The sequence below is a fragment of the Orcinus orca genome, chromosome 3, assembly GCF_937001465.1.
Source record: "Orcinus orca chromosome 3, mOrcOrc1.1, whole genome shotgun sequence".
Lineage (NCBI taxonomy): Eukaryota > Metazoa > Chordata > Mammalia > Artiodactyla > Delphinidae > Orcinus > Orcinus orca.
Window position 1 is genome coordinate 183209393 of NC_064561.1, and position 70689 is coordinate 183280081.

General features: G+C 51.5%; 1 protein-coding gene across 3 annotated transcripts; it reads left to right on the top strand.

Moving 5' to 3' along the window:
• The first annotated feature begins 7473 nt into the window (after nucleotides 1–7473).
• IRX2 (iroquois homeobox 2) lies at nucleotides 7474–13144 on the top strand. Of its 3 annotated transcripts, XM_004274505.3 has the most exons (5): nucleotides 7478–8153; nucleotides 9522–9927; nucleotides 10225–10947; nucleotides 11765–11840; nucleotides 12535–13144. In XM_004274505.3, exons 1-4 carry the CDS (start codon nucleotides 7902–7904, stop codon nucleotides 11815–11817), a joined length of 1434 nt encoding a protein of 477 aa, XP_004274553.2. In that variant the 5' UTR covers nucleotides 7478–7901; the 3' UTR covers nucleotides 11818–11840; nucleotides 12535–13144. The 3 variants fall into 3 exon arrangements, 2 of the variants coding, with proteins under 2 accessions (XP_049563508.1, XP_004274553.2); XR_007476336.1 differs by having other exon boundaries at nucleotides 7474–8153; nucleotides 10225–11840; XM_049707551.1 differs by having other exon boundaries at nucleotides 7474–8153; nucleotides 10225–13144.
• Nucleotides 13145–70689: the final 57545 nt, after the last annotated feature.

The window sequence follows — 70689 nt, forward strand, 5'->3', positions numbered from 1 at the left end:
TGACGGCTGCCTGCCAGTGGAAGTGAGCAGCAAGGGCCTTCCACCTGGTGGATGCAGGGGACCCTTTGGAACTGTGGGGATTCCCAGGAAGCAGCACCCTTTCCTAGCCTGGCTCTGAGCAGGCTGAGGAATAGAATGGAACGTGGAGGCCTCTGTAATCACTGCCGGGGCCAAGCTGCCGGCCTCTCTGCCTGAGCAAGGCCTCTCCGCAGATCTGTGTGGAAGATCCAATCCGTCTAGTTGAAATGGAGAGAATGAGAGCAGAGAGGATTGTTTCTAGAAGCAGCTTAAGTGCCAGAAAGGCACAGAGTTCTATTCTGGGAGTGAGGGGTGTGTGCGGGGTGAGGGCCTGCCGGGGCCTGGAGTCTCCCTACCCCGCCCCAGCCTCTCTTCTGCTTTCCTTTCTAGGCTACACTCTGCCCGCCCCCTTGGCCATCCCCCCATCTTTCTGTCTTCCAGAGCCCTTCTCTCTACTCTTAACTTTAATTTTCTAAAATACCTTTACTGTGTGTAGAGAAAAGATGCAGAATTCCATCCAGGGCAAAGGCATCCCTCTCCCCATAGAGGCATGCAGGTGGCCGGTGGCAGCAACGCTGTCCTTCCCCTCCAGAGGCCTCTGTGACGGTGCCTCAGCCCTGAGCAGAGCAAGTGGCCATGGGGTGAGCCGCTACCCTGCAGGTCCCAGACGAGGGGCCCAGGGCCCTGTAGGGAGCACCCTGCCCAGGAAGCCTCTCTCTACCTGCCACGCTCTGGACGATGGCCCAAAGACACATAATTGACAGTCTAAACTGCAAATCCAAGACTTTGTTTATCTTTATATTTTGAAGGGTGGGGGGATGAAGAGAGGAAGAAAGAGACAAAAATGCAAATTTTTGACAACCTGTTTTTTTTTTTAAGAAAGCGCTCCTAAATTAGTTCACTATACTTCTGTGACTTCTTTTTAAATGATAACACATACTTTTCTTTTAATTTTCAAAGTGTAAAATATTTCACATGGTAGGAACGTACAGAGTAATAGAATCCCACGTAACCATCATTCCAAGTTAATAATCTTTTGTGACGTTTGCAGCAGATGTATTTTTCAGAAATAAAACATGACTAACACAGTGGATTCCCCTCACCGCTCTTCCCAGGCACTCAGTGGGCCTGCAGCAGAGGGGAGACCTTCCTCCCCACAGCATTACTGCAGTCCCCACCCTCATGTGTAAATAGCACACATATTGCTGGTTTTTGTCAAATTCTGTCATCGGCATCAAGCTGTCTGTATCCTTTTTTAAAAAAATTATTATTACTTTCCCCGCTCAACTCTATATTCTCAGGACTTATTCATGTTGATACCAGCAGAGCTCTCTTACTCACTTTCATCCCTGGGAACATTCTGTTCCATGGAATATGCCGCAGACTCTGTATCCAGGCCTCTCCTGCCATTTAGGACATTTCCAGCCCTGTACTTTGCAAACAATGCTGCAAGCGCTGTGCTGGGGCCTCCGTGCCCCTGCCTGGCATTGTTCTTGTGGTGGGACAATAGGCAAGGAATCCAGGGTGAGAGGGAGTGGGCATCTCCTGCTCTTTCAGATGTGGCCAAATACCTCCCTAATTCCTTTGGAGCCGTTTCAACTAGCAGGGCAGGGAGAGCGAGTGCCCTGTCTCTGCACATCCTGGGCCTTGTTTGGTGTCATCCAGCGGGCGTAAAGTGGCATCTTATACACCGTATGATTTCCCTGTCAAGAGTGAATGTGCGCCTCTGTTAGGTCTCCTCTGTGTGGAGGGTCTGCCTGCATCCCTGACCCATTTCTCCATTGGGTGGCTTGCCTTCACCCGCTGATGTTGGGAACCCTTCCTGATTCTGCAGAGCAGTCTTTGCCATTTAGGTGGGCCGCAAATATCTTCTATCTTCAGCAATTTATTTTCTATCCAACTGAAGTTTTTACTTTTAATGCAGTCAAATGTATCAAACTTTTCTTTCTGCCTTCCTTCCAGTATTAAAAAAAAAAAAAAAATCCTCTCTTACCCCTGGCTCTGCAACCCAGCTGTGTCAGAGTGTGCGTGAGAGCTTGGGGAGGGCTGGTGCGTGCGCCTGACTACGTGCCGCCGAATCGTGGGCTGGGCGAGCCGTTTGGGCGCACAGACCGAGAGTTAGCAAAAGGATGTGAAGCGTGGCCCCAGACAAACGCCCTATACAGCCTCGCTTCTCTGATGAAACCAATTGTCAAAACACACTTCCTTCTCCTCCCATATTTTCTTGCGAGCGAGGATCCTACCTGCTCCGGCCGGTCGGAGCGACTTGCGCGGTCTCTGCAGCCCCCTGGGCGCGCTCACACCCGCACTCACGCCCCACGGTGCGCTCCGGAGTGTAGAACGGAGAATGCGAAGCGAGTGACGGAGTAGCTGCCGGAGGGACTGAGGGTGCGGTGGGGAGAGGTGGGGGATGGAGGTGAGCTAAGTTCTTCCACCGACTGTCTTGCAGAAACACTTAAAAGAAAAGGGAAAAGAAAAAACTGACAACTCTTATCTCTTTCCACTTGCCCAGAGCAGCTCCCGCGGCGCGCGGACCTCCCCGGGCAGCGCGCGTGTGCGCGCACACGTGTGTGCGAGTCCACGCCGTGAACGTGGAGGGCTGAGGACTCTCGAACACTTCTCCTTCCAGACAGCCGCCGATTGCAGGACGAGGGCGCTCGGGTCTTCGCTGCTCCGGAAACGGGTCTGCAGTAACTCGGATCCCTCATCCCGTACCCGGCCCGCGACCCTCCCCCCACCCCTGCACCCGCCATCCAGTTCCCGCTCGGCGCTCCAGGCCCGGGACTCGGACGCCGGCGGGGACCTGGGCGCGGGGCCGCGCGCACGCCTCGCCACTAGGGTCTGCGGTTCCGGGCGGGCGGGGAGGAGGGATGAGCCGAGAGCCAGGGGAGCACGCAGGCCAAGCCTGCAGGATGCTGAGAAATGGCGAGGGAAGGATTCTCGGGGCGCAGCGCAGGAGAAACTTCAGAAAGCGCGTCGGAGGCGGGGCATCTGTGGAGAGGATGGGCACTGTGCTGCCACTAAAGGAACCGGGAGGGACACGTTAGCGGCCAGGGGACCTCGCAGTCGTTCGAGCTCCGGGGTCGAGCCGCTGGTGGGAGAGCCGGGTCGCCGACTGAGCCCAGAAAGTGCAGAAGAGAGCTCCCTGCGTCCTGGGGCCCCAGCCCGGGTCCCCACCCGCGGCGCTGCCCGCAGGGCCCAGGCTTTCGGGCCAGTTTGAAAACCCCGGGCCCCGTCCCAGCTCGGGGTTCCTGGACAGGAGCGGCGGGGACCCCTGGGCCTGGCGCGGGTTCGCCTACGACTTTGTTTTCCAGACACACGTGGCCACATCAGAAGAGAGTTTGAGAACCTCGGAAATCCAAAGTGTCCATAGAATCGTGAGCGGGCTCCACCCCGCTTGGAAGGCATTTACGTTTCATTTTGATTTAAATTTTGTACAATTTATAGCGACGTGTTTCGGTTTTCCAAAAAAGAAAAGAAAAACAAAGCAAAACGCAGAACTCTCGTGCTCTTGCTCCGTGTTTTTGCTGTCACTCGCTCCGCAGTCCCGCCAGGAAGTGCGGGCACAGGAGAACTCGGTTAGGAACACACTGGAAATGAGCCTTATACATTGAAACGACTTACATTTCACACATGACTTTACACTGGAAATGTGCCTTATACACTGAAACGACTTACATTTCACACGTGGCTTTATTCGGGGGAACAACGTAAAATGTGTCTCTTTAATCTTAACTGACCCCCCTCCAAATTTACACGTTCCACAATGCCACCTATTTTCCCACCAAACTCTTACAAACTCCCCGGAAGACAGGGCAAAAGGCGGAAAGAGAGAAAGGTCGAGCGAGACTCAGGTTTTATTGAAATGCTCCAGGGTTATTGTCCTTCTTCCCCGAATCAAACCGACGTGGGAGGAGGCAGGCCGGGAAGCCCGCCGCCCGTCGGTGGCCGGGGACAGCGCCGGGGCCACCGCGATGGGGACGAGGCGTTAGCCGCGGGCCACAGCGCCCCCTCGCCGCCCGCGCGCACGACTTCGGGCCGCGTCGCCGCTCAGCCTGCCCGGCTCCCGGGAGCCCCAGGACGGAGGTGGAGGGCGCCTTGGCCTGCGCCGCCGCCCCTTTCCGGGGAGGACCCGGAGCCCAAGCCCGCGCGCGTTTCTGCCGTTTCCCAGAGCTTGGCCTCCAGGAAACCACAGCTCCTTGAAACGTGCATGTCCACGCCGACTTGTTCCAAAGGCATCGGCCACTGTTGGGACAAGAAACATTAATGTGACAGTGTTAACAACCACCACACCCGCTTGTTTTCTGAATGCACATCTGGGGCAAAGGGGCGGGGGGATCCACCGTAAACCTGAAAGCTCACTGCCCAGGTTAATGGTTCCGTGTGAGCGCGCTTTCCGGGCACTTACCCGGTTGGCCCTGCGTGCCGGCCCTTCTCTTTAAATCCAGCTTGGAGGGCAACTGAAAGCAACAGAAGCCAAGCGTACGTCCGGACCGAGACGCTCCACAGGCCTGAACGCCCTCCACGACCGTGAGCGAAGCATCTAGGTCCCTGCTCTCGGAGAGAGGAGGCCTGGCGGCCCGGGGCGCAGCCGAGCGCTCCCCGCGGTGACCCGAGACTCAGTTCCCGCGAATCCAGGCCACAGTCGCAGGCGGCCGCGCTCCCAGCCACCGCGTCGAGCCTCGACACATGCAGCCTGTTCTTTCGATTGACTTTTTTTAAAAGAAGACCCAGCCAACTTTAATCTACAAAAAGGGAAAGTGATTTTAAAAAATCGGAGAGCTTTAAAGCGAAACGGAGTTTATATATCCCCATAACAATGCTGAGCGTAAGTTTTAATGTCTCTGCGTAGGCATTTTAATTTGCTACAGTCACTACTAATAAAAACGGCATGTAGGGCGATTCGACTGTTTAATAGTGCAAGGTAGACGGTTTTTATTAGTAGCAGGCAGCAGTACGGAAAATTCAGATTTCAGTGGAGGAGTATAATTGCTGGGGGATAAAATACACTCAGAGAAGAGACTGTCTTCAGAATCAGCAGCGCCGAGCTAAAGGCAGAGGGAAGTACCAGGCAGCCCTTTCTGGAGATGCACCCTGGGCGAGTCGAGACCCTCCAAAGCCACGTGCACATGTCTGGTTATACACTTAATTGATGTCAAAATCGAGTGTATCGGAGCTTATGCTCCTGTTCCAAACTGGGGATGTTTTTGTAATAATTCGCTGTTTTCTTTTCTGCCCCTGGCAGAGATCAGGCCCAGGAGAGAGATCGAGGGAGGGCGAGGGGGGCGAGGGGGGCAGGCCCAAATGCTAATGAGACAACAGCAGGCGCTGGCCTTTGGAAATGGAAATGCCCAGGCCAGTCTTCCTTGGAGATAAACAGTAGACCTGATTTTTCACTTAAACTATGTAATTGGAAGCGAACCGAAGGCCTGTAACCTGATCTGCTGCGGTTTACGTTGGTCATCCAACGTGTGTCTGTCTCATTTACGGCCTCTTCCCGGCCGAACACCCTCCCAGGAAGACCACAAATGCCGTGGGTCCTGCCAAAGGCATGCGCCACAGGGCTGCTGGGGCCTCTGGCTCTCTCTCCTCCTCTTTCCTTTTTAACGCTAGGATAATTGATTTAAAATATCTGCCCTGAACTGAATTAGGACGTCCTGCTTGGGGTCACAGCATTGTTGAAACTCCCCTGCTGGGTGCTCACAGCGGCCCAGAGTGTGTGGGAAGTAGTGGGGGAGGGGCGGGGCGGAGGAGGGTGTGTTTGGGGGGGAGGTGGCGAGTGAGGTGTAGCGGGAGCGGGCTGGAGTTTGTAGGCAGCGTGGGGGGACAGTAGGGAGCGAGTGGCTTGGGGGCTCGGGCGAGAGGCGACTGGTTAAAGGGCCTGGACCGCACCTGCCGGGAGCCACGCACCCGCAGGCCAAGGAGGGTGGGTTCTGCTCAAGCCCGGCACTGCCGTTTACATCTGGTTCCCTTGGACCTAGGGAAAGACAGACGCACCCTGACTGCCTCGAAGGTTCCGCAGGCGATCAGGCCGCAGACTGGGGCCTCATGGTCCCCGCGCTGCAGCCGCAGCCAGCAGAGCGGCCGCAGGACGCGCGCGCGGCGCCCGCGCGACCGCGACCCGAACGCGATAACTCTGGCCACTCTGAGAGCTGCCCAACCAACAGGGGGCTGCGGGAAGGGGGGGGGCTGCGGGAAGGGGGGGGTCTGCGGGCCTAAGCTCCGACCTACCGCGTTCTCCCCCTACAGGTCACCCACCCGAGACGGCCGCCGAGGAAGTGGCACCTGTTGTGTGGGCCACCCCGCCGCATCCGCACACACCCGACCCCCCGTGGACCTCCTGAGAGCCACCGGTGACCTCCCCCCACCTCCCCCCGTCCCCCAGCCCAGTCGCCAGACGCCCGCTTCCGCTGGCCCGGCCCCCAGAGAAGATATGGGGAGAAGGGTGTTTTCGAGGGACTGGGGGTCCCAGGGCCCTTTCCCTAGCATCTCGCCGCTGGGCCCTGCGAAGCTCCTCCCGAGTCGCCTGTTACCTGAGCTACCTGTGCCGCCGACTGCGCCGCCCGTGCCACCAGCCTGTCGTTTTCTCGTCCCTTCCCGAGTGACAGCGAGGCTTCACGTCGTGCCAGAGGCGGTCTGTCCAGTGACAATCATTCCCCAGAGTGTTTTACAACACACATCCGAAAGAGGAGTCAACTTATTAAAACAAAATAAAATAAAACTCTTTGGATGGGGTGGCGTCTTCCCGGACGAAGCACTGGAGGCGTGGGCTAAAACGCTTCCTAGAGCAGAAAGTCCTAACACCCCGGGACCGGCTTGCCACTACGGACTTCGGGGCAGAAAGCTCACCTCAGGGCCCTCCTGGCAGTTCGCAACGAAAGTGCCCCGGATCCGGGTCCCGCGGGGACACGCTGGGCGGCGCGGGGCCGGAGACCACACGCGAGGCCACGCGGGGAGCTTCGCACCGCGCGGCAGGCAGGGTGGACGCAGGAAGGTGGAAGTCAGCGCCACGCACGGCACCCCCAGGAGGACCCGGGCCTCGGGTGCCACACTCCCGCCCCATCAACCGCGGCTCTCGGCCCTGGCACTAGGGTCCTGCGCTCAGCCACCCGGGCGGAGAGGGGGCACGGGCCGTTCGTCCCCCCAAGTGGCAGCCCGGCGGCCTCTGCCGGGTTCTCGCGGGCCGAGCTGGGGGCGGGGCAAGGGAAGGGGGCCAGCGCGGCTGGGTCTGGGGGGCTGGCCGAGGAAGGTGGGAGGGCGGGTGCCGGGAGTCCGCGCGAGTGGGAGGGGGTGCGCACTGCTCGGCCCCGCCAGGCTGCGGGGCCGCGAGCCGCGGGCTGGGTCTGCGCGAGAGGCGACTGCGCCACAAAAGCCTGCGCGTCGCTATCGCCTCCTCCTCCCTCCTTCCTCCCTCCCGCCGCCCGCTCCTCCGCCCCCCTCCCCGGCTCGTCTCCGCCCCTCCCCCGGCCGCGGCCTGGCGGCTTGAGCCGGCAAAGCGGGCGGGGCAGGGGAGGGGGCGGGCGCCCGAATATGCAGATGAGCTCGTGACGGACAGCTCTGCGTTCCAATGTCCCTCGGAAACTCGAGCGCTCCTTCCTCAACTCCTCACTCCCGAGTCCAGACTCCCCCAAACCCCGACCGCCGGCCTGGCGCGCGGCTGCGGCCACCGGCTCCGCGCTGCCGCTGCCGAGGCCGCCGCCGCCGCCGCCCAGCTGCTCCCCCGGCCCGCGGGCCGCCCGGGCTAGTGAGCAGGCCGGCCTGCCTCGGCCGGCGGTCCCCGCGCCCGCCGCCGCCGCGCCGCGCCCCGGCCGGGCGTGGATGGAGGGCGCCGCGCGCCCTGCCCGCTGTTCGGCGTGACGCGGGCCCGGCGCCCCGCGCCCACCATGTCCTACCCGCAGGGCTACCTGTACCAGGCGCCCGGCTCGCTGGCGCTATACTCGTGCCCGGCGTACGGCGCGTCGGCACTGGCGGCGCCGCGCAGCGAGGAGCTGGCTCGCTCGGCGTCGGGCTCGGCGTTCAGCCCTTACCCGGGCTCCGCGGCCTTCACCGCGCAGGCGGCCACGGGCTTCGGCAGCCCGCTGCAGTACTCGGCCGACGCTGCCGCCGCCGCCGCCGCCGGCTTCCCATCCTACATGGTAACCGCGCGCGGGCGGGCGGTTGGGCTGGACGCGGGACGCCGGGCGCGGAGACACTGATCAGGGCGCTGGCGGAGCGGGGCCGGGGATCCGCGAGCTGGGCCGCGGGGAACGTGCCGTGGGAGGTGGCTCCGCAGTCGTCGACTGGGGTCGCCGCGCTGCTGGCGGGACGAGAGGCCAGGACAAGAGGCAGGGCGGTCGGCCGGCGACGTCCTGAGCGCGGGCCAAGACTCGCGCTCCACGCCCTTCCACTCGGCTGCAGGGGTCATTTTCCCCAAGAGCCTGTGAAGTGCGACTCCGCTGGGCTCGGGATGGGATCTGTCCTGGGTGGTCCTTCCTTCAGGCGCCGAAGCTTGGCCAGCAGTCCGGAGCGGGCCGGGGCTCGCTTCTTTCGGCGCGGGGCGCGAGGGTCGGCGCCACTGGGGCCTCCGGGGCGATTACCGAGTGTTTAGCATCTACTTGTAGGGGCTTGGGGTCACTGGGTTGGGGAAGGGAGGGAGCATCGGCAGAGGCTCTGGGGCCCGGCCCGGCCGCCAAGATCTCAGCCTTAATCTGTCCCACAGGCCATGCTTCGGAAAAACGTGTCGGCCGGCGTTTGGCCAGCTAAGTGCCGCCTCGGTCCCTTGCGCACCGAGAGCAGCTCCTGCTTCCCCGACCCGGGGTCGGCCCGCGCTCCTCGGGGTCTGCAGCTGGGCCCGGCCGGGTGTGGCAAAATGCATTTTAGATGATGGAGGCCGTAACGGGGGCTTGTGGCCACCTCCCGCTCTCGGCGGAATTCCAGGGCAGCATTGGAGTTGCTGGGGCCTCGGCGAAGGCTGTAAAAGTCTCGAATTTAAACGTTAAAGGCTGAATTAACATGCTAATTACCACATATTTGAAGAATTCGAAACGGTGACTGGCTTCTGAGTTGCAAATTGGATTTGCCGAGCTTTAGGGCGGTGAATAGTGGAGCGGGGGCTCTGGGGTAGTTTTTTAACCATATAAGGGCGGGGGAGGGGGAGTAGGGGAGGCAGCCGCACTTAACATCCAGAGAAATTTAGATATCAGGAAACTACCTGTGGGCCTGTGTGTGCGTTCGTATTTGTGTACGTCTGTACTGGCGGCCCAGGGGCGTTTGGGGGAAGATGCGTCGTTTTAGGAAAGTGAAATAGTTGGAAATTTTGATAATAAAACCGTATCGCTTTTCTTGATCAACAGCTGGCCTTAAATTACCCGCTGAGTCCTTTTGCTCTGTTGCCGCGGGAAGCGCAGCTCTAGCGCCGGAGGCATCGTGGGAAAGGCGGCCACGGGCGGGCGGAGGGGTCGCCTTGGCGCTGACGCCTGGCAGGTCCCCAAGCGACCCGCTCACCAGGCTCTTGTCGGTTGCAGGGTGCGCCCTACGACGCACACACGACCGGGATGACGGGCGCCATCAGCTACCACCCTTATGGAAGCGCGGCCTACCCGTACCAGCTCAATGACCCGGCCTACCGCAAGAACGCCACGCGGGATGCCACGGCCACGCTCAAGGCCTGGCTCAACGAGCACCGCAAGAACCCCTATCCCACCAAGGGCGAGAAGATCATGCTGGCCATCATCACCAAGATGACCCTCACGCAGGTCTCCACCTGGTTCGCCAACGCGCGCCGGCGCCTCAAGAAGGAGAACAAGATGACGTGGGCCCCCAGGAACAAAAGCGAGGACGAGGACGAGGACGAGGGCGACTCGGCAAGGAGCAAGGAGGAGAGTCCGGACAAGGTGCAGGAGGGCACCGAGACTTCGGCGGAGGACGAAGGTGAGAGGGGCCGAGGCGGGCGCAGGGTCGCGGGGGCTTTCTTCCCAGGCGGGGCGCCAAGGTGAGGTCAGGGAGGATGAGGTCGGGCGGGGGGGCGGGTGCTGCTCGCCCGACGCTCCACGTTCGGGCCTGGAGTCTCGGCCGCCTGGCAGCTCCGGGGCCGAGCAACTCCTCCTCGGTGAGCGCGTCCTGGGAGGTCGCGCTCCCTGGAGGACGCGGCTCGGGTTGGGTCGAAGTGAGGGAGCAGGTGGGGCAGAGAGCCCCCGGGTGCCATAGACCGTGCCCGCGCCCCTGCAGGGATCAGCCTGCACGTCGACTCGCTCACGGATCATTCGTGCTCCGCCGAGTCGGACGGAGAGAAGCTGCCGTGCCGGGCCGAGGACCCCCTGTGTGAGTCGGGCTCGGAGTGCAAGGAGAAGTACGACGACCTGGAGGACGACGAGGACGACGACGAGGAGGGCGAGCGGGACCTGGCGCCGCCCAAGCCCGTGACCTCGTCGCCGCTCACCGGCGTGGAGGCGCCGCTGCTGAGCCCCCCATCCGAGGCCGCGCCCCGCGGGGGCGGCGGCGGCGGCGGCGGCAAGACGCCCCTGGGCAGCCGGACGTCGCCGGGCGCGCCGCCGCCCGCCAGCAAGCCCAAGCTGTGGTCTCTGGCCGAGATCGCCACGTCGGACCTCAAGCAGCCGAGCCTGGGCCCGGCCTGCGCGCCGCCGGGGCTGCCAGCGGCCGCCGCGCCCGCCTCGTCAGGGGCGCCGCCGGGCGGCTCGCCCTACCCCGCGTCGCCGCTGCTCGGCCGCCACCTCTACTACACGTCGCCCTTCTACGGCAACTACACAAACTACGGGAACTTGAACGCGGCTCTGCAGGGCCAGGGTCTCCTGCGGTACAACTCGGCGGCCGCGGCCCCCGGAGAGGCGCTGCACGCGGCGCCCAAGGCTGCCAGCGACGCGGGCAAGGCGGGCGCGCACCCGCTGGAACCCCACTACCGGCCCCCCGGCGGCGGCTACGAGCCCAAGAAAGGTAGGCGGCCTGCGGCCCGCGGGGCCCTGGGGGAGGGGGCGCCGGCGGGTCCCCGGTTGGTGAGCACCCTTGAGGAGCCGGGGAAGGGGCCGGGGGACCTGTAGGTCTGGCCGGGGAAGCTTTGTCGCTTACAGGAGAACAGGAAGAAGACAGGACGTCTTTGGACGGTGGTTCTTGGACTGCAAGTTAGAAGTGAAGGGGTGGTGAGGGCAGAAAGGGGGCGGAGGGCCAGGCGATCCTGCCACGCAACGGGACTTGCCCCCTCATAGCTGACTTTTCATCTGATTTATCATTATTACCGTTACTAGTATTCTCGTGACTGTTTTCGTTTGGGCAAACACAGATTGCCCAACATGCAGCTGACAGCTTTCCCCCTGCTGACTGAGCCTACGCTTTCTGTCTTTTCTGTCCCTTTATAGAGTCTCAGCTGAATCTCCTCTTCTGCCTTTGGCTGGAAGGAAACAAAACGTTCTAGTTCTTCCCAGAGGCCTTAGTTTTTACATCTTCAAAATAGAAAGCGAGAGCCTATTTTCTTTCTCTCCTTTTCTTTATATTGTCTCTGTTGCTCATAATGCAGGCTTGAGCTGATAAGACCTGTAAAAGGAGTCAAGGGGGAGAGAAAATGAGGACGCGGAAACATGACCGAAGTCTGTCTCAGGCAGTGGTGGTGGGGACAGCGGGCTCCCCCAGACTGCTCGCTGGGCGCAGGGGGCAAGGGCATGGTGAGCGTGGGTGTGCAGGCTGGTGGCTGTGCTGCTGTCTGGGAGACTGATGGCTCTGGGGGTGGGTTCTGACTAACTGCCCCCTCCCCTGACAGATGCCAGTGAGGGCTGCACCGTGGTTGGTGGAGGCCTCCAGCCCTACCTATAGAAGGGCCGCACACAGCAATGCAAGTAAGTGGGCTCCCTGGGGTTCCCCCTTACCCCTTGGGGAGCCTCCCCGAACCAGTTGCCCTGTAAACTTGCTTAATGTGTATTTCCTGCTTTTTGGCACGGGGTATGAGGACAGAGCACTGCAATCTTCCCCCTTTTTTTTGTTTTGTTTTGTTTTCCCCTTTAAGTGGGAGGGGATCCATGCTCTTTTAGAGAGTCCTTTTTCTGCTCAAGTTCTGCTTTACAGAATCACTCCTTTAACTGGAATGTATTTATTGCTGTTGTTTTCTCTTTGGAAGAAATAGATTCTTAAAATCTGGGTATTTGTATGCAATTTGGAACTTTGTTTTTTAACTATGCTAGACCCTTAATAGACACTTGCTTTGATGAGCGAGTGCCCCTGAAACTTGGGGTATCAAACACCTTTATAGATGATCTTCGCGGAGTCAGACTGGAGAGACATAGAAGGACTAGTCTAGCTTTTATCAGGCTTGTCCCTATGTCCGGATGGACTAGGTAGGGCCGTGCAGTTCACCTGGCTGACAGCGGCAACTCAAAAAATACCCACTTTACAAGTAGGCACGATTACTAATCACAGATCTTGGAGATGGGAAAGAGGCAAAGGCCATTTCAGATGGACCCCTTTTTAGAATATGATGATGTTGGCATGGGACTGAAGGATTTGGGATGATTTGGTCTTTTCCTTGGTCCACAGGTAGGTGTCACAATTGCTTTGGAAAAAAAGTCAGCAGGCCATTCTCTCTTCCCAAGTTCATAAATATACAGATGTATTAAAAAAAAATGATCTCTAAATCTGGACCACATCTTGTGCCACTGTAAACGAGGAGGATCCACAGGGCACTGCCAACCCACAGACTCTATCGGAACAGACTTTTGTTGGACATATGTGAATTTGTTGGCATAGTATAGCTTCCCCAATGTATGTGTGACTTTTGAAAACAATCTTTTTTCTCAGGATATCTTGAATTGATCACTTCATTGCCACGGTATATATTCTATAGGTGTGATAGGATTTACTGTAAAGTTTATTTGTAAAAGATGTACACAGTAGAAATAAAACGTGATTATAGAACTTGAGTACTTAAGAAGTGGAAACAAATTTGATATTTATTTTTATAATGATATAAAGCTTCTAGTAATTTATGCAAGTTGTATTGCAATGGAATCTAAACCTTTTGTAAATAAATTCTGCCTGGTTTTTATTTGAACATTGCTGGTTATATAATCTTTGTTGGTTGTTTAACAAGAATTCTTTACTAATTTATATCTTAAATTGTAAATAAAAGCAAACTAGTCTACAACAATGTGGTGTCTGGGGCTCATTTGTCCTGGAAGAGTGATTTGCGTTGGGAGTCCTGGTGATAGTAGCCCCTCTGCCCAGGTGATCTGACCTCAGTCTTTTTAATGAAAATGTGTAAAATAATCTCTCCCTTCTGCTCCTACAAAAAGGCAGATGGAAGAGACGTACACAGTAGGGAGATATGTATGGTTTTAGGTTATTTATGTACACATGCATTGCAAGAAAATTCAGATTTTGCGTTCTGAATATGAAAATGGTTTGTTAGTATACATTTTAAAAGCCTGGCAAGATAAAATGATCTGATATGCCGATGCGTTCGGATCCATTTTATATTTATTTCTGGTATAGGCTTATTGAACCTTCTCAGTAACTAGAGAATTGCGATAACATGGATAATAGTTACACCCTCACCATAAATTATTGAGGGAAATAATTGTTTATCGTAACCTTGAATTATCCAAATTGGCGTAGATTATTCAGATTTATCGGATGGCTTCTTAACTCTCCTTTTCATATAACTCACATTAAACACAAGGCGAAAATCTGGGAGGAGCGATTTATTTTCCTTACAGTGACTCTTACCCTTACCCTGGGGGGAAAGAAAAGTTTAAAGAACCTTAGCCTATTGCCTCGTTATTGTGTTACTATCTAATGATAGGACAAGTCTAGAATTTGTAGTCAGGGAACATATTCCCTTTGATTAGTATCATAAAAGCAGCAAAACTGTCATTTTAATTTTCAGCAAAATTATATGGATATCCATATAATATAATTTCAGAAAAGGAATGAACAATCATTTATTTCCTCTCCAAAGATAAATTGAGTGAATATAACTTACGGTTATAAAACAAGAATAATAGCTTCTTAGATTGCCCTTTAATCAATCATACACTTATTTTTCAAGAGGTTCATCTATTTTATTCCATGATTAATAATGTTGCAGCCTGAGAGCATTATTGGATCCCAGCGGGGGTCATCCCGGATGCTTTTAGCTGCTTTGGAATGGTCAGTTGGGGTTCATTATGGGCTGATATTGAACAATTTATAAAATCTTGTCTACACGTCTGCCAGCTCCGATAGGCCGACGTGTCTGAGGATGGGAAATTGCTGGACCAGTTGATATTGACAAACGGAGCTCTCTCCAGTGGCTTTTTGTGCCTTAGAAATTAGTGGCCTCTTGCTGGGGTCTTGTTAGAAAGGGTATTTGAAAGTAATCTTAGACACTTGAGGCAAATCCAGGGGGCTGTGAACTGGTCACAGCGCCACGCCTGTGGGGAGGAACGGTGGGGTCTGACTGCCAACGGAGACGCAGGCCAAGGTTTCGGTTTTCTATTACTTCTCAGGCATTTTGTTGGCTTTGAGTAGATAAGCATTTGGAGGTTAGCAGAAAGCGAATCTCTGGGGGTACACAACTATTTTTTTTCTCCTTCCTGCCTCTCCTAGTAAGAGACCTTGACATGTTTGGATCTGAGCTATCTCTTGGCAACAGGGAAGATTTTTCACGTGGGCAGCCTGGTTACTCTGTGGCAGCATGTCTGGAAGAAAACAAATTCGAGTCTGTGGACATAAAAGTGAGGCGGGAGCTCCTTTGCCTGTTTTTGTCTTAGATGAAAGCTTTGTAGAATTACTGTGAAGATAATGATTTCCCCTCCAGATAGCATTTGACATTGCCATACGAAGGCGTTAAGTAGTTTTGCTTTTATTAATATTAGCTATATTTTCTAAATCAGCAGGGAATACAGTGCACATGGCAGCAATATCTGCTATATGCAGTATTATAATTTGAATATTTGAAGACTTCAGTGAAAAGTATGAAAGTTAACAATATTCAACAAATTAAGCACTGAAAGACCATGTCCCCAGTGAATATACACACTGAGGGCACTCCATCTCTTAAAGAAGTGTGGAGTGGAGAAGTAGGAAACCCAGGCAAAAATTGGTCTCCTTGCACATGTTCAGAAATTGAAGCCTGGATAAAAGCTGTCTCCCTTTGGAACTGAAGATTGTTTTACCTGGACATGTGATCCCTTCCCCCCCCCCACACACACACACAGCAGCCCTCCACTCAGGGACAACGCATACCTTTCAATGGGTGAAAACTCAAAGCAGCGCAGGAGATTAGCCCAGGCTAACGAATCTTCTTTGATGTTTATAAGTCCAACAAATTATCAAAGATTTCCATAACTTACCCACCCTGCCTCCTGACCTGAATTTCTTTCTGGAAAACTTGATTTTGAAATGTGCTCTAAGCACATAAAAGCTGCAGGTGTTTAGCGGGATCTTTTTAAGGAAATGCAGAGTGGGTTATGGTTTCTCCACGCAGATCCTTAGGGAAGATGAGGGAGAGAGACCCATAGAGACACAGACACAGAGACAGGGAAGGAAGTTGCTGCGTCTGATTTTTATCTTTTGCTTTAAAATCGAGCTAATCAAACATTACGTCCTGGCCTACGAAGACTTTCGCAGATGTTAGCGGAGGCGGAGGAGACGGGGGTGCGCAGTGGCGAGCACGCGGGGCCTTGGGGACGCGGGCCTGGCCCGGCCTCCCGCCCCTCGGCTGGGATGCAGCCCCGCGGTCCGGCTTGCCGGCCTCTGCCCCGCGCGGCCCCGGGTGCTTTAAAGCAGATTTATCGGAATTCGCGCTTTAATCTCAGGTGGGCCCCGGGGCCGGGCGCTGCTGAGAGCAAGGGGAGCGCTTGCCCGGCGGCCGCAGGCTCCGCGCCCGTCAAATGTCAACATTTGTTCCGAATAAAAGAGTTATTGTTTCTGCAAAGCTGCCGGGCAACTGCCTTTGAAACTTAAAAAGAACTTCATCCACCTTTGTCTGCGGCGAGGCCGCGGGGGCGGCGGAGAGGAAGGGGCCGGGCGCCCGGGCCGGGGCTCCGCGCATCCCGCATCCCTCGCTGCCGCCGCCGCCGCCGCCGCCGAGCAGGTCCAGGAAGCGCGGAAGCGGCCGGGTGCCCGCGAGGCTGTCCTCCCGCGCGTGTTTATCCGGCATCTTTAGACCTGGCCCTTGCGCACCGCTGCGGAAAGCGCGGACGGAGCAGCCGCCCTCCACTGGCAGCGTGCGTTTTAGGGTCATTTAAAATCGCACTGAAATATTATCAAAGAGGCTAAGAGTCAAGTCGACCCTTTTGTTTCTTAACGTGACGGAATAAATGTGCCCTAAATTCTCTGCTCGAGTCGCAGTAAAGAGACATAAGTTTGCAAAAATCATTACAAAGCCATTTATCTTTTCAGCCGGAGGCATCCCTTTTCAAATGTAAACAATACGCTGGATTATTAGAAAGTTCCTCAAAGTAACAGTCTACACTGATTATCCACCACATACTTTTTCTGTAGCTTCCCAGTGCATTGAAAATCCCAAGGAAAACATTCATTTTAACCCCAAACTAAGGATATAAATAGACCCATTAAATATGTGTTTTTACACTACCTTTTACAAAAATAACATTTTAAACATTAAAAAAAATGTGTTAACCCAAGAGACAATCTTGGGAACAATACACAACAGTCTGTGATATGTGGATATTATGATTAACATCATTTGAATTTCTACAAATCGCAAAGGGGACATATCCCTTTGATGTATTTGCAAACCTTTATGTAAGTGACAAATCCCTGCAGATATTTTAAAGGCTTATTATAAGGAGAAGTAATCTATGACAATATAATTTTCCAGTTGCTGGAAATTACTTTCTATTGGCCATGATGAAACCACACGCCAGCCCTTCCTTTTGCTTGGGCTAGAATGCTAGGAAACCGGTGTTTGATGCTATGCACTTGGACGTCAGGCATTGGTAGGCGAGGGAGGCACCATTTCTACCCCCAGTTTGGGGAGCAAATACCCCCACTTTCATGCTCTCCTCTGCTTTTTCACCTGCCTCTCCTGCAAACAGAGGGATATAGTCTCAGCTGGCACCTCCACCCTCCACCCTCTAGGCAGAGAAAATAGGCTTGTATTCCCTCTGCTGAGGGCAGAGTGTTCTCGCTCTTTCTAAGAAAGATAAAAATGGAAGCTGTTTGCAAGGAGGACTCTACTGGTAATATAATGCAAATGGGATGAGTCAGGAAATCTGCCTTCTGTTCTTTTGCAACCCCAGGTAAAAGGAAAGAGGAAGAATGATTTTTGTTTGTTTGTTTAAGTGTGGCTCCAAGATAATAAGGAAGCATCTTTTAAAAAGGTGTCCCAGTGTTACTTGGTTCTAGATGAAACTGAAAACAAATTAAATCTAAGATTCTTAAAGAAGCAGCTGTGAGGTTTGGGGCTGCCTCCAAATGGAAACTAACTGGATCTTCATAGGCAATGCCCAGAGGGAAGGAACAAAATAACACTACACAAGCACTCACGTTTTTTTAGGGGGGGCGGGGGGAATTAACAATTGATTGTGTGTAAGTTCTGATCAATTATTAACCATTAGTGTCAACAACCGGGTTATAATTACCTTTGGTTATTTTAAAGAATTTTTTTTTTCATTTCTCTGATTGGGTAATTAGTTAATGCACTTGAGTAACGATTCTAAGAGATGATCAGACCAGGCCCCTTCTGTTGGTGACCTTTAGGGAAAACACACATTCATGCTCTCCTTGTCAGAAATTCCCTCCCAGCTTCCATTCTACTAGCGGGCACCTTTATGTCCCCCCTCTGCCATAAATAAGGATTCGCGAGGAAAAGGGGAAAATGACAAACAAATAGAGTGCAGCTGGAATTAATAAGGCGGACCAAAGTTAGTGGGGCTGGGACTGCTCGCAGCGCAGGTCTAAGCAAGGCCCGTAAAGGTGTCAGCATTTTAGCCTTTCTCCTCCAAGATCAAAAGAAAGCGCAAAGCGAACATTTTAACCCCTGACATTTTCGAACAGGGGAAGGCGGGCTGGGGGAGGACCCCTGTTTTCAGGCCCTGCTCCTACCAGCACAGTGAAACCACCCTGGCCTGGGGATGGGAAGGGTGCCGAGCGTTCGTCCTGAGCAGGTGCGGGTCCCGCGTGACCCGGGGGTGTCACGAGCCCTGAAAAGTTGGGAGGTGAGTTAGCAGGTCAGGTGGGGACATGTAGGTGGCCCAGGGAGACGGGGAAGGCCAATCGGTGCCCCGACGTGCTGGGTGCGGAGAGGCAGTGTCAGCCAGGGAGGCCGCTCTGCAGCGCGCGGAGGGGGGGACCGTGGGCGCCGGCGGCCCCGGGTGAGGTGCGTGACCTGGAGGCGCCCCGCTCCCGGCCGCGCTCTCCACGGGGACACCCGGGGGCCCGAAGTTCATTAATGGCATTTAACCCAGGGTCGGTTCTGAGCCCACGTTTGGCCCCTGCACAACTACTACAATCATTTCTTCAAGGAACTATCTTTCGCCCACGGTCCCCAGCCCCCGGGCCGTCCGGGCTGAGGACGTCCTTCAGCTGGCAGGTCCAGGGACCGCGAAGAGCGCGGGAGGGACCGCAGGGCCCGGCTGGGAGCCCTCGCCCGGGGCACTGGGAAGTGCAGAGGGCGCGGGGGGCGCTGAGGAGAGGGCAGAGCCCCGCCCAGATCTCGCTCCGGGAGGCCCGGCTCCAGCGGCCTGCTGATGTCCTCCCGCCACTTCCAGGCCCCGTCCCCTCGAGGGGAGACGGTCTGGCCCTTCGCAGCCTCCTTAGGGGAGGCCGCAGCCGGGCGCCTGGGGCCCGTCCACCAGCCTGCAAGGACGCGCGACGCCTGCCAGCTCCCAGAGGAGGCCCCATCCCGGGCTCCTCCGACGACTGCGCCCCCAGCTCCACTCCGCTAGCCCCCACCCTGGCCCTACTGCTGCTCCCTCCCCTCGACAAGTCTCCCCTCCTCCTCCCGGCCCCTCTCGCGGGCCCCCTGTCCTCCAGCCCTGCTCCGGACACTCTCGCGGGCGGCTCTGGGTGCCGCACCCCTGCCCCTCCGGAGCGCGGGCGTGCGCGGGGAAGGGGCGCAGAGTCCACGCCCTAGCTGCCGCAAATCGAAAGCACTGCCTCCAAGTTTAGGATGAGGGAGGGTCGGCTGGGCGCCTTCCCCACGCCCAGGAGGGAGGAGCCGCAGCCAGCCTTGCTGTTTGCCCCCTTCCCTCGGTTCTTTTGCAGGTCTTTACGGCACGCACCAGGCAACTACGCGGTGCCCGGAGCAGAGCTCGAGGTGATATTCGCTCGGTAGCTGAGAGCACTTGCCCCGCACCGGTGGCCGCCTTCGTGGCGCGCGCCCGGAAGGTCCCGCCGGGCAGTGACCGGGGCGGGGACCCCGTGCACCCCCAGCCGCCTTCCCAGGACCCGCGCGGAGGAGCCTGACTGCACAGCTCGCCTGGCGGGGCTGCACCTCTGGGACGACCTGGATAAACCTAGCCAGGGGTGGGAGGGCGCTCGATTGAGCCGCTGGCGTCTGGGTGCGACTCCCCGCACGCAGTCCAGTGGCCTGAGACATCTCTTCTCCTTTTCAGGGAATTTACCGGGAGAAGTCAGGGTTTTACAGGCCCGATCAAGCAAGTTTAGTTACCTCGACACACTCTCCCTCCCCCCCACCTCCCGTCCCACACTTCTCTTTAAGAACCAGCTGGAGGGCTGCCTGGAGGTGGTGACAAGCCCACATGGATGCAGCGGAGTTCACGGCCTGGATGGGGGCGCCCGCGAGCGCGCCAGGTCGCCTGGGTTTCGTCCAGCTACAGCCCCTCAGGACAAGCTCCAGAGTCAAAGGCGGGGGGGGGGGGGGGCGTCCTGGAACCCAGCCTCACTGCCAGCACGTCATTTCCGGGACTCCTGGCTGCCAGACCATACTGTGGCCCTTGTTCTCGGGTGGCCACTGGCGACTTTGACTTGGACGCTCAGAGCTGGTAGTGCAGGGGCGGGACCATGGGAGCAGCGTCCCCATCCTCCCACCGGTGGGGAGAGGGTCCCCGAGGGCAGGACCTGCAGGAGGCCCCAGCGGCCGCGGGGGAGGCTCTGGGGTGGGGCTGGGGGCAGTGAAGTTTGGGTCCGGGGAGGCGGTGTGCTTTGTAACCTTTGGGAGTCGGGGCCCTGTTGTTGATCCGGGTAAGTTGTGCCCCCGACGCGACCTCGGCCCCATCCCTCCCGCCATCCGACTCCCGGGGGTAACTCGACCCTGGAGGTCCGTACAGCCGAGATGGGGAGATGGTGGACTGGAGCAGAGACGGTGGACTGGAGCCTGGACCAGCCCGCCAAGGCCTGGAGGCGGGAAGGGGGTGGGGCGGGAGGCAGGAAGCGGGGCCTTGGGGACCCCTGGGCCCAAGTGTGGGGCAGATCGGGCGCTAGGACGCTAGTTTATTTAAATAGGAGGCCCAGGCCAGTTTCAGGTTTATTCTTTCTGGCTCTCAAGCAGTGGAAAAATAATCCGTTTAAAATGATTAGTGATACTCAGCCCCTCAAATAATAGTGAGTTAGGTGGTAACGGGCCCACATGTAAACAGGAGTTACCGAAAGGGCCCACTTCCTCCGGGAGGGCCTGTCTGCGGTGGGTGGGATGAGCCCAAGCCCTGATGGGAAACACAGTTGGTTTAACCTCTCCACGGGGCTGGACCTCTTACGAAGCAGGCGCTGAGTCAAGGCTGTGCTTTGAAAGAAGATAAAGCCGTCTCGCCAGGACTCAGCACACAAATGAGTTATAATGTAAACTTTTGACTGACGTTAGATCTTTAAGTAGAAGCAAATGATGTGCTCAGGTGCTCGAAGCCCCTCCTCTCCCTGCCTTCCCCGTGCAAACTCGGCAGAGTGCGCAGCGAGAGGCTCAGCTGCAGGTGGGCTGTGGGCTGCAGGAGTTGGGCGGGTTGTCCCAGGCTGGGGGCACTCCTGGCCTCTTACCTTGAGGTGAGGAAAAGCCGCTGAGAGCAAATCAGTGGGACAGGGACCAGGCGTGTTCCTAAATCACCGTGGTGTTAGGAGGCCCAGGAGGCACTTTTATTCCGGTAGGGGCTTATGCACAAGGGCACCGGCAGCCTCAGGCTGGATGCTTAGAGGAAGGGGCTACTACTGTGATGGGGTCGTCGCCTGGAGGGTGTCCCACAGGAGATGATGGGGTGGAAGCTCTGAACAGCGTGGGCAGGCGCCTCCTTAGCAGGGGCCCAGTGCCGGCTCTGGACGGTGGTCCTGCAGGAGGGGTAGTGCCTGCACTCTGCTAGGCAGAGAACCCCAGACAAGGCAATGGAAGCCGGTGACCTCCACAACCTTGGCAGGGGAGGGAACAGCTCTTAACGATTCTGCCGTGGCCCTTTGAGCGCCCCAAGTGGCTCTCCTCCCAAAGCCCGGAGCCTCCTGCCCCGGAGGCTCTTCCAAGGTACTCCTCGTCGGGCTAGGCTGGCCCTAGCTTCACTGTCTACCTGCCCCGGTCGGTCCACTCACAGACCTCATCCCAGCCCAAGGCCCAGTGACGGCCATGCCGGGGTCAGGCCAAGAGGATAAATGAGGCCCACTCAGTGTCTGAATCCTGAACATTTGTAAATCAGGCTTATAAACTGTTCCATGCCATATGTTTTAGCTTTCTACCTGGGAAAATACACCTTCAACTGACACAGTCACAAAATATGTGAAAAGCATAACTTGCACGGGAGTCATCACCACATCAAAGAGGACTGAATTGAACGATTACTGTGCATGTCTGGGTGTTTCGTTCTGAGGGGTGGCAAGGCTTGGATTAGTAATAAAGACTGTGTAATTCATAAATTATATATTGATTCATTTCTTTCCTTGTCTTCTTTGCAGCAGGATCACTCCTTACCTTGTAGTAATCAAGATTTTCACATAATTTGTGTTCCACTGGCAATAATCACTCAAAAATTAAAAAGTGATTGTATTCAAAGTGTACATTTAAGTATATTTTCAATAGAAACTGTGTAGTAAACCACATGCAAAAAATAAGAATAAACGTAATTTTTTCTTTTCTTTATTTTTATTTGCTAAGTCTGGCAAACCTAATACTGATGAGATACATTAAAAATATTTGTCAAGTGAGAGTTTTTCATACGTGGCTTGGAGCAGAGGTGTATGGAAGGCAGAAATTGAGGCAGAATGGACAGAACTGAATTTAGTGACGGTGAGTGGATGGAATTAGGGGTGTAAGGTGGCTCGTGTTCAAGCCAGAACCCATCACACTGTGGTAGGAAGCAGGTCTGCCTTTACACACAGAGGCCTGAACAATCCTTCCCACCAAAGCATGGCCCTCCAAACCCTCCACCTCACCTTCCCTCGCGAAAACCCATTCCCAAATCACATGCTCCTCTCACAAGTAAACGCTGCTGTTTTAAAACGATCACTTGACCTTGGCATGGATTTGTTGACAGTCACCCACACTCAAGGCTTTTATGTTCCACATTAAGTGGCTTCATGCATTAATCCGATGGCCCTTAAGCCAGGATGGCACTGGACTCACCTGGAGAGAGATTTGGGGTCCATTGGTCTGGCAGGGCCATGGGTGCAGGACTGAGGTGAGAAAACAAGAAAACAGAAAATGCCTGCCGTGGAAATTCAGGCAGCATTCGAGTGGTGGAGCTCTGTGAGACAGAGCTGGGGCCTCTGCAGCATGGGTGCATTTCCTTCAGGGCAGATCGGGGATGTGATGACCCCACAAGCTCTTGAATGTGTCAGACGTTTCCAGAGGCCACTGACATCCTGCAAACAGAGCTGTGTGGAGACAGTGGCTTAGCGTGGCCACCACAGGGTGGTCTGAAAGCCCTTTGGTTTTCATCAGAGGCAGGGAAGTGTCTGCATTATAGGTAGTGATACCCAGGGAAGGAAGAGGCTTTAGCCCTGCGCGTGCACAGATCACCCTTCACCACACTCAGCAGGAAGGAGGCATGCTGGTGGTCAAACCTGGGCCCTGACCCCTTTTGTGCAGACAGTTAGATACAAGCCTGCGTGTTCCAGCTCCAGCCAGCTCCGAGATCCAGGAACGCAATAGGTAGGGAACCTTCCTAGGTTTGCCTTGATGTGAACTCAACATCAAACTGAATATTTGTCGACTCAAGTGTTTGCAGATAGAAAAGGTAAGGAACAATATGATAGAATCAAAGTGATAGGTTTGGTCGTGAGGCTTCTTCTGAGCTCTGGAATCTTGGGACGTGTCGTCACCTGCGCAAGCTGCTTTCAAATGGGTTCATGTTGGAATCCTGGGCTCTTGGGGGTGGACTTGGGTTTCTTTAAAGTACTTACTTTTCAGTTCAACAAGAATTAAAAGCAGGAGAAGCAGGATGAGTTTTGAAGAATTTCTTGTTGGATTTCATTGTGTGATTGACCCACAGTCCCACTAGTGAATCCAAGTGTGTTATCAATGAGCCCCTTAGGACCCACCGTAAACCTCTAGGGGATGTGGGTTTCTTAGGAGCTTCCTATTGGCATCTCAGCACTTCAGTCACTGGGCATCCATCAAAGTATGTATTTGGAACACAGTGATCTGTGGTCTTCGGTCCATGGTCTTTGTCTACCAGCACAGAGCAGAGTAATCCTACGCCCAGAGCTCGGCCCTGTGCATTTCTCGTTCATGGTGGCTGCCTTGCATGTCTGTGGAAAGACATCGGGGTTTGTTCAAAGAGACCGTGACTTTCAAGTAGTAGTTTATGCTCTAAGCAGAGAGAACTTATTGAGAAGGAAGAACAAGAGATGCATTAAGCCACAGACTCAAGTGAAATTGAACATTGTCCTTTCGACAGGTTTTTTAAGTCTATACTGAATTTGTTACAATATTGCTTCTGTTTAATGTTTTTTTGTGTGTTTTTGGCTGCGAGGCATATGGGATCTTAGCTACCGGACTAGGGATTGAACCAGCACCTCCTGCATTAGAAGACGAAGTCTTAACCACTGGACCACCAGGGAAGCCCCCAAACTGTTCTGATGGGAAGACACGTGATAGCGGAAAAGTGATGCCTGAGGTCCGCCTCCTCTGTCCCCTTCTGCTGCCTCTCCATCCTTCTCTTGGCCTTCCCTGTGGCCCTCACCCCTCTGTCTGCCCCCTGCAGTATCCAAGCCCTGGGATCCGGCTTCGAAGGCCTCCTTGCACCAAGCTGTTCTACACTGACCTCCAAAATATCGCAGACCTAACAGTCTCTTGGTGGAGGGGCTGAGGGGGGACCCAGCTGCCTGCAGAATCAGACCCGAGACTCTCACCCCCCAGCAGGACCCGGAGCGCCATCTTCCTACATAATCATCCTCATTTCCTTGCCTGCTCTTGTTTGAAAACACATCTTTGTGCTGGGAAATTGCACATACTGCTAGCTGCAGGGGTCTTGTGTGGACAGTTAACTGCAGAAGGCTGTGTAGACAGTCAGGTGAGGGAGGCAGTGCAGAAAGTTGGGTGCAGGTAGCAGTGTGAACAGTCCAGTGCAGAAAGTAGTGTAGACAGTTGGGTGCAAGAGGCAGTGAGGACAGGTCCTGGAGGCCAGGACCACAAAGCCGTGGTCTCCGCCAGCACCCTTTGTTCTCTCTCCTTTGTGATCTCTGACCTTGTCTGGACCCACTCCACACAGCGCTGCCTCAACTGCTTTTTAGTGCAATTTGTTAGATGCAGACGATTAGCATCTATTTTAAATATGTGTCCTATGAAACACTTGTGAAGTGATCCTGGAGTCTTGAAATGCCACGTGCAGGTGAAGTGTCTGCAAGGTGAGAAGTCGAAGAGGGAGCAGCTGGGGTTCCATTCCCGTCCAGCCACCTGCTGGCGGCTCCTTGCGGGCGATGACTGACCATCTCCCGCACGCCTCCAGCTTTCTTTATGCAGGAAGTGAGAAGAAACATGTTTTCTCACCTGAGACATCTTCTAGTAAAATTCTGTGGGATATGTGCTGGATCCCTGTTAGGTGAAAATTCAAAGGGGTCTGACGTGGATAAAGCAAGTTCGTTTACTACATTGCTGAAGTTATGGGCTTTTAACTGCCATGGAGGAAGCAGTGGCTTTTGAGCAATTACATCAATTAATTTGACAACTCTGCTTAGAAATACATTTTGTATATGTTATAGCCAAAAACTTAAAATTGCAGGAACACAGTGTGTGTGTGCGTGCGTGTGAGAGTGTGTGTGCACACACGTGTGCACACTTGTTTGGGGATGTGCGTGTGCATGTGTGGGTGGTGTGTGTGGGTGTGTGTGCACGTGTGTGTATGGGTGTGTGGGTGTGTGCGCACGTGCACGTGTGGGTGTGTATGGGTGCATGTGTGTGTATGCATGTGCACGTGTATGCACACGTGTGTGTATGCTCGTGCGTGTGTGTGTGTGGTGTGTGTGCGTGTGTGCGCGTGTGCGCGTGTGTGTGCTTGCGTCTGTCCACACAGGCACCGGATTGAGGGGCGGGGAAGCTTCCCCTGAAGCGTGGATTTACTTCCGGGCCCTTTTTCCACCTCACAAGCCTCAGCAGACACACATGTTGATCGGGGGCAGCTCAATGATGAAAAAGAGACTTTTATTAACGTTAACTGCCATTAGTTTTAATGAGTGGCCTTGAAAGAAAGGTTAAATAGGTAAGTGCATTTGAAAACTTTCCTCTCAACCAGTAGCTTAGTTGTTTAATCAGTGGCTACTAATTTGCTTCATAACTCAGACAACGTTGGGCTGGGAAAGGAATAGATCAGAGGTGTGTTTACTCTTTGGCTTCTGAGGAAATTTTGTTTTGGGGTGATGGTGGCGGCGGCATGGTTAGCCCACATGGAGCGTGTGGAGGGAGGCATCATTGTGTCATTGTGCTTCTGCTAACTTAGCCCTGGGCTTCTGGAATGGAGCAGGTGTAGTGGGGGGAGTCTCAGAGGACAGAGGTTGGACAGACTGAGAGCTGCCAATGACCAGGAAAGTTTTCATTCAGCTACTGCTAGGCACAGCCATTCCATCCTTATGTGTCAGTTTCTGGGACCCAAAAGAGACCCACTCATCTAAAACACACGTACCTTTCATGGCTAATGTCTGAACCTCAGTTCATTCCAGTGATCTGGGTGAAGTTAAGAGGGGGGAAGGTTCGGTAGTTTGGAAGAGAAGCCAGGGAATCTCATGGAACTTGCATGGGGCGGGGGGTCTTTTGGCCGGAGATGCTTTGCGAGCAGAGCTGGAGTTGACACACATCCTTGTGGACAAGCTGCATCTCCTTCACCTGGCAGACCACGTCCAGTATCTCATTTAAACGACATCCCTCAGCCCTCTCTGGGTTGATGCTACTTTCTTCACGTGGTACACAGGGGGCCACTAGGAGTTCTGAACGTCTTGTTTGAGGACACGCAGTTAATAAGTAAAGGAAGTAGCTGCCGGTGTTCAGTTAGCGCTTACTCTGTGCCCCTGCTCTGGGTTATCTCACCTAATCTTCCCTACAACTACAAAAGAGTCATGATTGTCCTCTTGGCTTCACAGGTGAGACACCTGAGATTTGTGAGTTGCCCAGATTAACCCAGGGCGAGGGCTGTGCTGCGGATTCCACCTTGGGCCAGGCACCAACCCCACGCTCCTCGAGTGGTCCAGCCCAGACCTGCTTTTCCAGGCTATTTCCCCTCCCTGCAACGCAGGCCCTCAGCGCTGTCCCCGGCCTCCCCTGCTGCCCGAAGGTCATGGATGAAGTGAGGTCAATGGCTGGGGCCGGCCAAGGGTGGCGGGGGTGAGGCGTCCTCATGTCTCAGCTTTGCCAGAGGGGGCGGCCCAGTAAATGCCCACTGGACCTGTAGACAGGCGCAAACACAGCAACGTGAAATCCTGCGTGCAGCCTGCAACTTCCTATGCAGGTGGGGAACGATGGAAAGTCCTTCTTGGTTTCAGTAGAGCAGCTATCAGCATCATTTTCTCCTTAAATTTTTCTGCAGCAAGTTCACAAAAGAGGGCTTCAGGATTTGCAGAAACAGACAGACACGCTGTAGCATCCAAACCCCTGCCCCGCAGAAAGGCAGGGATGATGGTGGTCTCAGCCCTCAAACCTCGGGGGCCCACTTCAGGGGGGGCCCACCCTCTGCCATCCGCCAGGGGTGCTCACCTGCTCTCTGCCCGGGCTCAGCAAATGAGGACTAACAGGGCCTCTGGCCTTTTATCTTCTGCAACTGGAAACTAAAATGTTAGCCCTTGGTTTCTTTCCTGAGACCTTCCAGTTTTTTGATATGATATACCTGTCTCTGTGTCTCTGTCTGTGTCTGTCTCTCTCTGTTTCTGTCTGTCTGTCTCTCTTTCTACACACACACCACACACACACAGTCACCCATGGAGTTTAAATTTCCAAGAATAAATCAAAATGTGAAAGGGAGATAAAGTCTAGAGCCATGGCTTATGCAAACATTGCTTGAATTTACTCTCTTCTAAAGAGTAAACTGTTAGCTTCCAGTTGACCCAGTTCCACAGGACGCCCCCCAGGTTCCCTCAACTTACATAGGCAGGCCCCATCTCTTGCCCTTTCCAGTAAATTCCTTTCCTTTCTTTTTTTTTAACGGAGTGTTCTTGGCACAAACAGTAGTTGAAATTGCTCAGACCTCAGGAATCAGGCACATCTTTGCCTTTCGGTTTGACACACACACAAACACACACCCTGTTAAGCTCCCAGGGCAGACCGCGATGCTCCCCTAACTGCACACTGAAGTTGGGCCCCTCAGATTCCTGCCTCACCTGCACAATCTAATTTGGAGCAGGAGGTATGTCTACCTTACATCATGTGGAGTAGCAGCCCCTAAGCAAGATGTATCCAGTTGACCGAGTATTTCAGGAATATTTGGGGACTGTCACTCATCACCCGTCAGCAACTCGGCACCGCTTGTCGTGCACCAGCTGCCTGGGGAAAGACAGGCCCAAGTGGAGTTCACTCTTTCCTTGTGTTACTCTGTCTCTTTCAGATACATCGGGAGCTGAGTGAGAGGGGTCCACGTGCCTAGTTTCAGTGGACACGCATCTCCAGATTCTGAGCACAAGTAAATATTTCAAGTTCAGGATGACGGGTTAGAGACACCACTGGGGGCTCAACAAGCGATGTGCTTCTGGGGAATGATGGGCGAAGGTTGGGACTGGGGCCTGAGGTCGTCTTCCCCCAGCACAGCTTCCTGGTGACCTGGGTCCCCCTCCGGCTGTGTGACCTGGGCATCCTGCTCCCAGGCCTCTCCATGGGGGCTGTCTTCGTCCCCGCCCCTCGGGGCACCGCCTGGTCCCCCTGACAGTGCCCCTGGGGGCGGCAGGGATGCAGCGTCTCTTCCCTGTTGGGGGCAGGGGGTGCCCCGGGAGAAACTCTCCCTTACCTGCTGTTGGCTCCAATCTTGGCCCCGTGTCTGACTCCTGTGTCCCAAGGAATCATTGTAAGAGGGAGCAGTTTGAAAGCCACATTTTCAATGTGCCTTTATCGAGTATCTTGTGATCTGAGAAGGCGTGGGAAGGGGTCGTCGAGGGAGGGGTCAGACGTGGCCTCCCTCAACTCCCTGGCCTTCTCCATCTCACCCGTGCCAGGAGCAGGTCGTAGGAAACCATCCCTAAAGCCATATCCACACAGAGGCACTGGGACTCGGGGCCTTCCCGGATCAGGCAGCCCTGCAATTCTACCAAATTGAAAGAATGTCAGATGACATCGTCATTAATGTGTTATCTGGAAGGAATGTCTGTTTTCATTCTAGAATTCCTTAGCTGCAAAGTGTACATGGTGGTAACAAATTCAAGATTATTTTCTCATGAAAAGGCTGTGTTTAAAATGGAGCCCATGTGAATAAAAAAAGAATGTGTGTGTGTGTGTATATACACATATATATACACATACCTGAGTCACTTCGCTATACAGCAGAAATTAACACAACATTGTAAATCAGCTACACTTCAACAACAAAAATAAGTAAAATGGAGCCCATGTGAAACACCAGACAATCAGAAGATTTTCTGACACTGTTAAGGATTATGTAATGTATTATTCAATTCATTGAATATTATTAACTCTGCTGTGCTAATTATAGAATTCTTTGTTGGAGGGATAACTCAGAAAGGTTCCTAAACCTTATAGACGGCAAATAGGCATTGTGTCTACTGTCCGTGAATGTGATTCCAAACCTAAAAGGAAATAGAGAAGAAAAAGAAAGTGATGTAACCTTCCAACGGAAGGGGGGAAACTGACAGAGACTTTATAACGTTGAAAAGAAAGCCAGGGGGAGCTCCACTGATTTAGGACCTTTGTTGGCAAATCAGAAGAATGTCCTGGCTAATTGTTTAGATCAAAAGTGGGCCCCGGAGCTTCTGTGTTGCTATTTTAGGGAGGACATCTGAATTCACGGAGCCGCGGGCTCACGGGAAACTAAGCATTAGGGCAGACTTGTAACTTACAACGGGCACTTAGCCTGATTCGTATTTGCACGTCTCTTCCTCATGCGTTTTCACTCTGAGAGGAGGTGTGTGATTCCTGACCCCTGACACCCTCTGCAAATAGCTCTCAGTTCTTTACAAATATTAATTCATCAGTGCACCAACAGCTGGCGGGGTGGGGGCAGGAAGGCAGATCTACATCACCTGGGGCAGCGTCCCAGAGACCATGTGCCTTTTCTGAGGTCACCTGGTTGTCCCAGGACTGGGGAGAAGCCCATCACCCTTAACGGTGCAGGTGTCACCCTGACCACGGCCCAGGGTGGCACACGGAGCGGCAGGAGACTCTGTGCACTCTGAACGGAAACCCCGGCTTTTTTTTTTTTCCTTGCGAACAATCCCCTTTTTTCATAGTGCAGCATTTTCATGATGTGGTTTTGAAGAAAAAAGTCAAAAGTGATTAGGGTGATGGCTTGCCATCTCTAAGCTGCTGGCTCGCTTTGGGTCGTGCTGGGAAAGGAGGGCATCACACATCGACAAACTATTTCTGCTGCCCTTGCAGGTAATAAAATATATTGGAAGACATTTAAAAATACCTTTGCCCGATGGCAGGGCGCTGGCAGCCGGATGAGGGGAGTTTAGTATGCTTCGCATGAAAGTTCTTCATTGGAAAAGCTGACAGGTGCCCCGTTTTTATGAGAAGAACCAGCTGTTGTTATCCAAAGCTCTCAGAACCCCTAACACTCTGCTTGTCACAGGCAGATAGATCAGGATTCTGTCTGAGTGGTATTGTTCACAATTTCTATTAATAATTCCTCACAAGCACTTCACTAGTGACTAGAATGGCCTTGGATTTTACAAATGAAAAACCTTCCCAGCCACATCCAGGGGTGAGGAGGCAGAAGGGCCCTGTGGGTTCCTGTCCTATCATTTGCGTGGCCCTTCTTAAGCAATTTCCATTTCAAAGTCTTATTTTAACTTCCCTTGGGAATGCCATCTCAGGGGTGTGAATATAGATTAAACAAAACTTCCTGTTCCATGTTTCCCCCCCCGCCCCGCCATGTTTTCCAACCTCATCAAAACATGGAGCTCCTGAGGCTAGGGTTGTGGGTTTGCCTTCTAGACGAGCTTAGGAGAGATGAAGCCTTTGGGGGAGCCAGGACCCCATCTTATCTCTCAGCTCAGAGGTGTGGGAGGCCACACGGGAATGTGCAGGTGGTACAGAGTAGCCGTAAGTCTGCTCACTCTGCTGGGAGTGCATTTGGCTGTGGGCAAGCGGCTCCTCTCCCGGCGTGAAGCCGAGCTCGGACCACGGACACTGTGGTGCAAACCCAGAACTTCCCACACACACCACCGTGGATACAAAGTCTGCATCCCCAGCCTGGTGCCTGTTGTTCAGCCTTGGCCTTGCCACGTTAGCAAGTTCATTAATTCAATTAGTATAACTGCCCTGCCGTCGTGTACCAGATGCTGGGTGGGACAATTTAGTCCACAGACGCTTTCCTTTTAATTAATAAAACAAGAATTGGGAAGCAGGACCAATTGGATTTCTTCTAGACCTAAGAGTTTATAATCCCAAGATTCTCTGGATTGACATGTGATCTTCTTGGAGTTAGTAAGAGCTCCTTAAACAAAGGACATCCCCTATGAAGTTTGCTGATAACACCCATCTGTTTCATGAAGTTGTTTAAACTACCTTGGATAAAAGCTCAAGCCATAGATTCAACTACACAAGGGCTCAGACAGCAGAGGTGGTTAGAAACCACACTGAGAATCTAGCTCAGTGTCTCTTGAATACACACTTCTTGTGGCTACAGAAACGGAAGTGTCTCACCCTACGTGGAAACAGCCTAGTGGATAGATGCTTGGGCCGTGGATCTGTAGGGATGCAGCCGTGAATATGCAAGACGGTCTAAGCAATTCAGGCTTATTTTCAAACTGTGGGTTTCTATGCACTGTGTGTCCAGTTTTCCTTAAATGAAATAGGATAGAAGAGAAAGTATCACACCGGGAATATAAGGAGTGTTTTGTGAACTTGTATTTCAGGTGTGTGTGTGTGTGTGTGTGTGTGTGTGCGTGTGTGTGTGTAGATAACACAACATATTTCTTTCTGAGGATTTTGGTCAACAGTCTGAAGTCCGCTGCTTGGGCAAGTAAGTGATGACTCATGCTTTTCTGATAGGTGACCAGGATTTCAATTGTGTTCTACCTGGGACCCTTCATTTCCATGGGGCTTTGCGCAGCAAAGCCAGGGTGCCTGGCTTCAGGGTCAGTGAACCAGCACGGAGCTGGGCCTGTGTAATTCCTAGTGTGGGGTGAGGCAGCCCATCCGGACACTCCACCACCCACCACCCCAGGCCTCCATTTCTGTCTGTCAAGAAAGACAATAAATAACCCTAAAAGGTGAGTGAGACAGAAGCTAATTAAGTGGGAACGCGGGGACCATGGGGACTGTTGCTAGTTTCAGTAAACACTTCGTAGGTACAGACTTCAGCCTTGAGCTACTAGTGATGATCACAGCTTCTTCCGTCATGGAGAGAAACTTCCCAAGGCCTGGGAACGTGTCCGCAGCGCCCTTGGAGGCGTCCTGGCTTCTGGAGGCTCCTCGGTCTCCCCACTTCTGCCCTGAGTGCAGCGTAGTTTCAGTCCATAATTCCACCAGCCATGATGCATGGACCCACACAGAGACTGTTTTACAAATCCTTGGTGCTGTATTCTGAGGAAGGAAGTCCCAACACATAAAGTAGCCCAGACTTCTTAGTTGAGTCTAAGAAAGATTCTTGAAATGTGTGGAAAGACAAAAAGCACACTGACAAGAACCATGTGACCAGAAGCTTGATTTCCAAGTGTGGTCCCCCCACCCCTGCCCTTGCCCTGTCGGGCCCCAGGATGGATTCATAGACCCAGTTGTCTTCCAGGACAACCTTCTTTCAGGAAACCCACTAAGGAATATGTCTTATTCCATTTAATCACCAAATCCGAACAACGGAGAATCCTCTTCATTAAAGGCACTCAGAAATTCTGGCCAGCTGTTCCCTGCCACGTGGCGGAGGGCGAGCCTGGGAACTCTCCGAGGTGCTCAGCGCAGTTGGCTGCGTATTTATACTTTCATCATCTCATTCCTGAGCTGGAATCCAAATCCAGCAGAGGTTCTGTGACTTACGGGCTTAACTTTTGACACGCTTTAATACATATTACACACCCTGAAATTTCTGGAGATTGTGGACATCGTTTCCAGCTAAGTCTTTGTTTTGTCAAGTACATTTACCCCTTCAAATGCATTGAGCTTGAAGTCCCAAAATGGTTGGGGAAAGAAACCATAGTCGGCATGCCAGGTACAAGTATAACTAACCGGTGGTCTGTTCGTGCGCCCGGTGCCTGAGAGATGCTACGTCTTCTCTGCGACTCTACTTTAGAATATGAAGGAGGCTTTTCCTCCAACATGTTGCTCCAGTGCGCTGTGCTCTCTTTGCAGTGATCCTGAAATCTCACATTCTCTGGCTACAGCGCCAGCATGGTGAATTGGAAGCCCTGGTTTGTTTAAACCAATAAATGGACCACTGCTGAGTGCTGGAGCCTGGTGCACTGAGGACCCTGAGGTGACCAGGATGTAGGAGTGTCCCCCTATCCCAGAGTGACGGGACTCTGGGGTGTCCTGTCTGCAGACGCCCACCTTCATTTCCATCGGTAAATTCCCTTCTCTCCTGTGCAGACAGGTCAGTGGTCACTATGCACTATGTCAAGATGGAATGACCTTGGCACACGTGACCTTGGCTCTGTTTCTGTTCTGATGGGGAATAAACCCTCTCCTATGTGATGTCCCAGCAACACGTTAGTGCAGCCAGGACATGCCACTAGGGTGAGGGCCACTCCCCTTCAACCTGGCCATTCTTCTGGACTTGGGGGCTCAACCTTCAGTGAACGAGGAGCTCCCAGGCCTCACAGTGCTCTAGTGAAGACCAGATGGGCAGTGAGGATTCTTCTGGCTGAGAGTGAAAGAGGAGGGGGCTGTGATCCCGTTGAGGAGCACAGGCTCCAGACTCGCAGGCCCAGCGGCCATGGCCCACGGGCCCAGCTGCTCCACGGCACGTGGGATCTTCCTGGACCGGGGCACGAACCCGCGTCCCCTGCATCGCAGGCGGGCTCTCAACCGCTGCGCCACCAGGGAAGCCCCGGCTTGTCTTTTATATGTTTTGTATTTTCCAAATTAATTATAATGATATCCACAGTAACTGAAACAATGTGTCCTAACGTATTCCTAAAGGAGTATGCATTTGTTCTGCTTATCAGAATCCCAAGAGACACATTTGTGAAGTTACTTACCATGCTGGGATCTGCTGGCTTTCCTCAAAGATGCTCCAGGGTGCACAAATGGACCTGACTTTGGTGCCTGCCTACCTGAGATGGGCTCCGGGCCAGAGCTGAGGGTGCGGGACCCAGGGTAAGGCTGTGTAATCACACTTTGACACTTGTTGGGTTTGAGAATATTCAGCTCTGACTCATCACATCACTCTTCACTCTGCTCGCTTATTTGCAATTTGGCAAAAGCTCGAGAGTATTATAGCTTCTATTTTAAGTGGGAGACGGGGATACTCTGCTCAGAATTATAAGTTTTAGTGACTCCCTGGAGCCTCCAGAGCCTGGGATAATTCAAAAGTATAAAATGAAGTTTGTAAGTCATTTCATGAATGTGTATATTGGGATTCTGATAAGTAAAACAAATCCATATTCCTTTCAAATAAAATATTTCTAATTGACAAGTAACATGTAAATCTATATAATCACATAGCGACTTTATTATAAATTACTCATGTGAAAGGTTAGTAAGATGCGATACTTTCGGCATGTCATTATGTGATGAAGTTATTTTTTTATTTCTGAATCTGTGTTTCGGTACTGCAAAGCCAAGAAACAGACAAAACCCTTTCTGAGATTATTTTCCCGATACTCTATATGTCAGTCACAGATCTTTGCTTTTCAGCCAGAGTGACTGATTTTATGCCGAAATGAATCACCTTTCTGCACTGATTCTTCCCTCCTACTACAGAGTTTTTTAAATGGTTCATTTTGGATTAATTAAAAATACATTTGGAAAACAATTTCTAAACATGTATAAAAATAATAGGGCAATCAGAATTAAGCACTTGAAGTGGTCACCACCTAAAACTAGGTTGGACTGATGGCTGCGGTTCTGACTGGGTGGCCCTTCAGGGAGCCCTGAGACGGTGGCTACGGCATGTGGAACCTGACGACCCAAACCCACTTTTTGGCCACCAGGATGCAGCCCTTGCATCCCGGAGATGAAATAATGGATGATGCTAATTGTAATAAGATTGTGACAATGTCTCCCCGAAGGCCTTGCTCAGTAGTCTGGAGAGGGATGGTTAAAATGTAAACCTCTGTGCACAGCGTCTCTGTGAGCTGCCCGCCCTCATCACCAGAGTGGCCGTACCTGAGACACAGGGAGGAACGCAGCACAGCGGCCTGGAGAGCCTGGGACGGACTCTGAGGCAGACGCCTCTGCCCACATCCCGGTCCCGGTCCCACACTGCCAGCTGTCCCTCATGCTCAGCCCCTTCCCCCTCCCCCTTCCCCCAGCAGAGCCTGGAAAAGCTGTGCGTTTACTCCTCAGAGCTCCCTGCAGCCCAGCCTTGGCTACAGGACCCACTCTATTCAACGAGGCAAAATGGAAAATGTCTGTGGGCCTTTTTTATTTATCAAGGACTTGGCTTTTACAGTTGAAGTTCTGGCTCCCAAATCTCGTGGACCCCCCTGCCCTTTTTGTAAAGGCTATTTTGAAAGTCACAGCCAAGCCATGGCTTCCTGACTTTCAGTTGCATCTGTCCTTCCCCAGGAGCTGTGGCTGCCTTGGTTTAGGGGAGAAATGAGCCATTAGCTAGATAAGAATCGACAGGAATTAAAAATACACTGTGCTAAAGAAAATAATCATACACGAGGAAGGGTTGGCAGAATGTGATCCCACCACAGGAGCTCCTGTACATCTCTGGGAAAGACAGCACACTGGGAACGAGATACAGAGAGAAAAACCTTCTCTGAATTCTAGGAGCTTAGATGGAAGCACATAGAGCCAGAGGCTGAAGGACTCAGCCCAGAGACGACTATCTATTTCCCTGCATAAGTAATAATCAATATTTACATCACTAATAATCTCTTCAGAGGGACTGCCCGTATCTTTTTGTGACGAGACCTGCAAACTGAAGCCAAGGGCTATTCTAGCAGACGGACAATGGCTGCCTATTCTTTCTTAGAACCAGTTACAGAGACTAGTTAATTATAATTAATCAATTATTGAATCATTTAATCATTCACCTAACGCACACGCATTCAACACCAACTCCAAGTGCGTTTCTGTATAAGGCGCTTTTCCCCTATGACCAAGAGCTGTAAGTGGAAAACTCAAGCTGAAATATTGCTGAATAGCAACACCAAACATAAGACCTTTAAGACGACTAATTGTTAATTCTGAACCTGAAGATATTTTGAAGAGAAGCATAAGAAAGCTTTTGGATTTCAGAGTATAAATTAATGAGTGAAGCAGAAAGAGCCCTGAAGAAATGTTTTCAGAGTTCAAGGCTTAAACCCTTGAAAATCATTTTTTAAAGATAGAATTTTATTTTATGGAAATCAGAAGCCATGTCACTACAAACCCAGTTCAACCTACTGCATATAAAAACTCCATCACCTTGCCTCAAGGTAAGAAAATAAAGTTTACTGCTATTGAATCAGACTAAAATATTCATCCGTCAGTACTTTGTCAACCAGGGTTCTGATGGCATTTAAATTGAATTTAATATAAATTTAAAGGCATCTCCATTTGAAGTAATGAATAATGTGGGATCAGCATCAACTTCAATTTTGATACCTTAAATGTAATCCTTTCCACCGCCTTGATGCATTTATCGTTGGGAGTTACTTGTTCTGATATATTTTTTAACACTTTGTTATTTTAAATTTGTGAGTCATACTGAAGCCACAGGTAGGATCCCCACCTTGACATCGTGCTCCTGAGTGGGCTCCACAGGGGACTCCCTGCCCTTCCTCCAGTGGTCCTTCCTCAGCACCCAAAGGAGAGCAAGCCCCGCCCGGCCCAGCTCCCGGCTCTGAAAATGATTATTTTAAATATGCTGGTGGCAGGGCCTCCGTACACAGCCCGTCTGTAAATGTTCCATCAATGCACCGTGCAAGAGAACTATACTTCTCTCTCTCTCTCTTTTTTTTTTTTTTTTTTGCATAGTATTTTCTTTACTGGTTTTGCTGTTTAAAAACAGCTAATACGAAACATTGAACATTTTCAGAAGTAGGAGTCCGAACAATGGTCTAAAGTGTAAGTTGTAGAGATTGTGTCTGTGCACCTGTGAGATGACCCACTCTGGGCGTTCAGGTGGGCTGGAAGCTTCCAGCAACAGGACCAGGAACTGTATGTTGAAATGCTTGGGCATGGTTACCATGAAGGGTCCACCTCCATGCAATGGTTTATTAACCATGAGATAGTTTACTGACTGATCGCTCCTCTGTGAATTGTATCTAAACATGCAACTGGGGCTGTAATTGTAGGTATTTTGCTTAAACTGTGCATGAACTAACCTCATCTTTGAGGACAAGGATATGTTAAATTCTGTAAATCCATGGTTATTTTTTGTCTTAGATTTGGTTTTAGACTGTTTTTTAGATCTACATTTGCCCATCAGATGGAAAAAGAAAAGTGTTGACATTTGAAATTGAATGTATATGGTACAGAACTTCACAAAAATGCGATTGAAACTCTAGAATCTGTCTTCTGGTAATTCTCTAGTGGTTTTGCTTCTCCCGGGAGGGCATCTGATCCAGGAGTTTGCGGAGATACCCCAAACCCTGGAATCAGCTGGGGTGCTCCCTGCAAAGTGCTCTGAGGAGGGGGTTGGGTCCTGTCTGATGCTATATTCCCCGTTTCCATCCTGGGTCTGAAATCCAGGCCCTCGCTGTAACTCTCAGACTCCTTCCTGAACCTTGAAGCTCCCTTTTGGTGTCACAGGATTAAGGGTTACGGGCAAGGGGTTGCAGCTCAAACAGACCTTCCACTGCCCGAAGGGGTGATGGGAGGCTGGATGCCTGGACAGGGAGGATGGAGGCCTGTCCGGAGTGCAGGGTGCCTCCTGCACCTTCCCTGGTCTCCTGAGGGGCAGGTCCGTCCTGGACAAAGGGTCACCTCGAGCTAATTGGCCCGTCGGAGTGAACAGGGATCTCCATCAGTTACAACATCCAAGGCCTCACCTGCCTCCAGCTGGGAGCTCCCTTCAGAGGCCCCTGCCCACCCCATCAAAGGGGTCTGGGCCCAGGGCGTGGGGGAGCTCTCTCTGCTCTGAGAAGATTTCCCTTAGGGGACCCCAGAGTAAGTCTAACTTTCCTCCGAAAGGCAACGGCAGCCCGGGGTCTCGGTGCTGGTCAGCTCCAGGCAGGGCGCCTGCAGCGGGGTGGATGTCCTTGCCGAGGATGCAGGCCCAGTGGCCGGCACGGGCTGCAGGGTGGGCAGATGCTCTAGAAAGCTCTTTCCAGGAACTGGCCTAAACGAAGGAGTGAGCCAGACTGTGGGGAGGGGTGGTGGTGGTGGTGGTGGTGCATGAAGCCTGATCAAACCCGAAGGCCCAACTGGGGCGGCAGCTCCATCCAAAGGGGAAGACTTTCTGGGGCCAGAGGCACCAGTGTGACCCCTGGGACCCTGCTGTCCCCCCACTGCAGGCAGGAATCTCTGGACCAGACCACCCTGCTGGCTGCTGGGCTGACCTCAGTGCAGGAGCGACTGCACAGCTGGGGGCCCCACTGGCTCCAACCCCACCACCCACCCTTTCCAACAGGCTCCTCAATGCCTGCTACACAGCCCAGCCCTCCTCCTGGGATTTGTGTGTAAGAATTTGGGTAAGTTTAATCCCTGCTATTTCTTGTCTCCAGTGTTTCCATTTTTCTAATCTGCCTATGTGTGCTTTATAACCTTCTGTTTTATTTTGCCACAGATAAGATTTTGACTTTATTTACTTGAGAATGTAGTACACACTTGCTTAGCTTAGTGTTTCTTGAAAATTGCTTTGCTATTTTCTCTCTTTTTTGGCTGCACCACGTGGCTCGAGGGATTTTAGTTTCCTGACCAGGCCTTCAGCAGTGAAAGCGTGGAGTCCTAACCACTGGATCTCCAGGGAATTCCCGCTCTGCTACTTCTATATCCTCCTTATTGTCGGATGAAAATAATCAATAAACAATGTATAATAGGAAGGGAAAAGGGCTTTATGTGAGTCAAACTGAGGACTATAGCCTGGGAGATAGCCTCTCAGATTTCGCTCTGCGGAACTGCTCCTGAGAAGCACGGTTTTCAGCACAGTTTTATGTCTCGTCAGAACAAAGAACATCAAACTAGTCAGGGAGGCATTCCTGGTTTTAAAAAAAAAAGATCTGCACATACACAGTGAGTCAGTATGGCCTTGGTGCCTGGGAAGGTGTTCTTATCGTCAAAGGAGGACCGGCATTGGCGTCCAAGCAAGAGGGGCATTTAATCTTTATTTTTAACACGGACATTCTTTCCTTCTAGTCTATGTGTCCTTTTCTTTAATCATTAAAGCAGATGCACAATGTGTGTTTGATGGGCCGCAAACAGGATGTTCTAGTTAGAAGAAAATTCAAGTTATCTCATGTATAAGCCAGAATGACTTCCCCACACCTCAACATGTGAACATTTCTTTGATCATTATTGACGTCACCCATTTATGGGACTGTTAACTGTTTTTCAAATCCTTGTGTTTTAAGAGCTCATCCTGAGCAGGGCCTCTCCTGCAGGGCCCTTTGCCAACTGTTCCCACCTGCTTGGAACGCAGTCCCCGGGGCAGGCACCTGGTCTGGCCTCAGCCTGCCCCGACAGCCCAGGTCAGGGGCTGCACATGGAGGCACTGGGGGCCTGGCTTGATCTAAATACGTGGCTGGGCTCATTCTGGGCAGGAAACTCATTCCCAATCTCAACCCTGAGTGTGTGGGAGGGAGTGAGGGGTGGGTAACTTCAACCCTTTCCTGGGTGGGCAGCTTCCTGCCGCGACCCAAAGTCCTCACCCAGCAAGTCCGGCCCTGCACAAGGACCTGTTTTGCTCTGGGTCCACTGTGACCGTGGAACCCAGCCTCTGGCATCACCGTGCATTCACCCATTTCCAGCCACAGGGATTCTCCTTGCTTGCTTTCATGGGTGGCTGTGCATTTTTTAAAATATTGAATAATCTTTATCTACCATATCCATGTGTTTAGAGAGAAGATTCAACTCTTATCCCTTTATCAACATGACTTTGAGAACTAAGGAAGTTATTTAAATAATTAAAAGCTGCCTTTCGGAACATTTAGGAGGATATAAGCCTAACCAACAAAAATCAATCTCTTTCCTGTGGACCCACAACGGCCCCTTAGAAAACGGAAGGAAAGAGAAAATCTTGTTTAAAACAACTAAGAACATGAAATTCTTATGCCCTTGATAAGCAATTGTAAAATCTATATGGGGAAACTCTCAAATACTTTTCAAAGTTTCCTAGGTAGACTTGTACCTTGCTCTTGGATAAGAAGAGTTAATTCTACTGAGTTAATATACGAATTTAGCATAAATCCAACACTCGTGCCAGCAGGTACTTTTTATAGACATGCAGTTGACCTTAAAGTTTGTATGGACAAATAATCATGTAAGAATATGAAAATCCCGAAAAGAGGCGCGAGGAAGGACACGCAAACATGGTATAAAGCCTGTAACTAATAGCTCTCGTGCCTGGCTGGACAAATGGGCCCTAGGGGCAGAGTAGAGAGACCAACCCAGGGGACTTTTTTTGTTTATGGCAAAGGTGGCATCTCATACCATCAAGGTAAAAGTAAATGACATCAGGGGCTTCCCTGGTGGCACAGTGGTTGAGAGTCCGCCTGCCGATGCAGGAGAGGCGGGTTCGTGCCCCGGTCCGGAAAGATCCCACATGCTGCGTCCAGAGCCTGTGCTCCACAATGGGAGAGGCCACAACAGTGAGATGCCCATATACTGCAAAAAAAAAAAAAAAAAAAAAAAAAAGAGAGACGCAAGTAAATAAGAAAAAAATGAATAAAATCAACACTATATAAATGTTTGCGTGGCCCAAAAATCTCCCCGCCCCCACCAAACTGCCTTGATCCAAAGCAATGGCAAACTGGGGGACATATCAACAGTTCCTATCTTAGCTTGCGGGCTAAAAACCTTAAATTTTAAGATGTTTTAAACAATCAAGGAGAAATAAAGACCCAAACACTCAAAAGAAAAGTGGACAAACAACATGAAAAGATATTTCACTGCAAATGCAAACACATACAAATTGCCTTTACACCCATGGATAGATGTTCAAGGTCACTTGTGTGAAGAGAGATGCAATCCATGGAAGGGAATTGGACAAAATCTAACAAAACCGTGCAGGCGGTCACCCTTCAAGTCTCAACACCTCCTCTAGAAGTTGTGCCGAAGATTTATCTGCACAGCACAAAGCGGTGTGTGCACGAGGTGGTGTTTGCTGCAGTAAGACATGGCAAGCCACCAACTGCAGTGGGCTGGACAGCGGTCTCCAGAACACTGTCCACGTCCTGACCTCAGACCTGAGAATGGCACCTTATTCAGAAAAGGGTCTCGGAAGATGCAACTAAGGATTTCGAGTTGAGGAGCTTATCCTGGTTACCTGCGTGGACCCTAACTCCAATGACAGGTGTCCTTCTAAGAGGGAGATTAGACAGACGATGGGGAAAAGAGAGACACAGAGGAGGAGGCCACGTGAAGACGGAGGCAGAGGTTGGAGTGTTGGGGCCCCAGAAGCCGGAAGAGGCAGGAAGGAGCCTCCCTTAGAGCCTTTGGAGGTTCTAAGCCCCTGCTGACACTTTGATTTCAGACTCTGGCCTCCCGAGCTGGGAGAGAAAAAGTTTTGGGTGTTGTAAGCCACTCATTTTGCGGTGTTTTATCACAGCAATCACAGGAAACAAACACAGAGAGCCCGTCGGGGAGAAGGTGACCACAAAGTCGTGTGGCCACACGCGGAAAAGGTGTGGAGGACTGTCCGCCCCCCATCCCCGCCCAGAGCAGGATATGGTGACGCTGTGGAGTTAAATGCTCAGGGGCGAGGACGTTACATGTGTAATCAGAGAGAAGATGAAATGAGAAGGCCAGCAGCTTCCTTACGTTGGTAAAATGGAACACAGAAAGGGCCCACGGGGACCGATGGTGAAAGTGCTCGCTCAGGAGGGGAGCGGGGAGGGTGTAAGCGGGAGAGCTCTGTGCAGAGTGCCAGATGATGTTTGCAACAAGACATGCTGCACATGGCAAAACTACGATCCAATTTTAAAAGAGATCAAAGGCAACATCAAAATAGGAATAAATGCAGACCACACTGATATAAGTACAGGGGAAAAATAACCAATTGGATTAATTTTTAAGCGCTGCATTCTCTATACCTTCAGAGGGATATATTCTAAGGCCAACGTAGTAGGTCGCCAAGAAGTATTTGATGACTGTTTAACACGTGGCTTGACGTACATCACATAGAAAAAAGGCCAAAGGATACATGGTGAACTATTAATACTGCTTTTCCCCCTGGTGATGGGCGTTTGTGTTCTTATGTCTAACTTCTGGTATTGGCTCACTGCAATAAGAAACATTTTTTTTAATATGCAGAGTAAATGAAGCTAATTGTTTTGTTCTTTGTAAATGAAGATAGAGAGGACAGAGAAAGAATCTAGACTAAGGATTATAAATGTCCTTGTAGGAAAATCTGGGGCAACTAAAGGAGAAGCATAATCAGAACTAAAATTGAAGAAAATTTTCTTTCATTAAGGAAGGAAATTTTAGATGCCTGGAATATTCCAGGCAGAAATACTGCTTGCAGTTCTATCATTTTGTTAGTTTTAGAGTTGCAACCAAAGTTACTGTTCTATAAAGGGAACAGAGGTTAGGCCTCCCCAATTGCACAGAGGCCAAAGGAATACACTTATTCTAACATTGTCGTGGGCCCAGACAATGGGCTGTTTATGTAAGAAGTCAACAGAACTCTGTCCTGGAGGGTGTGTGTGTTCCCCACTCCCTCTTCCCATATTGTGTTGGGGGCTCCCCATGCTCCCCCTATGTGGTCACAGACCTCGGCTAGCAGGAGGCCTGACTGCTCTAGGACTAACCCTATCCCTGCCAAGCCTGACCCCTGGGAGGAGCGAGAGTTGACAATGAGAGCTCAGGAGAGGTTTGTGGAGGTTGCTGGGAAAACACTCTGATGGTGTCACATGAGCCACTCTCTGTCCAGAGGGCATGACTAGGGAAGAGTTATGCAGTCCTGCTGGGCACTGGCAGCCCTGCTGTGACCATGAGGGCTTCCAGCCTAGGACGACACTGGTGGCCTGTGTCACAGAGAGAGACACAGAACACACCTGCGACATCCGTGGCCCCATTTAACTTCTCCATCTAGCACCCGGGTGGCCTCCCTCAACCCTGCACACAGCTGGGTGTTCCCTGCTGTTCCAGCCTGTTGGACTAGGGCCCGTTGTTACTGCAGCTGAAAGCTTCCATTCCCACAGACAAGCCACCCAGATGGACAGTGCTCAGAGAGCAGGGTGCGTGGTTGCCTTCTTCGAAAAACAAAAGTTCTACAACTTGAGGAGGCATGAGGAGGCTGGGAGTTGAAGCAAACCAGAGTGGAGCAGGCAGGCCCGGACTTGGCAGAGGGCCTTAGAAAGTACATGTCAAGTAAATCCAGAAAGAAGTTGGAGAGTTGTTTATAAACCACAATGAAATGAAGACCCCAGCTCTTCAAAGAAGGGTAACTCGCGTTTCAACCCTCAAACTTTGTCAAGAAAATCTAGGATGTTGGGAAACGGTAAAAAATAGACTGAAATTTCATCTTGTGCGAAGGGATTAAGATGATTGTAATTTCTGACTCCAATGATAAAATATGAATTAACACATTTCTAAATTTAAAGTAATCATGTGAAAAATTGAAGACAGGAGAAATATATCCTGCAGTTTCTTAGAAAAGACAAGGTAAGCGAAACATAATTCAGACAGCAAAAGATTGAAACATCAAAGTCATTTCTTTTAAACAAAAAATAATGAGCAGAGACCAAACATATAATTTTTTTGTGACAGTAAATAAAAGGAGCCGGACGTGAGGTCACAGAAACCGTAAATAAACGGAATTTTATGAAAAAGCGATGCATATAGAGAAACACTGAAACAGAATACCTGGAACAAGGCAGTTATGGGCTCGTCAACTCACACAGGTGTTTCTATTCCATTTTTCAATTTTTTGGTAATATACGAGTGTATTTATCACCATGAACTTATCCTGAACTTAACTCAACTTGAATATCTATTTATTTATTATGTATGTTAATTATATAAACGCAGTCATGAAAATGACAGAAAGATACTTTGGGTTTTGCTTTTGTCATACGTTTTGCTTTAATCATTTCAGGAATGATAGAGGACTCCGTCTGAGGAAGGAGTTAGGCCCCAGGCGAAGCAGCTGCAGCTGGTCTCCTGCTGATGCTTCGTGATGGGCTCTGATTGGGTGCATTCCTGTGGATTTCTCAGCCCAACACGTGTGCAGAGAAGGCCCTCAGTCTAGAGGAAGGACAAAAGGAGGGAGAAGAGGCAGCTGGAATCCATCTTGGCCAAGAGATGTGCACACACCTGGAAGGAGTCAGACCAAATGTGGGCACAAGTGAGATGATAGGCTGGAGACAACCCAGAAAACGGTCCCCACATAAGCAAACTAAGCCTCCCCTACTGCCCGCATAACTCACTCCAAGTTCGCCCATGTGCCCTTCCACATGTACTTTGCTTCAAATAAACACCGTGTCTATTTCACAATCTTGGTCTCTTTGCTGAATTCTTTCTTCAAAGAAGACAAGAACCAAGGTCGTTCTTCTTCACAGAATCAAGACGGGAACGCTTGGCCAGGCGTCCACGAGTTGCAATTCCTCCCCACCAGGTGCTGCAGAGATGACCAGAATTTGCTGGGTTGACACCAGCAGGCCCCCTGCCATCTCCCCTCGTCTTCTTGGAAGAGTGAGTCCTGCTAGAGAAAGCTCCGTGTGACCAAGGATGAGGGCCTTGGGGGTGCTGGCTTGTGCTCTGGGTCCCAACTGACCTCCATCCGAAGGGGTGGGGGGAGGAGGGAGGGTCCTGCCCTCAACAAACACCCACGCAACGGCCCTGAGCAGCGGCTGGGGTTACCACTGTGGATGCCAGGTGCATTCCTGCAGAGGTCTCCTCACTCCAGGCTGTCGCTCCAGAACAGGCAGGTCACTGGTCTGGAAGGGAGACATCTCTACCAATTCTAAGTCACTTGAGAGATGTGGTTTTCTAAGGAGAAGATGCCAAATCATTCTCAGCCTGAGGGAGGGGAGGTTAGCCTTAGTGGCTGAAGTCGGGAAGTTTGGGTGAGAGGACACCTCCACCCACCACCTTCGGCAAAGCCATCTGCAGAGCCAGAAGAGGGAAGCCATGTCCTGTGAGCCCGGGGGAGATGCAGGGCAGCGACTGGAAGCGGGGGCAGGCGGTGGCGTGGGTGCACCCCAGGGAAGTAAGCGCAGGAGACCCCAGAGCACAGCGAGAGTGGACGTCCTGCCCCAGGCTCACACCACTCGGTCCTTCTAGAAGGAAGATGCCACAGCAGTGGTTACTCAGAGGTAATGTGAGGAGAAGGCATCATTTCCAAAGTGATCTGTTGGTAATTCTCGCTGTCTTTAACATCCAGCTGTTTTTCTGGGGCTTCCTGTTTCCTATTCAACATCTGGAGGAACCCATAAAGTTGGGGACAAGGTGGGGATGTAGAGCCTCTTCTAATTAAGAAAAGCAAACTAATTAGGAATATGTCCAGGGCGAGAGAGAACAGTGGTGGCTCCTCTCTAACCTGCAGGGCAACTTGGTGGAAGAAAGGGGAAGCTTCACTGGATTGTGCAAATCCACCTAGACTTGCTGATAAAAGTGCATTGTCATCGGTTATCTATTTTATACGTAGTATCAATAATGTATATGTGGTGACCTAAATGGGACGGAAGTCCCAGAGGGAGGGGATATCTGTATGTGCATGGCTGATTCATTTGCTGTGCACAACATTGTAAAGCAACCGTACTCCAATAAAAATTAATCATAATTTTTAAAAAGTGCACTGTTGTTACTGCTTGTCCTGCACATGGTTGAACCCAGCCTTTCCCTGTTACTCATCATGGAATCCCATGTTGGTAACCTTGACTGCACGACGTTTCTTCTTCAGCATCATGTTATCAATTATTTTCAAAGGGCAAAAGTGGGCATTTTCTGAGATCTGAATCCCTCTCTACTCTGCCCCCTGAGCCTCCCCTGAATTCCCCCTGGGGGACCCCACGTCTCCCTGTCTCTCCATCTGCACAGCCCTGACCATCCTTTTGGTTTTTCCCAGGAGGCATTCTGCTAACAGTCCCCCCACTTCCCCCATTCATGCCTTATAATTGCTTACAGTGACCCCAAAGCATCTTCTGAATAAAGGATTTGAGGGCCAGGAGTTTCTCTGGGAGGTGATTCCGGAGGCTGGGTCAGGAGACTACTTGGTGGGAGTCTTGGACCCTTGGCGGGAACACCGAGGGGAGGCGAGCTGGGTATTTATCCACTGATTCCCAGCCCAGTGGCTGCAGGTGGCTTCCGGGCACAGAGGAAGGTTGTCAAGCAGGAAGCCTTGGCAGGAGCGGAGGCCCCTGCACAGGTGGCCTCCAAGGTGGGCTGCAGTGGGCAGGTCCCCCAAGCTTCTGCTCCAGCCTCATCATGGGCACAACATCGTCTGTGCTGGGGGTCACCTGCCCGCTGTCCCTCCGTGCTGGCCCATGTGCCTGCTGTCTCTGCCTTGTGAGCATGGCCATCCCACACCCTAGACCTTCTCCTGGCCCCTGCCATCCCCATGCACCCATCTGGTTTCCCTCCATTCTCTGGCAGATCCTAGAAGGAGCGTCCACACTTCCCTATCTGTCCCCACAACAGGACACCTTAGCCTCCTGGAGTCGGTCCCGTTGAGTTGTTTTGTCCTGCTGTCCAGAGGCAGAGTCTTCAGCCCACTGTCCATAGCTCCCAGGCTGTCCCCAGGAGCTTTCCTTCTTTACAGGAGTCCACCCCTCCTGCTTTCCCAGGTGACCCATCTCTCGCGGTGATGTTTCCTCTTTCTTCTCCTCCATATGTAAGCAATTCCTAGAGGTTCCTACACTTTGGGATTTGCGTCCAAATGGCCAGATGTGCAGTGTGGGTGCTTGACCACAGGAGAAAGTGAGGTGTTTTTTAAAATTAATTTTTATTTATAGTTGTTTTACGAAAGTGAGGTTTTGTATGTACTATCTCATCTTCCCACTACTTGGGAGGCTGAGAGCTGTGAGTCATCGCCCCGTGCTGGCTGGGGGCTGGCCGGGGACGCCTGTGGCCTGAGGACCTCCTCGGCATTCTCCCCAGACCACGCTCGTGGAGAGATGCCCGCAGAGCCTATTTAGGGGGGCCATCCCTGGCCATGGGGGTGACCTTGGCCAGCGAGCACAGGGACTGACAAGGGAAGCAGGGGTTCAGTCATTGGTTTTAAAAATACAGACATGCTTTACTTCAGTGTCATCAAAATGAAGCTTTTTTTAAATCAGTTTTCTGTTTTGTCACATTGCAAGGCTCCATCTATTTAAGTTCCTAGCCTGCATCCCCCCTCCCCTTTCCCTGTCTCAGATGATACCAGGACCCAACCCAGCAAGGAGGAAGCATATATTTTCCGGGAACTCGGAGGATTTTCAACCCCAGCAGTGATGAACATCCTTGGCCCAGGTCTGACAGAACACGGACTCACCCCTTTAACTCTGTCTAATAGAAATATTTTCTTGCTGGTGCGTGATTGTCTGTTTTGGACGCTCCCAGCGGGAGGGTGTAGAGGCATCACCAGGCCAGGGGAACTTCCAGAGAGCCATCCTTGCACCGTATCGATGGGTTGAGACCTTCTTAACACGTTTCACTTGTGATCTTTTAAAGCTGTCAGACCAGAGCGATTTCCAGTCACTTTGCTCTGGAGTGGATTTAAAATCACGTCCCAAAGGTGGTAGATTAATAGATTAAAAAGGCAAAGCATTAATCTAGTGCATCGTCCTGTGTTCTTACCCACAAGATGCGGTATAACCGTCCCGAGGCCGTGGCAGCTCTTCAGTGGAGCATCAAGGGGCTTTGAGATGCTCCCAGCAACGGGTCCACGGAGTGTTTGGACCAAAGGGCTACCTGGTCTGACCTGATGTCAAGGAGGAGACGTGCCCACCATGCCCCCAAAGTGATTAGTTTTATACTTTGTTCTTTGGACGCAGGGGAAAACCTGTTTACTGGTTCCAGCTAAGTCTTGGAACGATGTGACCCACTCTGTATTTATCTTCAAAATTTTCTTGAAAGAAATAAGTATTATTCTTCATTGTTTAATGTTGAATTCCCAGGGAATGCAAGAGGAAGATGTTAGAGACATCCATTCCCTTCAACATGTTGCTTTTCAGGATTTGTCGGTAAAAACGAGAGTTTCGATCAACAGCGCCGCCTGAAACCTCACCAGCTGCCCGGGACTTTTTTTGAGTTGAATCCACTAAACTATGGCTGTGTTCCAGGCGGGCTGAAGTTTTCATTCCTCCTCTTACATTTTGCAGTTTAAGGTCAATTTTTCTGGAGCAGAATTGGGAATTCTGTGTCGTGCAAGGAAACTCCAGCTTTGATTCCTCCCTCAGAAAAGACAAAGGTCTTCTGGTCTGAGCGGCACTTGGCATGAGTGTCATCAAGTCTAGAGCGAGTCAGCCCCGAGGAGGTGGCTCTGCGTCCCTCCCGTGGCGGCCCGGGGGCCTCAAGTGCACGAGCGGTCACAGTCACAGGACAAACCCACCACCTGTCTCCGCTCTCTCCCCAGAGCCTGGTACGGACCAAGCACCCGGTAGGTGCTCACTAAGTGCCCAGTGCATCCAGGCATGTTTGGGTGAATCTGTGCTCTGCCTACCTGGAGTCTGCAAGCTCATTCTGGGACCTTCACGTACCCTGAAGAATTGCTTTGTGACTCGCTCACAGGGGTTGCTCTAGAGTATTTGCTCTTCTTCTGTGCTTCATACGGAGACTTTCGTACAAGACTTTGTACCTGAGACGCCATCTTTAGTGCTGCTTCCCCTGACCCCGGGATGGGAATGCCTGCCGACAGCCAGACCCCCATGGCACACATGTTCTTTTTTCTCAGAACAAGCACCAGCCCAGCAAAGCTCACATGGAACTTTGAGTGCTGACAGTCCAGGCTCAGCTCAAAATTTCAGAAACAACAAATTCTCACAGGAGCCCCTTCACGGCCTCATCCCCTAAATCATGAGAATGTCTGAAGCTTTGTGTCGCTGGGACCATATTTTCTATGGTGTTCTTTCAAAGTATGTTCCTGGAAAAGTACTTTGGGAGGTAGAATCTGAAGTCTTAGAAATTATTATTATTTTCATTTCACCAAGAAGCAATGGGGCAGAACAGCCTGGCGGCCGTGTGCCCAGTATAATCCCTGGGGGAGTTCCGGCACATCTTGTCTGAAAGACCCCCCGGCTGGTCCCAGTGTATGGCCGAGTGAGGCTCGGCTTCAACACACTTTGGGGTCTTGTTTTTCCAAGGCCAGGCTCCCTGGAGCTGCCGGATGGTGTCACAGGGACGCAGACGGCGCTTTATAAACACCAGGGCAGGTTAACTTCCGAGGCTCCGTGTGTGTGTTACACAGAAAATCCCATAGCACAGTTGTTTGTGCAAGGGACAAAAAGATTAAGTTAGGGGGGTGCCCAGAAGTGTGGTCAGCTCAGTCCCGGTTCTGTGGGACCCTGAGGCCAGCCTGGTATCCAGAGACCCTGGGACACACAGGAGACCTGGGAGGGGCTGGATGCTCCTCCCACGAGCCAGGCGGCCCTGGCCGAGGCCCTGAGTAGACAGGGCGGTTTTCAGGTATTTGGGGCCACCCCACAGGGTGACAGAAAGAGGAGGTACAGGTGGGTATTTGTCAGGACACACAAGCTGGTGGAAAGGCCTTCAGCAAACGTCAGCTGATGTGCCGGTGTCTGGAAAGACGCCATGCATGTTAGTGACACAGAAAAGACACTCACTTCCCGTGTTTTGAATGTCTGTGAGATCAAAACGTATACAAAACTTGCTTTTCCCCCCTCTCAGACGTATGTTTCTAAGGTCTGGTCACTTCGAGTTAAAGCTGGAGCATTTCCTTTTAACTTGTGTGGGATATTTTGTCTTTGGACTTTGGACTGGGTGTCGGTCTCCCCTGTCTTGAGTGAGCTCCCGGTGGCCACCTCGCCTGTCTCATCACTGCTCCTCCTTACCACTGCCCAGCTCAGGGGTCCTGTGTGACCAAAACTGACCAGGGGAATGAGAGTGAGTGAGTGAATGAGTGAATGAGTGAGAGAGTGAGTGGTTGAGTGAATGAGTCAGTGAGTGAATGAATGAGTGAGTGGTTGAGTGAATGAGTGAGAGAGTGGATGAGTGAGAGAATGAGTGGTTGAGTGACTGAATGAGTGACTGAATGAATGAGTGAGTGAGTGAATGAGTGAGAGAGTGAGTGAGTGAATGAGTGAGTGAGTGAGTGGCTGAGTGAGCGAGTGAGTGAGTGAATGAGTGGTGGAGTCAAATGAGTGAGTGAATGAGTGAGTGACTGAGTGAGTGAGTGAGCGAGTGGCTGAGTGAATGAGTGAGTGACTGAGTGAGTGAGTGAGCGAGTGGCTGAGTGAGTGAATGAGTGAGTGGCTGAGCGAGCGAGTGAGTGTCCAGTGGCAAAGACAGACCCCATGTGCTCCTTCTCTCAAGGAGCTTGCAGGCTAATAAGGAAACAGGGCTACCTCCAGGGGCTGTAATACATCCAGTTGTGGTGGTGCTGTGGATGGTAGGAAAGGTTGCTCAGGTCTGCCAGGCATGGGGAAGGCAAGGAAGGCTTCCTGGAGGACAAGACAGGATAATAAGCAGCAGGTGGGACCAGTGGGCAGCAGCCCAGCATTTTCACCCCAAGACAGCAGTCTGATGTGTGGGGGACAAAGCAGGGAGTCCTGAGGCAACCCCTGTGAGTGTCCCTTGGTGTGCATGGAGGGCGGGCAGGGGAGGGTGAACAGAGGGGGCTGCACTGGTCCCGGGAGGATGGAGGGGCCCCAAGGACACAGTAGAGGTGGAGACAGGCAGGGACTGGAGAGCAGATGAAGATGTGACGGCATGGTGGGTGGAGGGGACAGGATCGGGGGAAGGGCTCTGCTGGGGTGCAGGTGAGCGTTGCAGAGAAGTAGAGCTTCAGGTGACAACAGCCGGTCATTTTGGTGACCTGCAGCAGGCTGTTGGGTGTGTGGATTTGGCATGTTTGGAAGATGGGCAGCCTGGGGGGCACAAGGAGCCCCCAGGGCAGGGTGGGAATGGAGAAGAGCAGAGGGCTGAGGATGGAACCCCAGGACCCCGGCATCTTGGGGGACCAGAGGAAGAGGATCAAGCAGAGAAGGAGCCCCAAGGGGGTCGGGAGTGGAGGCAGAGCCTGCAACCTCCTGGAACCATATGGGAAGAGCATGTTTCCAGATGATTCCACATCCCCAAGATGCCAAGAAAGAGGAACTGAGAGAAGTGGTCTTTGGGTTTCTGTATCACATGACCAGGATGGTGACAGGGCGGGACAGTTTGGTGGCAGGAGGGGAGCTGAAATCCCATGGAAGACGGGTGTGGCCATAGTCTGGTAAATACTTTAAATAATCAAACACCAAGAGCATGACAGTCTCACATTTTCAGTTGTTTTGTATCTGAGAAGAGCAGATAACGTTCCTTAATGTTTTTTCATGGAATATGAAGGGTGTTTAAATGTGTAAATTTGCAAATCAATCTTCCAGCCTTGGATAGCTACATGACATCCTAGGAATCCCCTTCCTTGCTCCAGATGCATGCCCAGAGCCCTTGCGAGGATAATTGTCTACTCTAGAGAGCTCCCTGGCTGTTCCTCCCTGGGCCTGTGCTCACCATGCACCGCTCAGCACACAGCAGAGACGGCGACGGGCAGTCCTGGCCGGGCTGGGCTTCCGAAGCAAATTCACAAGGAGGCCCGGGCTCTTGGCGTCTTAGGCGGGGCTGGAGATGGACAGGAGGTTTCATCAGAGTTGGAGGGGGAAGAAGGGTATGGCTTCTCTCCATTTCAGGCACAAGCACGGACCCCAGATCCTTCTGATTTAAAAACAATCAGAGCTGAGAGGTGTGTGCGTCAAGTGGGGGTGAGGTGTGGATGGAGAGGAGGTCGGGCAGGGAAGGTAGGAGCACACTGGCTGTGAGGTCCCTGGAAACTGGCCCCATTTTGACCCGAGGGAGGCCTTGTTGGGTGGCATCCTCTCTGGCCCTTCTTGTTCCCTGGGCTGCCGGCTTTGGCCTGATCTGCGTCTGCCTCAGCTGAGCCAGATGCCTCAAGGAGTTGCTGGACTGGGTTTCATCGCTGCTAACATGCAGGTAAGATGAGGCTTGTCTTCGCCATCGATTCTGATTTTATCTCTGGTGCGTGGAGCCGGAGGACACAGGCTGCTGGGGCGACAGGGATAGACGGAGCCATCAGGCCCGGATACCACCCGTATGGCTCTCCCGTGATGGATGGGCTGGGGGGGGGTCCTTGTCTTCATGTGGAAGTCCTCGCCAGGTGCCGCCCGAGGGTTTCCCCAGGCCTTCCATCCTTTCTTGCTCCCAGGTGGTGAGTTCGCGGGAGTGGCATCTCCAGAGCCCTCACTGCTCCTTTGTGGAGGTGTGTTCCTGTCTCTGTGTGTGTGCAGGCAGCCCTGGACCCCAGACGGTCTGGCCCCTGGTCCCCTTTTGTGTCCTGTCCTGTCCTGCTGCTTCCCAGTCACCTGCCCTCCTCTGGTAGGGCCCTCATCTGTGCTAGGTCATGCCCAGGACACGCCAGGACACTCCCAGGACACACCCCAGGACGCCTGAGGACACACACCATGACACGTCAGAACACTTCCAGGACACACCAGGTCACGCCCCAGGACACCCCAGGACATAACCTAGGAGACCCAGAACATACCCTAGGACACACAGGACACGCCAGGACATAACCTAGGAGACCCAGAACATACCCTAGGACACGCCAGGACATAGGACACACCCATAAGGTGCCGGTCCTTGAGGAGGAGGCTGCCAGCAGGGGCGACTCAGACAAGGAACTCATGTCCCAAGTGGAAGGAGGAGGTCCTGAGATGCCGAACACCCAGCAGACACGTCTCAGACACGAGTTGGCTGCAGGCCTGCCTGGTGCTGGGGGTGGACAGTGACCAGCTGCCGTCATCCCAGGGGTGGTCCCCTCCTCCTAGGGGTGTGGTCTTCTCTCAGTGGGGGGACTCAGAGCCTGGACCCCACCCATGGCACATCTAGGGAACGAGGGAGCCAGGCACAGGCCCATATCCCTCTCAGAGTCTGGCCATTGTCCCTAGAGACCACACCCCTGCCCAGTCTGTGCTGTTTCCCCCAGAAGCTCTGTCCCTCATGCTTTCATCAATTCCCTCCTTAGGGGTGAGAAGGGTAAGGTCAGCCGGGCACCAAGGGCAGCCTGGGCTGTGGCGTGTGTGTGTGTGGGAGCGCAGCCAGGAGCCCTGGTCATCGCCTCCACTCCCTCTGTGACTGTTCCTGTGTTCAGGTGGCCTCTGCTGTGAATCCCAGAGGAGAAGACCAAGGGCTCGGGCATCACCCTCCCAGAGATTCATCGCTGAGGAGCAGCCAGGGCTGTGCTGTCCCTTCCCCCAGGCACGTCCACTTCCTCCCACTCTGGGCGCGTAAGTATTCGAGTGTCCTGTGACAAACTGCTATAAACTGGGGGACTTTAGACAGCAGACATTTATTGTCTCACAGCTCTAGAGGCCGGAAGTCCAAAATCCAGGTGTGGGCAGAGCTGGCTCCCTCTGCAGGGTCTGAGGGCACCCTATCCCGCTCCTCTGTGGGCCCCTGGTGGCTGTGGCCTTCCTTGGCTTATAGAGGCCTCATCACTCCAGTCCCCACCTCCACCTTCATGTTGGCTTCTCCTCTCTGTCACCTCCGTTTCTGTCTTACAAGGACACCCACCACTAGATTTTGGGCTCACCCAAACCCAGGATGATCTCATATCAAGATCCTCTGCAAAGTCCTTTAGTTCAAATAAGGTCACCGCTGTGGTCTGAATGTGTGTGTGTCCCCAAATTCATACTTTGAAGTCCTAACGCCCAAGATGAAGGTATCAGGAGGTGGGGCCTTTGGGAGGTGATTAGGTCATGAGGATGGAGCCCTCAGGGATGGGATTAGTGCCCTTATGAAAGAGCTTCTCTCAGGTGAGGACCTGGTGAGAAGGCACTGTCTACAGCCCAGTGCAGGGCTCTCACTGGAACTCACCCTGCTGGCACCTTGATCTTGGACGTCCAGCCTCCAGAACTGTGAGCAATATGGTTCCGCTGCTTATAAGCCACCCAGTCTGTGGAATGTTGTCACGGCAGCCCAGGCAGACAGAGACAGACACATTCTGAAGTTGCCAGTGGACATAGCTCTTGGAGGGACGCTGTACAACCCACTACGGTGAGGTTTAGCTAAATGGCACCTTGCACTCGAGGTGGAAGGATCAGAGGCACCCACCCTGCATGGTCCAGACACACCAGGCAGGTATGCTCCGCAACCCCCACAGGTGTGCTCAGTATTCTTGTCTAGACTCTTGCCCCTGCGTAGACAAGTGCATCTCCATAGGGAGAAAATGAGAGCCAAGAAAAAAAGGAGGTTTGTTTTCCTTCTTGCATGTTTATCAAATCAGCATGCTAACCATTTTATGATAAACCAGTCAGCATGGTTTCTAAGGGAAGGACAGAAATTCAATACACCTATTCAAACCCAGTGTCAGAGGGATTTTTCAAAAAGAAACTTCTTGTGTGTATATTTCCTTGAACTTTTTCTTTGGGTTTGCTTTGCATTTTGTCTTAGGAATTTGAGACTCTCTGAAAATCCCTTGAGATAATGACACGTTTTAGATGAGCCACTGCTCTGAAAAATTCTAGTGCCGAACAGAACACAGCTCTCTTGTGTGCGGATGACTGGCCCAGCTTCATTCCTGGGTGTCTCGGGAGGGCTGGGGATTTAACCTGAATCTCTTTGTGTTTGGATTTCCTCTCTTTTAAAATGGGAATTAATAAAAAGGGGATCTCTCTGTTCACCATAATGATGTCAGGGTCATCAGATGAATATAGGGTTCGTGCCGAGGATTAGTACTCCCCAAGGGGAGAGTCACATAAGGACCACATGAAAACCCTGCCGAGCTGGAAGACTCCCAGGTGTGGCAAGTTTAGTGTCAGGGGGGTGAACCTTGGGCTCCTGGGAGCAGAGGAGAAGCTGCTGTCCTGGACCTGGGGCAGCAAACCCTCAGCCCAGCTCCTGGGGCAGCCTTGCTCCTCCCCTTGCCCTCTTGCATAACTCGCTCCACCATCAAGTGGCAAGCTGCTGGTACACACTTTCATTCTCCTGTGAATACTTTCAGGGAAGAACACACATTTGCCAAGAACATCCAGGACTCTGGGTGCTTTGCCTTTGAAGACTTCGGAAAATTTAGATCGCACATAATTTATACTTCAGAAGATAAGGCTGATCTGGGAAAATGTAATTTTGACTAATTTATTGGCACTTGTTTGACTCTTCTCCCTATGACACATCTGCAGATAATTTCCCTCCACAATCTGTTTTGGGGTTTCCTGGTTATCAAAGCCCCACACATCTGCCAGCCGCATGAGCTGGGGGAGCTCACGTCTGCACCCAGCCTGGCCTCCCTGGACACTCCTGGGTCCTCTGCCAGACGTGGGTGAAGAAAAGATTTCACACATGGAAGGGGAGCTGACTAGCAGTCTTCCTGATGCTATTGTCTTATTTTTCCTTCTTGTGTTTCCATCTTATTTGTCAATGCAATAGAATCTGTGATGAGAAATTGGAGGGAATAATTTTGGATTAATATCAGGCCATGCTCCTGGAAGCCCCAGTTGCACTGCTCCCAGGCTGACACTGATCTGACCTGGCCCACCCAGCCCACTCTCTGCAGAGGAGTGCCATCTGAGGCTGTGCACAGTCCCGTCTGTCCTCCCAGGGGTCTGGACCTCCTCCCTCCTCCCAGGGCACTCTCCTCACCTCACTTGGCTGAGTTTCTCTCCATGACGTCATTCCTCTCTGAGCCCACGGGGCGGCGACACCATTTATTCGCTGGTCAGCACCCACTGCAGAGCAGGTTAAGAAAGATAGTTCTGGAAGCCGAAGCCTGAGAGCCTGGGAATGTGATTAACACACCTGTCCAAACTCAGGAGGCGTCTGGATAGTGAACACCAGGACAACCCAAAAGGCGGGTTCGCTTGGTTTCCAGTATTCTTGCAGGCAGCAGAGAAAGCAGCTCGTGAGAGGAAAAAGCAACTCTTCCCAGAAAACCAGCAAGAAAATAAAAACAAAACCAGAAAACTGTTTGGTGAGAAAACCTCATCTCGGCCGTTTCCCCCAAGAGCAGAAGTTCAGGCCGCGTCTCTCCGAGCGGCTGTCCCAGGTCTGGTGCACAGGTCTGGTCCATCAGTGGCTGCCCTGGGTCAGGGCAGGCTGAGGTCATCTCCATGGAGCCAGGGTCCTCAGGCCTTTTGACTCACATCATTGACTTCATTCTCTCCTGGACCCCCTGGGAACCTCCCAACCGCAGCCGTGATGAGCCCACGGGGAAGCCCACAAGGTCAGGGTGCTCGCTGTGGTGTGTCGGGCCTGCCCCCCATCCTGGACCAGCATGTGTCCCCACGTCACGGAGCAGGCTGCCCCTCTGGGAAGGCAAGGTAGCAGCTGGGGCCTGGGCCAGCAGGCGGCAGGGACGGATCCAGGCTCGTTTCCATTACCACAGAGGGGGGTGGTTGGAACCTCTCAGCATCTAAGAGTCTGGAAGTCTGGGTGTACTCTGCCTCGTGGGTAGACGGAAAAGCTTTCTGTATTAGTTTTTGATTGACTCTTCCTCGTGGTTCTGCTGGGTGGGCAGACAGTCAGGGCTCAGGCCAGGCACTTGGCGACGTGTGCATTTGCGGGGACGGGTCCTCCCTGCAGTTTGCACAGCTCTCTCAGTGCCGCTGCAGCTGGACACGCGTGACTCCTGGGCCAGCACTTCTCCTGGAGATGTGAGTCCTCAAATGATGCCACCCAGTGAATCTTGTAGAGTCAGATCCAATTATTTAGATAGTGTTGCTGTTCATATTCATGCAACATTAAACCTCTGGACTCCATAAAGTTACCTGAAAACAGGAGGAACAAGACAGACAAAAGGACCAAAGGAAAACACAACACGACCTTGTGGTCCATACAGAGTCTGAGTACGGAGGGAGAGGGCAAGTCCATCCGCCCACAGCTGCAGGGGAATTGTGTTTCCCAACCTCTTTCTGTATGTCTCAAGAGCTTCCAAAGAATATTAAGAAAGACAGAAAGAGAGAAAGAAGAAAAGATGGGGGGGGGGCGTGGAGCAGAGAAAAAGGAAGGAAAGGATAGGAGAAATTCCAGAGAAAAGTTCAAGCCTGAAGACAGGGATTCGCACTAAGAGGTCCTCCACTGTTGAGTGTTGATTTAGCCCCGGTAATTGAGCGTCTCCTTGGATGACGGAGCCGTAGAGATCAAGTCTGTTTACAGGAAGGATGGCACCTCATTTCCAGTGTTACCTGAAGCGCTGGGAAGGACTGTGGACCGTGGGTCCTAGAGTCGTTGTGGGCAGTGAGCGCTCCTGAGGGGCTGGCGTCTAAGCCTTTGACGGTGTCCTCGTCCTGGACGAGCTGGCCGTGCACACAGACCTGCACCAGCTCTGACTGACCAGCACTTTGATCCTGCCCAAGGATGCTCAGCATCTGGGGGAGCAGACAAGAGCTGGCTCAAACCCTAGCTCACCCGCCCTGCGGGGGCCCTACCGCCCTGGCCCTCACACCCCGGGCATTCTCGCGCCTGTCAGTGTCATGGTGCGGGCATGGCGGGTTCACCACTCTGCCCTGGCGTTTCCGCGTCCACCTCACCTCTCCGTGCTTTGTCCCTGACGTCCAGTCCCCAGGGCTGGTGGACTTGCAGTGGCAGCTAACGCTGACCAGGCTGCACCGTGGCCCAGGCCCCAGGCTGCATCACAGGGCACTTCCTCCTCACACAGATTCTGGAGGAAGGATCGCTGCAGTCATTCCCCGGGGCTGCTGTAACAAAACACCACAAACGTTGTATCGTGAAACAACAGAAATACATTCTCTCACAGCTCTGGAGCCCCAAAGTCTGAAACGAAGATCCCTGCAAGGCCACGCACGCTCCCTCTGGAGGCTCCAGGGGTGGGTCCTTCCTTGCCTCTTCCAGCAGCCGGTGGCTGCCTTTTGTTCCTTGGTTTGTGGCTGAAATTGGAGATTCAGTTCCTCACGTGTCTCAGCTGACTGTGGACCAGGTGCTATGATCTCCTCGTGCTACCTGGGCTTCCTCGTGGCCCAGCAGCCTCAGGGCAGTGGAGCTCCTTGTTGGGTGGCTCAGGGTCCATACTGAGGGTTCCAGTGAGCCAGGGGAAGCCTGGGTAATTGCCAGGGACTAGCTTCAGAAATCACAAGTATCCTTTCTGCTGTATTCTTAGTTAAAACAACCACAAGCCCTCCCAGATTTAAGAAGAAGGGACAGAGCCCTGAATCTCAGTTGAAGGACTGTCAAAGAAATTCATGGCCATTTTCCTTCAAAAGAACATTACAGCCTGTCCTCTGGTCACAAATTGTTTACATCCTTCTCTTGTGCAAAACAGGTCAAGACCATGTTCAGCCATTCTGGCGCCAGGCTCTGGCTCCTTGTGAGGATGAGGCAACTGTGTGTGGTTCCTTGCACACAGCTCCTCCCGATGTAAAGACCTGTGCCATTTGCAGAGACGTGGATGGACCTGGAGACTGTCATACAGAGTTAAGGAAGTCAGACAGAGAAAAGCAAATGTCGTATATTAACGCACATATGTGGAATCTGAAAAAAAAATGGTATAGATGATCTTATTTACGAAGCAGAAATAGAGACACAGACATAGAGAACAAACATATGGATACCAAGGGGGGAAGGGGGTGGGATGAAATCAGAGACTGGTATTGACACATATACACTATTGATACTATGTATAAAATAGATAACTAACTAGAACCTACTGTATAGCACAGGGAACTCTACTCAGTGCTCCGTGGTGACCTAAATGGGAAGAAAATCCACAAAAGAGGGGATATATTTATACGGATAGTTGTACTTTGCTGTGCAGTAGAAACTAACGCAACATTGTAAAGCAACTATACTCCAATAAAAATTAAAAAAAAAAACAAACAAAATCAAAAGCCCGGTGTGCAAAAGAGTCATTCGTCCTTTTCTACAAGACATGACCTGAGTTTGTAACTGAATAGCCTACTCAGCCTACTTCCTGATGTTAAATGTTTTAGTTCCAAACGCTCTTTTTTTGGTTGTTACTGTTTTTGTACTATTTCAGTTCAACTTGATACAATTTCTTTAAAAATGTTGTGGGTTTCATTTGTGTCACTTTATAATTCATATAGCCAAAAGTCACATCCACAAAATTTTCAAGACGAGTCCTTCTCTAACTTGAGCTCCCTTTGTGTACGGAGGGGAAACAGCTTAAAAATTCACAGAAGCCCTATCGTTTAATAAGCAAGGTCTGTGCCTTGAGATTCTTAGAAGATAAGTTAGTTTGAAAGAGCCTGTGAAGGACTGCCTTAAATCTTTCTCTGGAGAAACTGAAGATGTGAAATACTTTATTTTCAAAGCCAGCAAGTCCTGCCTGTTTATATTTCCTCTGAATCCTTCTTGAAACCCGAATAATTCCTTCTGCAACTCATCCTTCTTCCTCCTTACCTTATGATGTTCATCTAAAGAGAAAACAGTTGACACTTTCAGCATTCTGCCTAAATATTTCCATAGACAAATCCATCATTTCCTTGTATGCATTTGCTATTTTCTCCATTATTTCAGGCAATAATGTTGCTAACATTTCCACCACTGAATAGCAAGGGTCATCTTTCCTCTGATAACATTTTCCTCACTTTCTATTGAGTTTTCATTGACACCTCTTAAGACACAGGTCTGGCTTCCGCCAACAGTCTCCTCAAGACCCTGAAAACCAGTGTGTTTTAGGTTTTCATGATGGCGGCATCTCATTTCCAGCTGTCAGATTCTGTCCCCGTTCCTACCGATGCAAGACAAATAACCCAGAACTTAGTGGCATAAACAACCATTTAAATTTGCTAATATATTCGGGGAGCTAAGGATTTAAACAGGCCACCGAGGAGATGGTGTGTCTCTGATTTGCAGCGTCTGGACAGAAACACACCAAGTTTGTCCTGACCCATAGGATGGGGCTGGGGGAGGGGGGGAATGATTTGAAGAAAAATTCAGCAAAACTGTCTGGTGCTGGAACTGTCAGCCAGAATGCTTCCATGTGGCTCAACTTCTTCAACCCGATGGACTCTCCAACTCCAGGGCTCAAAAGTGCAAGATGGAAGCCGTGTTATGTGTTTTAAACTAGCCTCAGATGTGTAAGATGTGCCTCTGATGCAGTGCTGTGTGGGTTGGAGCGGATGCTGGCCACTGAGGGTTGAAGAGGAGGGGGCTTGTGGCCCACAGCTCAAGGGGAGGAGCGAGGAAGACTTCTGTGGCTGCTTTTTTTTTTTTTTCTTAAATCACCTCATGCATTATGCCAAACTAAAATTAACTAAACCAATTCCAAATAATGAAACTGCCAAGTAGCTGAGGGCAAACGATTTGCTACTCATTCATTAATGGAATCCATCCACGCATCCCTGTGTTTACACACATATTCCCACGATGTAGCTCACACGACGGGCTCTGCAGAGCTGTGCTCACCCTTCTCCACCCCCACTGGCTCCGCTGTCTCAGAGGACCCCTCCCACTCTGGGGGGGGGGCTGTCAAGCATCCCAAGGGCCCCCTGCTTCCTCCACACCCCTCTCTTGTCCACTGTGCCTCCAGCCATCAGGAAGTTCGCTCTACAACGCAAGGTGGATTGTATTCTTTCTTGCTCACAACTTTTAGGGGCTCCAGGTGCTTCTATCACAAAGCCAGGTACCCTGGAGTGTTATCTGAGGCCCCGGGGACAGTCTTGGCGTCTCAGCCCCCACCTTCCTTTGTTGCTCTCCTTTGACGGACTCGAGCCTCAAACACAGAGCTCTACCCAGACGCTTGAGGGTTCTGTCTCTATTTCACTCTCAGTCTCTCCCTTCCTCTCTCTCTCCTTGGCCTTGGTAACTGTGCGTGGAGCCTTCTCTGCTTTTCCCTTTGACAAGTAATTTCTTCTCGGCGTTCCAGCCTTTCCTGACGCCCAGGGTTGGCTTGCTACTGCGTCCATGGGCCCCCATCCAGAGGTTCTCTGTGCTTGTCTCAGTGTCTCTGGCCATAGCTGGACTCCAGGAGGACAGGACTAGTGTGTCTCGCTCAGCATTGTGATGTTAGCACCTAGCACAACGTCCTGCACCTAGGATAGTAGTGAGCATCGGTTGAATTGTTTCAGGAACTGCCTCTTCAGATGACTGTGGTCACTTCTGTGCAGGTTGGGGCCTGAGCCGGGGGGGAGGAGTCCATGTTGCTTCCCTGCCCAGCAACGTGAAACGTGATGTCAGACACTGGAGGGGGGACATCTGCCCCAGAGTGGCAGGGACAATGGGCTTCCTGAACATCCTTGCATCAACGCTGTGAATCCCAGTCCTGTTTCCCATCGTGCCTGTGTGAGACAGAAGTTCTTTTTAGTTCACTGGTTGACATCTCGGGGTCAGTGGGTGTCAGGCTCCGACGGAGGGGGCCAGAGGGTGGCTGAGGCAAGACCAGTGGGAATCCAAACCTGTTCGGTCCATGTCAAGGGAAGAGAACGTGAGTTTATTCGCAGTCGCTCGCCATGGATGTATCCTAAGTCCCCCCACATATCTGTGGCCCAGGAATGCAGGATCTGGTTCAGCGTACGAGCCCAATCAGGCGATGGTTTGAGAACAGGGGCTGGCCCTTAAAAGGCACCAGACACCCTCCATGGTGCCACGGCTGTGGTCCCGACATCTCCTCCTACTTCTGCATCGGGAGAGGGGACAGTTTTCCAGATGGCCGCATATATATGCATACATTTTCTTTTCCCAACTCACGGTTGATTTTGACAGACAGATGGGCCAAGAGAGGGGAAGTGCTATGGGCCCGCTGGCCTGAGGTGTGAAAATACCTGTCATGGGCCTTCCCGAGGGCACCTGCTTCCACCCAAGCCAGAGTCTCTGTCAAGCCCTTCTGGGCGTCTGGAAGCAGGGCCCCAGGTAGGACCGCGTGGGGGCATTATGGGCCCAAGCACACCTGGCTGAGGTTCCCAATCTTCCTTCTGCTCCACTGTTTGGAGCCACGACGGGAGGGAGCAAAAGGGGGTCTCGGCAGTTCATGACTGCGGGACCCTCGGTGAGCTCACGCTTTCTGAGATCAGGTGGTCTCAGACCCTCGTCCCCACCCTGAGGCCGGGGAGGCCAGGCAGGTGTGTGGAGTCTCCCCCGTACTGAGGGGTGCGTTCAGAAGGGGAAGCCGCTTCTGCAGGCCCCGTAGCTCCCAAGCGGCACCAGGCCAGCCTGACAGGTGTCCAGAGTGGCCCCGTGCGGTGGTCATTGTGCAAATGGACTTTCATCCTCTAAGACTCAAGGTCGGGGTCACCTCTCCCGGGCAGGCCCCTCCCTTCCTTCCTCTCCAGGTTTTGGAGAGTTTTTCCTGGTGACACAGGGATGGGACGAAGAGCCCGATTCCGCAGAAGCTCCACCAGCAGGAACCAGGGACCCGGGGAGCCCCAACCATCTCCAGCTCAGTCTTGTTCTCCACGTCTGGGCTCCTTCCTGCAGGTTCTCAGCTACGAAAGGTGGGACTGTGTCTCAGGTGCTGACAAAAGCCTGCTTCCCTCCTAGTGGCCCCGCACAGGGCACCGGCCTGCTGACTCAACAGTGAGGGCCCTTTTCCTTCTGGCAAAGCTCAGGGTGATCCCAGGCGCCTCCCTCCCTCAGCCATGGGTCCCCACATCTGTTCTAACCTGTGCCTTCCTGGAAACATCTCTCCTTGCCAGGCTGGGGGGACCTGGTCAGGATGGGGGACTGTTTACAGAAGAGCTGTGCTTCCCCCCCCTTTTATTTATCTTAACAGCAGACACATTTAATTACTGCCATGCATGCTAAACACCCTGCATGGCCATTTCCCCTTGAACGAGACCGTGTGTGTGTGTGTGTGTGTGTGTGTGTGTGTGTGTGTGTTTATGTGTGTTTGTGTGTGTGTGCGTGTGTGTGTGAAAACGTAAACAGATTGTATAACAGAGTGTTCTCTAGCTGTCAGCAAGAGCTTTGAAAATAAAACACTTCCCTCCCAACTCACAATTGGCTGGCAGTCGGCACATAATGAATAATTGCTCCGGGGACCCATGGAAAGATGTGTGGGAAAACTTTAATTAAAAGCTTGTCAGTACAATTTTACCTGGGTGACATCACCCGCGTGAAATGCCGCTGGGGGCTTTGTTGTCTGTGGGATCGCAGGGCACACACTTGTTCTGCTGACAGCAAACAATTCAGAAAGGCCTTAAAAAGCAGGCGGTGGGTGGAGGGGTGGGCGGGAGCCACTTCTGCCTGGGGACCCATCGTGTGTGGGGTTCTGATCTCCTAAGAAGCAGCTGGACTCAGCTCCCCAGGTTGCGGGGCAGCTTCAGCCGCGACTGGGGCCTGGTTACCAGGTGAAGCTGGCTGGGTTCCCAATGACTTGGGTAGGGGTCCCACCTGAGTCTCCTGGGCGATGTCAGGCGTGGGCACTGGAAATGCATTCATCCTAAAGGTGGCCCAGCTCCCGAGTGGTGAGCGAGGCCTATGGGCAACATGTCCGGCCCCCTGGACAGAGCTGTTTAGAAAAGACTCGCCTGGTTTGAGCCCGAGCTTTCAGACTTGCCGGAAGCATCCGTGGAGGTAGAGAACATTTGGGGTTTGTGTCCCTGCAAACACGCCTTACTAAACGCGTCTTCCCGGCAAATCAATTATTTTCAGATGTGCTCGCAGTCAAAGACGCCCGCATCTGCCTCACCTCTGAGTCATCAGAGTGGATCCCGAATCCACCTTAACCATTTAAAATGACTTCTGAGGTTGGAAAGAGAAACTGAGTTTTGACCAGTGTAAAGACCTTGAGATTCCTGACCAGCTCCAGTCAAGTCTGCAGGGGGTTGGGAGCTCTCATGGGTTATGGATTTGGGAAAGGACCTCTCATTCCTTGATGCATTTTTTTGTTCCTCACTAATTTGTTACAAGCTTGCATTCCTAATATTAAGGGATTAATTGTAAGTTATAGCAATTAAACACTAATTAATCCATTTTCTGAACAATAACTTCCATTTATTTGTAACTGTTTACTTGACACACACCTATTTTGGTAGCAATTAAACATTGTGATACAACCTGACACTTTCCATGCTGTGTTTAGACAAGTAAATAAGCAACTGTGTAATTTTATCAGTCACTTAAAATGGTGGAGTAGCAGAGCTGGGAGTGTTGACATGGCTGAAATAATGACAAGCCTGGGTCGGAGTCAGCACGTGGCTCTTAAGATCCCCGCCTGGGGCTTCCCTGGTGGCGCAGTGAAGAATCCGCCTGCCAACGCAGGGGCCACAGGTTCGAGCCCTGGTCCGGGAAGATCCCACATGCCGTGGAGCCACTAAGCCCATGCGCCACAACTACTGAGCCTGCACGCCACAACTACTGAAGCCTGCGCGCCTAGAGCCCGTGCTCCGCAACAAGAGAAGCCCCCGCTCCCGCAACTAGAGAAAGCCCACACGCAGCAATGAAGACCCAACGCAGCCAAAATTAAAATAAATTTAAAAAACTGATCCCCGCCTGGTTATTGCGTGACTTTATCTTGGGTGGACCACATCCACGTCTGCAATTGAACGTCCAGGTCAAAGGCTTTAAGGCAGCCACAGCCTGCACTTGCCAGCAGGAGGAGTTTAAGCAGATCCAGCCCAGGAAGATCCAAGGACTCCACCCTAAAGTTCCCGGCCCTATGCTCGCAAAGGAAGTATTTGGAATCAATTAGGCTCACATCAAAGGCGGATTTCACAGCTGCTGCGCTTGTCATCCCAGGAGTGGGCGAATATGTTTGCGGCAAGGATGAGCAGTCTTCAGTTTATGAATGGATTGAACTCCAAAAGTTCATGTGCAAGTTCCAAAGACAGCACTATATACGGTGGTGAGGGTCTTGGGCTAAACCGTAAGAAGCTCAGCTGGTCCTCTTCAATGGAGCTGACTTCCCTGGAGCTGATTCCAGAAGATGTATTCTGAGCTTTAGCTCAGGATGTGGACACGACTCTACTCCTTCCAGTGACTGGTGGAACACGTGGTGGTACGGGGTTGCTCTTACCTGTGGGGCTTCCCCGCACTGTCCTGGGGTTGTGACTGAGGGCGGTCCACGCAGTTGGGGACGCTGCAGGTTTGGACCTAGGTTCAGGACACTGAGCGCATAGACAGTCATTAAAAGCTGGTGCAATTTGTTTGGTATTTTCCTGGTAATTCATCCATTTATCCGATATTCCCAGAAACCAGTGCGCTCCTTCTTTCCCTGTTTCTCCTGTTTCTCCTCCTCTTCCCTCACCTCCTGTCCCTCCACTAACTGCTTGCTCCTCTTTCCTTTTGTCTCTTTTACTTTCTTAAACTAGGTCAGTGTTTCAAAGAGAGGGGCAAATTGCTTTAGTCTTTTATTTTCTGCAGAGATCCAGGTATATGTTCAGATTTACATTCTTATAACCTTCCTCTTTTCTGTAGCATCTTCTATTTCGTTACCAACTTTAGCGTCTTGTGTTGCCAACACAATTTTCACTTCCTAGATACCCACCACTCCTGACTGAGAAGCTGCCTGCATTCCACCTCACAGAAAGTAAGGGAGTCCCTGCTTCCCTTCCACCTGTGTTCCACCTCCTTGATGCAAGTGAAGATTGAATATTCTTAGGAGCACCTTTTAAGAAGGTATCTAGATAGTGGTTCATGGTCTTCTTATTAAAATATCATAGTTTCAGTTGGTACAAGGGTTATTTTTCTAAACACATAGTTTTGAGAGAACATGTTGAAGATCGCAAATACTTGTAAGAAAGCTCTAGTTTTTAGACAGGGATTATTCCTTCCAAAAACATTTATTGGGTCTCCACCAAGAGCTGCAGTTGATGGAGAGCAGAGGCCCTGCCCCAAATGGCTGTTGGTTTACTGGGGGGCCCAGTGTGAAGTCACGGGGGAGCAGCGGGGGCTGGGAGGTTGGCTAGGAATGGAGTGGGAACACATGTACCTCCCAGCTGCCATGGAGACGCTAATTCCATTGGTGCTGCCCAAACTCACTCTGTTGGCTGACGCTGCACTTGTGGTGAACTAAAGCTCTTGGTCTTTTTCACAAGAGGCTGTGTTGATCCAGGGCTTTCCCTCCAGTACAGGTGGAGTCGGCGTGCTAACCCCAAGTGCACAGCATCACAGTCATCCTGGGACTTTACCTTGCTAATTCTCATCCTTGGCATTCTTTGTAAAGGCGGATTCTGTTCCTCAGTATTAGTGATCGCTGCTGACTTTGTGTCAACATGGTATTTGATAATCCTGGCTCTGTGACTTCTTCCAGCTTGTTGACACAAACGTTTCTCTTTTACTTTTCTATTATTGGCTTAGTGCGATTTTGCATTAGTCATTGCATATTTTTATCCATAGATGACTTATTTTAAACAGTTCTTTGAGAGTTATTCGTATTACTTTGCAAAAGAGTCCCTGGTGGCCTAGTGGTTAGGATTCCGGGCTTTCACTGTTGGGGGCCTGGGTTCAATCCCTGGTTGGGGAACTGAGATCCTGCAAGCCACTCAGCATGGCACTGCCCCCGACCCCCCCAAAAAAAGGAGTCCTAGTAAGTAAAATCATTGAGTACTTGCCTAGGAAAAGACAGAACAATGAATGGAATTGGGTTCCTTGTCCAAGGAAATAGGACAAGCAGAGCGGCACCTAACAAATTACAAAGGAGGCATTTATGTTGACCAGAAAATGATGGGACATTTACTTCATCATGACACTCTTGGCTACCCATTTGGGACAAAGAAATATCTCATATAAAGAAATCCTCTGTAAAAAATTCATCTGATAAAATATGAATATATATCTTACACAAAAATAAGTTTAAGGTGGATAAAAATATTCAAATACAAAGAAATAAAATCACAAAAGTTTAGGAAGAAAATTGTGTTTTTGTTACGTTGTTCTAGTTTTGGCAAGAACTTCCCTAATGTGGATCAGAATTATTCTGAAAAAGAATAAAAAATTTGACTAATAAAAATTGAAAGCCTACTTAGGGCAAATAAAAAGAAAACTCAAGTGAGAAGAAACAATAAAATGAAACAAATACAACATTTATGACAAATCGAGAAGGAGATACACACCCAATAGAAAAACCCTCAAAGTTGAAGAACAGATACTTAATAGCAGCTGTAACCATGCATAGGACCTCAAACCTATCAAAAGTCTATAACCCTGCTGATGGCAGAAAGTGTCAATGAAACTGAAATGAAAAGTCTATATTTTTAAACTGGCAAACATTTCACTAGAAGTGACACCCAGGTGGACACTCTCCACACCACCACGTCACAGCTCCTGCTGCAGATTTTTTGGAGGAAGTTAACAAAATATATTTAAATTCAAAAGGTACAAATTCATCAAAAGGATGATTTTCTCCTTTCTTCTTTGCTGCTATCTGATTATTTTAACCTGCATTCTTTTTCATAAACACGTAGCGCTTTTTTAAACCCTAAGGATTTGAAATCCAATTTGCAAAGTAAAAGTTACTCTTTAATTCCACCCCTTCTTGTTCCTGAAAGGCTGTGAGGTGGCTTCTGCGTCCACGTGAAGTGATATCCACGTCTCTGAAGGGCGAGAGCAGGAGCAAAAGAGACAAGAGGGTAGGGACACTGTGGAGGTGGAGAGGACACAGACTGTATGAACTTCCCATGCGTTTCCTGCTTTCCATCAGCTAATTTGTGGGGAAAAAAAAAAAAAAAAAGGCGCGTGTCTGGAAGATAACACCCGAAGGACTTGTTTAAGCAAAGTGCCATTGATCTGCCTGAGCCCATTCAGAAGTCCCTCTGAGGAAGTTTCATAAATAGAGTCCCAAGGATGGGGGTCCCCTCCTACTGACAAGGAAAAAGGACTTCTGGCTAATAAGGGGGGATCTTCTTCAGAGAGAGGGTCGAGCTCCTCCTGGCCCCCTCCCAACACCTGTGATGCCTGTGGGCATCTCTGCTTGTCTACATGATCTTGGCTCTCCAGGCAGGGTCTCAACATCTCTACTCATCAACTCAGTGACCTGCATGGCTTTTTTTTTTTTTTTTTTTTTTTTTGCGGTACGCGGGCCTCTCACTGTTGTGGCCTCTCCCGTTGCGGAGCACAGGCTCCGGACGCGCAGGCTCAGCAGCCATGGCTCACGGGCCCAGCCGCTCTGCGGCATGTGGGATCTTCCTGGACCGGGGCACGAACCCGCGTCCCCTGCATCGGCAGGCGGACTCTCAACCACTGTGCCACCAGGGAAGCCCCCTGCATGGCTTTTTTGATGATGGGACCTGGAGGTACAGATGGGAGCCTAAGCTTCTAAGTCCCCCACTCTGTTTAGCTTTTTCTGGTCAACCCATCATTTCTTTCTTTTAAATTCTCAGCACTGAGATAACACACAGAACGTGGGCGAGTCTAGGCAGTAGGATTATATGAGTGGATTCATTGTACGTGGTGTACCTGCGGCCAGAGCCTGGTGAGGCCAGCTGGCCTCCAGTGTGGACCACTGCAGATATCAGTCAAGGCCACCCAGACTTCTTTCAAGCTACAGGTGGGCAGACGAGCTACAGACCGGAGCCTTTCAAGGCTGCCAGGCCCTGGCGTTTGGAAGTTATGCATCTCAAAGTTCTGCTTGCCTTTGTGTCTGTCTGCCATGGCTGCTGTAACTGGGTAGAGTGTTTGCAGGGCTAAGTGGGGCCTCCACACTGAGCGTGGCAGCCACATCTCCACGGCTGGATTGGCTGGCTTTTCACAGCAGCTCTGACAGTACGTGGTCCACCAGATTTATGCATCTCTGGCAGGACACCACCAAGGCTACGTCATCACCCATAGGCTCTATACGGCCTGATGTGTGGAGTCTATAGCTAACTGAGCTGGATACCACTCCACATCCAGAGGGATGTCTTCCCTTTGCAAGACCTCTTCATCCAACGGAAACCATGTGTCAGAATTTTCCCTGGTGCCTCAGACTCTCCGCCTCCACGGCTGCTCCCCACCGGGTGCTTCACTGTTGCGTTTGGAACAAAGGAATGGACCCACCGAGGGTGGAGGGGCAAAGGGCCCGGGGGAGCCGTCCAGCTCCCGAGGCGTGCCTGAGCCCAGGGGAACAAGAGCTTGTCCTGCATCTCTCCTCCCACCGCGCCCTCTGTCTCCACCGCCCACTGTCCTCAAACCCAAACCCCTGACCATAGTGCAAATTGCTTTTGCTTCCTGTGAGAATGGATTGGAGCGTCTCAATTTTCAAGAACTGGTAATTAAAATAACTGTATTGTAGGCTGCAGGAAAGGTTGCCAACTTTTATTCAAACCAAAAAAGATGTTAAAAATAAACAGAAAGCACAACTATGACTCTCTCCTGTCATTGCATTTTGTGAAGGAAAGGGCATTTTGTCTTCCAAACTAATCTCAGAAGGAGAAAGAATGCTTTCCAAGCATAGTCAGTGAGCTGCTTGGAGCCCCCACGCACCGCATTTTTCTTACTTTATATTGACTGCCGGGCTCTTGGAGGCTGTGGGGCTGAGCGGGGTTAGGGAATGGCAAACTCCATGGCTTACTTGTCAGCCCGACTGTCCTATTTCTACCTCAGCTATAAATGAAATGAAACCCAGTTGTTATTTAGTCTCAAGTCAGGGATAATTTTAAAATCTCCCCAAATACGCTTCTGTCCACGGGAAATGGGCGAAAAACAAACAGGTAATGTGGTGACTTCCAGAAGAGTCGTCTCATTCAACAACTTTTACACAAAGTCCTTTTGCCAGTTTCCACTTAAGCTAAATTCCATTCCTAAAGGTTCTCTTTGATCTGCCATCCTGAGAATATCATGTCATGTGAGATGTGGTCTTTGGCGTTCATCTGATTCTTCTTTGGCTTTCGGTAATTTTGTGATGTGGAGTGAGCCAATGAATCCCTCGTCTTTGGATTTTATAGTTTATGCTCACCGCTGGCTTTGGGCAACTCAGAGCATTTCAAAGAGGCAGACTTTAATTTCTTTGTCTGAATTTATTTTGACCGAGAGGACCGTGTCACTGCACAGACCGTGCCAGCCACTTGCTCAAAGTATATCATTATTTAAGGGTTGGAGCTTAAGACAAAACAGAAATAGAAGCGCTGAAGCGAATGCAGCAATATTTCTGCAAGAAAACCCAGGTGAAATGATCAGCTTGTTAGCACTTCACTCATTTCTACGTTTCCAGATTGAGTTATGCAAATCGTCTTTGAAGAAGCGCATGATTGAATGATTGGCTGTTGAACTCACCAGTCAGAACGATCCATCTTCAGATAACGGGTATAAACAGAAAGGCTCTTGTTCTGTAGCGATTTAACAACAAGAAGACCTTGGTTTCCATCATAGCATGCATAGTTTTCAGGTTGATCGAATCACTGTTTACCCAGGCACACTTCATTCCCAGGACGGAACACTTGCCAGCTTCAGAGTTACTGGTTGTATAAATGAATAACTTCTCTCCTTTTCGGGTCACTACAGAGCTTTGTCGGTGACACGGAATGCCCATCATCAGCTCAACGGTGGCACAGCATCAAAATCACCTTTGGGTTTCTGATGCCTCTCCACGTAATCCTGCAAATGGTTAAGGTGGGTGACGCTGGCTGTGACTCGGCTACAGATCGGACGGGAGAGGAGAACATGCCTCCCGTCCAGGCTCGTCAGAGGACCAGAGGGTGTCGACACCACAGTTACAATATTGAGGATCTCAGTAGAGTTTTCTCAGTTGCACAAGGCAACTGAGAAGGCTGTTGTTTGTATATTGACCTGAACTATGTTTTTACATTTATATTTTCTCTCTTAAAGAAGACATTTAACCCAAGGCCCATTTTAAACTGTGATACTGAAGATCAGAGCTGTCAGAATCTCCATTGTACTATGGTTTTATGTACTTCAGTGACGGCAAATATTCTCTGGTTTAGAGTAGATTTAGTACAAAGAACTAGCCCAAAGTCTCTTAACACTTA

Excerpts from the sequence above, each read along its gene's own strand:
- IRX2 (XM_049707551.1), top strand. The coding sequence starts at position 7,902 with ATGTCCTACCCGCAGGGCTACCTGTACCAGGCGCCCGGCTCGCTGGCG. Across the intron at positions 8,154-9,521 it reads CCGGCTTCCCATCCTACATG|GGTGCGCCCTACGACGCACA; the intron begins GTAACCGCGCGC and ends TGTCGGTTGCAG. Across the intron at positions 9,928-10,224 it reads GACTTCGGCGGAGGACGAAG|GGATCAGCCTGCACGTCGAC; the intron begins GTGAGAGGGGCC and ends GCGCCCCTGCAG.